Here is a 71,700-nt window from a genome sequence, read left to right on the forward strand (position 1 = left end):
CTGGGAAGGCTGAGAGACCCTTGGGTTCCTGGCCAAGCCAAGATAAGTGTGTGGATTAGCATGGGGCTTGGGGCCAGGGCCAGGGGAACAGGAAAGCCATCACGCTGCAGAGGGGGATCCCCTCTCGATCCAAGATGGAGAGCTGATGCCAAAGAAAAGTCACGCTACGTGTAGATTCAAACAGTCAGTGACCACCCTTGTCAAGATCCTATCAGTGATAGACTGTGGGTGGGAGGTGGCACCTGTCCCATGGAGGACAATTTGGCAAGATATGGCAAAATTACAAATGTATCTAAGCTTTGGCCCAGCAAGCCTCCTTCTGGGCATTTATCCTACAGATACTCTCACTCTGTGAGAGCTGATGTATGTGGAAGGCTATTTGTTGCAGCAACATTTGTGAAAGCAAAAGGTTGGAACCAACCCAAATGAGTCTCCAGAGAAGCCGGGTTAATGTAGCACCATGTAGCTGAGTGAAAGAACAAGGAAGTTCTCTATGCTCTGATAGGGAAAGGTCCCAAAGATCCCCACTTTGTCATGAAGAAAGAAAAAAGTGCAAGTAGAGTGTAGTATGCCACCTTTTGTGTAAAAATAAGGGAAAAATAAGAATCATGTTTGCCAGTTTGCACAGGCTTGTTTATGTACAAAGAAGCTCTGGAAGAATACACAAAACTGATAGCAGTGATTATCTTAGGGGGAGCGGTGAGAACTGGGCGGATGGGAGACAAAGACATGAAGGAGACTTTTCACTGAAAAACTTTGAATTTTTGTACTATGTAGAAGTATTAGCTATTCAAAAATATTAATATGAATGATTTTACATGGCCTCATTGATCTAGTATGCGCTTACTCACAAGCTCATACAAATGTCTCCCCCCAGCAGATGGTCCTCATTCTCACAGGTGCACATACCTGAGTACACACTATCGTGGGAGGTGCACACCTTGAGATGGCACCACTCGTGGCCTGGCTGCATGAGTGTCCAGGGCTGAATGCTGTTCTCTTTCCTTCCTCAGTGACGTTCCAGTTTCCTCAGTCTCTTACTTAGCTGGTCTTGTGTTAGGACTCACCCAATAATCCAGGCATGGATGTGGGCCCCCCTCAGTCTTGCACCTTCGGGGTGGCAGTCAGGTTCAAGGTCTCTGCTCCAAACATACGTGTTTGTGACACACGCACAGGTATACCCACATGTGCACGCGCACACATGCTCGTGCATGACATGCACTTGCATGCATACAGGCACTCCCAGGCACACACATGCGCACAGGACTTGCCTGGGCCATCCCGTACATCAAGGATGCATCAGCCACAGTCAGGGGCAGGGGACTGGTGAGTGTGAGTGGGTACTCAGGAGAGGGAGCTGGAGGAAGGGAGGGAGCTGGGCCATTGCCTCACACAGACCTAGTCCAAGGCCAGCAATGAAGCTCCACATTCCCTGGGACCATGGGAAGTAGAGAGGGTGCAAGCGCAGGAGGCAGGCCACCCTGGATTGCAGCCCCAGCCCTGCCCTTATTCCCAGTGTGACAGGCACTGTTCCAGGAAATATCCTTAACATTGGCAGGTCTGGAAATTGAGGCATGGAGAAGTCAGCTGACTTGCCAAAGTCCCACAGTGGGTGAGTGGCAGAGCCAGGATTACACCCAGGTGGGCTGGCCCGAGGCTGCCTCCACGTCCAGTGGATGGTGGGGTTTCCTCTCAGCTTTCAGGGACCTTTTGAGGTGTTTGTGCATAAACACACTACACCTGGGTGCACAATCAGTGCTCAGGAAGCACAGGGTCTTTATTAGGACCATTTTCCCCCTCCCCCTGCTTTAACTCAGGGCACGACACATGGTGGCCAAAGAGTTGGTGGCCTGGTCCTGCTGGCATGAGGGTCCTCAGGAAATGCCTTTGCTGCCCAAGACCCCTGGGGATGAAGTCTCCTAGGGCAAGAGCACTTCAGGGGTCACCACTCTCTAGGAAGAGGAAGCCCAGCTCACTATGCCCTGTCCTGGGTCCTCACGCCCATAATGGCTATGTCACTTCCTCCCAAGTTGGCTCTGAGTGGCATGACTCCTTCTGTCACTCTGACAGTGTAAGACCAGGAGTCTGGCCCCCCTGGGCTGTCCTACTGTGTCAGGTAAGATTTTTCCTGGCTGCAAGCCGTCAATGGACAGTGCTTACAAATGCAGCTGAATTCATCTCACGAGAGGGTGGCAGTCCTGGGTTGGCCCTGTGGCTCAGTGATGTCAAGGACTGAGTTCAGCCTCTCTGGTAGCCCTGGGGCTTGAATCTCAGGCTGTGTTAAAGGCTGTACTCTCAACAATACATCATACTAGCCCAGGAAAAAGGATCAGTGAATCCTAATCCATTACAGCTAGTAGCTGTTGGGGGCACTAGACACTTTGCCACCAACAGAGGCCTGGGGAGGGAGCCTGGCTGATACGGGGGATTTGTGTGGCTCCCAGATTGCAAGTCTCCCCCCCTGCAAGGCCTGGCCTGGCCTAGAGGAGAGGGCAAGGGAGGCCAGTAGCTACTTTCTCCCCCACCCCGCATTCCAGGACACCTCCAGGGCCGCGCTGTGCGTTGGGCCAGGCCAGCCCAGCCTGTTCCCATCCTCTCTGGCGTGATGAATGCCGGGGCTGCTTACAGAGCCACAAATTAGGTTGCCAAAGACATCCCCAGGCCGGCCTGCCTGGAAACACCTCGTGAGCTGAAAGGAGGCGTGTCTGGGCTAGGCAGACAACTTTATTCAGCTGTAATTGACGTTTCACAGACGTCTGTAACTCCGTCTGGAAGGACACAAAGCGCCCCGTGCTTGGCCCAGGCAGCCTCTTCATGTTGCCCCCTTTCATCTGGCAGTCAAAAGTGTAGGAGCCGCCTGGGCCGTCCGGCCCAGTCCTGGAGCCAGGACAAAGGCGGTGCTGCACACAGAAGCCGCCTGGTGGGCTTTTACCTCCCGGAGTGCGTTAGGCTAATCCAGCGCCAGCTGGACCCCTCCTGCATATCGATGGGCCTGCAGGGACAGACACTGGGGACTGGTAGAGCTCTGGGTCACCCACAGAAGGGATGGCTCCAGGCATGGTGGGCTGAGCCTGTGGGTCCACCTGAACCCAGACTCAGTTGGCTTCAGTGGGAGGAAAGGAACTTGGAGCCCGGTAGGGGTTCTTAGCCTGGGATTCATGGCCCTCAGGGAAAGGGGCATGTAAACCTCTGAAATCATAGGAAAACTAGGTTCAGGTCCTTTTCTCTAGGAAGTTCATATCACCTGTCAGATACTGCTGGGCTCATCTAACCTCCCATTTTACAGATGGGAAAGCTGAGGCCCAGAGAGCAGAAATGTCTTGTTCAACGTCACACAAGTTGGTGGTAGCACTTGGGCCTCTACTCTCTGCTCAAAGAATTTCTCTGCTCTGCCAGAGGCCACACAGTTGTGGGCCCACAGAGGCCAGGCAGGTTACTATAAGAGGACTGCCAGGTTCAAGCAGAAGGAGCCAGACGGGCAGGGAAATGTGTCCTCCAGGGGCTTGGCTATGCAGCCACAGCCCAGTGTTTCCAGGTCCTCAAAGAAAACATAGACTTTTTTTAAATGTGAAATTTTGCAATTTTAAAATGCTGATTCACACTTTAAATCCACAGAGCAGGGGCACATACAGCCCGTGGACTGCTGAGTTTGCGACCTTTGCTTTCTGCTTCACAGAGATCCCCATTCTCTGTTTGCAGGCAAGGGAAGCTTAAATGCAGCCACTAGCCTGGATGCTCCCTCCACGCCCCCCAGCCCAGAACTCAGATGAGGACTGCAGTGGAGGGCTGGTGCCCAGAAACCCATACCAGCTGTCCTTGGTGCCCTGGAGCAGGTCTGCGGCCCTCTGACTGTGTGGCTTCTGCCTTTGGTTGTCAGTCCCAGCTGAGATGTCTCATCTCCAGTGACTGCAATGCCTCGCCTTTCCTGTGACCTGCTATTTTCCTGGCTGGAGGCAGAAGTGACAGGTTAATGGCAGTCTGTGCTGGTCCCCGCAGGGTGCCCTGACCTTCCCTCTGGGCTTGGCATGATCCCACAGTACCCTCCAGAGAGGACAAGAGCAAGGAGGAGACAAAGAGGGAGAGAGACAGCCACAGAGAGAGAACCAGGGCAAGGAGACAGAGGAGAGAGGGAAGGGAGGCACGGAGCAGAGAGGAGGAGAGGGAGAGGAGGCGAGAGGACACTCGGAGAGAGAGAAACAGAGTGGAGGATCCAAGAGAGAGAGCGGTGAGATGGGGGCTGGGGGAATCAGAGGAGAGAGATGGAGGGAGAAACACAGAGAGACAGAGATGAAGGCTGACATGGGTAGAAGGGAGGAGAGAAGGCGGGAGTGCACGGCCCAGGTGTGAGCGGCTGCGCCTTAGGCCCCTCCAGCCTCCCTTGCTTGCGGGGGTGGGGTGTGGGGTGTGGTGTCTCCGTGGTTCTCAAGCCCTGAGGAGTGAGACAACTGGCTCTTTGCTCTGAAACCCTAGCCCGCGCCCACCTGCATTTGAAGCTTCCCCTACACTGGTTCTGAAAAGCAGAAGAGGGGCTCTGGCTGGGATCTGGGAGGACTCTGCAGATGGGGCGCCTCCCATTAAAGGAGTTTAAATTTATTTGAGAACAAGTGACACAGTCTTTCAAGGTCTTAAAAAAGTGTTTTTAAAAATGCTACCAGCTTTTAAAATGATAAATGAAAAACATGTTTGCTATAACAGCACAGGAGGGGATTGAGTGAAAGGAAAAATTTTTCCTGCCCTGCGACCTCTCCAGGCACACTCTAGGGACAGGATTTAAAATGCTGGGGGTGCCCTTATCCTTCCCTTCCCTTGGTTGATGGGATTGGGGCTAATGGTTGGCATTCATGTCAGCTCTGCCTGCCTGACCCCCAGATGGCATCTCTCAGGGACATAAGAAGGGCCAGTCCTTAGTGAAGCAGCATTTCACAAGTAACCATGTGTATAAGTGCACGCGCGCACACACACACACACACACACACACACACACACACACACACAATCCATCTTCCAGGTGTGGCTCCTGGTGTGTCCCCAGTTTAGATGAGTGACCTTTCGTTGCAATCAGTGGTAACAGTCAACCAGGGAGGCTAGAACACATGTCGGGCACTGGTGTGCGGCTCATAACCGTGGCCTTCGGGACACTTCTCTTGCAGGTCTTGGTTCTCAGTGATTCAAGTGAGAGAATTTCAGGCACAAGAGAAACAGAAACAGAGCTTAACCAACAGGAGAGATGTTTGAGAGGAAACATGGACAGATGAGCCACACCCGTCCCTTTTTTCCTCAATGATCAATCCCTTCTCCTATTGAACATTTACAGTGGTGTTTACCTTGTATGCATTTAATTCATGTGCATGTAAGGATTCGCATTTAAAACGTTTTTAATTAAAACTGCTGTACAAATAAGCTGGCCGGTTAGCTTAGTTGGTTAGAGTGTTGTGCTGATAACACCAAGGTCCAGGATTTGATCCCTATATAGGCCACAAAAAAAAAAAAAAAAAAAAACACACACACACACACACACACATACAAATACAGTTGAATATATACTTTCACTTGTATCCTACATATTAGTACATCCATTACACATTTACAAATGCATATTACTGTTCAGAATTTTATCTACAAAACCATGTACACTGGCTTGCTGGCAATTTAAAGGCCCACCAGGGTAATTTTGACTACATTGGAGGTTCACTTGAGTACTGACTCTAACCTCCACAAAAGATAAGACTCCACTGTACCTACTACTCTATGCCAAGCACTTGGCCCTGGGAGAGACACATACAAATTGTGGATATTGTATCCTATCGGGGGCAGCCATATAAGCACCTGATGAGACCATACAGTGATGAATGTTATTTGGGAGGTTTGCCTGTGGTGAAATGGCATCTAGGAAGGCTTCGTGGAAGAGGGGACACTGGAGCAAATTCTCAAAAAGTAAATAGGAGTGGTTACAGGCAGTAACAGTTTCAGCCTTGCTCTTGATGTCTGGAGGACTGCCTGGGTTTGAATTCTGGCCCTGCCATACACTAGTTATATGTCCTTGGGCCAGCTACCTGACCACACTGGGACTAATGTCCTCAGGGGATGCTGTTAGACGCAGCCGTTCCTCTGTCATCCTTGCTGGCAGAGCCTGATTTTGTCCCTGGCTCAAGGAAGGGTAACCCAGCTCTAGCCCAAGCCCTAGCCTTGGGGGAGGGTTCTGGATGGTTTAAGTCACTCATAGAGGTCCCAGTCCCTGTGCGAGTGATTGGTTCAGGCATTGAAATGTGTTGCATCCTAACAAATTACCTCAAAACTTCAAACACCAACAATCATTTATTTTACTTAACACATCTCTAATTGGGGCAGGAATCAGCAGAGACAGCTTGTCTCTGTTCCATGTACCATCACCTAGGGCAGTTTGACTGGGACTCGAGGATCCATTTCTAAGAGGCCTCACTCAGAGGCAAGTTGGTGCTGGCTATGGGCTGGTCACTCAGACTAGGCCTAGTCCTCCTTGCTCGGACTTCCTCAGACCATGGTGGCTGGATTCCAAAAGTGAGTGTCCCAAGAGACAAGAGGTAGAAGCTATCAGTTTCTTAAGGTCTGGGCTTGGAAACTGGTACAGCGTCACTTTTGTCACAGTCTATTGATCAAGCACTCACCCAGCTCAGATTCAAGGGAGGACAAAGACCTCACCTCTCCAAGGGAAGAGTATTAAAGAATTTGGGGGCTATGTTTTCAAACTGCCGTAGCCAATGAAATAGGGAGAAGTCTCTTGGGGGAATTTCTAGGAAAGGTTTCTTTGCTCACAAAAAGAGATATAAGCTTAACTGAACCACAAGTGGGAGGCCAACATGAGAAATGAGAGGATCCCAAGAGCAAGATGATCACACACTTGACCTTTCGTGATCATGTTCCCAGTTTCATAAAATCCAGGGAAAGAAGACCATTATAATATCTCCTGCAATTGTTGTATTTGGGATCATAACAAAGTATGCCCAGCTTACAAATAATTATGTGACTTATACTTAAAATCCTGTAGGATTTCAATATTTGATGGGAAAACTTGATATTGTCAAGATGTCAATCCTTCCTGAATTAAAGTATATATTCCATGCAATACCACTGAGATTGGAATTTAGAAGCAGACTCTAAAGTTCATCTGCAAGAGTTGATTTGAAAAATTAAACAAGAAAATTTTGAGAGGAAAGAAATATTCTCACAGGATGTAAAAACACATAGAAAGGGACAGAGTGTGTAGCACAGGTGTTAATAACAAGAAATTGGAAGCAACTTGAATGTCCATCAACAGGGAATACGAAAATTAAGCAGTAGGTTTCAAACTTGAGCTTGCATCAGGATCACCTGGGGGCCTGTTAAAATGGATTGTCAGGCCCCATTCTCAGCATTTCTGATTCAGCAGGTTGGGGGAGGGGAGCTCAAGAATTTCTAAGTTCCCAGATGATGGTGATGCTGATGGTCCAGAGCACACTTTGAGAACCACTGAATTAGAGACTATCTCTACTGGAGAATACTCTGAAACTGATCAAAGAACAAGGTGTATGTGCTGCAAAATACAAAGCGTAACACCATTAAAAAAAAGACCTAAAACTAAAATGAAACCAACTTATGTATACACATAATTTTACCTAAAAAAAAAGTTTAAAGGGAAAATGAAACACGAGAGAAAGAGATGATTGCTCTTCTTTCCCTGGACATTGCTGTATCTGCATATGATTCCCAGATCAGCTGCCGTGGTCACCTTTGTATTCATCTGAGGTTGAAGCCAATAGCAAGAGGAGGTGGAGCCGTGAGACTAACAGGAAAGCAACACCTGCTGGAACCATGCCTAGAGCCTGGAATACTCCGGGTGTGAGTTAATAGTCCCCTATGATTTAAACCATTTTTGCTGGGGGGTTTCTATTACTTACAGACAAAAATGTCTAACTAATACAGTAATGATTATGCAGGGGTATTTGTAAAGATTGAATAAGAGCATATAAGTGAATGCTCTTTGGGGCAATTGACACATAGTAAGGCTTTCCATCCATCCATTTGCTGTACTTATTCTGGAAAAGCCTTCTGAGCTGGGCCATATGGGGAATATTGTGAGGAAACTGGTAGATTCCCTGACTTTCAGGAACTCAGAGCCTGCATGGGGAGCCATGAGAAGCAAAAACAGGCATGTAGTGGCTCGTGCAACTGAGAAATCTAGGGATGGGCTAGCCTGAGGTGTGGCAGTGTCCCCATTACTCAAATAATGTCAACCAGCCTCTTTTTCCATGTGCCTCAGGTCTCCTCTTTGTGAACCAGTTGTATTCATTCCCACTGTGGAGGGTTTCCTTCATGCAGTAGGAAGAGAAAATGAATTTTGCCAACCATAAGGCTCTCATCATACCATCGGAGCAAGCCTAGAGGAAAGAGGAGGCTCCTTTTTCCTTGCTTCTGTATACAAAATCCCAGGGAAGGAATCTGATTGGCCTAGCTTGTGTCATGTGCCCCTACGTGCACCGATCACTGTGATCAGAGGACTGGGATACAATGCTTGGCCAAATGTGTGGTGTGTGGGTGTTAATATATCATTTATGATAGATAGATAGATAGATAGATAGATAGATAGATAGATAGATAGATAATCTGCATAAAAATATTACCACAAACTCTGTAGCGTAAGACACACACATTTATTATCTCACAGTTTCTATGGGTCAAGAATCCTGGAATGGCTTAGCTGGGCCCTCTGCAAGCCTGTAGTCAAGGTGCAGGTCAGGACTGAGTCCCATCTGGAAGCTCGACTGGGGAAGGAACCACTTCCAAGCTCATAAACCTCTTGGCAGATTCAGTTCCTTGCACTCAGGACTGAGGTCTCACTTTCTTGCTGACTGTAAGTTGCTCTCAGTTCCTAGAAGCCACTCTCATTTGGCCCCAACATGACCACCTGCTTCATCAAAGCCAGTAAGGATGTCAGAGACTCATGTGAGGTAATCACATAATCAGGTACATAAAATCACATCCATATCAGCACCTTGGCTGTATTCTATTGGTTAGAAGCAAGTCATGGGTCCTGCCAAGAGAAGCAAAAAGAAGATGGGGTGATAGAAGAGCATAAATACCAGGAAGTGGGGGTCATGGGGGCCCCTTTAAGTTCTGTCCATCATATATATAAAATATGAAGATATATATATGTGCATACAAATGTATGTATTGAATAGTTTTATTACATATATATGTATATAATATATATAGTTATTCTACACAAATAGTACACATTCCACAGGACTAGTTAGCATCTATTGCCCAGATGCTATGTGCTTATTATCCCCTTTCATGCTCACTTATTCTGAGATAGAGGTTACTTTCATGTTTTACTGATGAGGAAACTGAGGCTTAAGGATATGAAGTGATCTGCCCAAGATTAAGCATGTAACTATTGGCAAAGATAGATTTAAACCTAAGTCTATCTGACTGTAATGCATCTACTCTTTTCCCTACATCAAGATGCTAATGAATAAACCGAGCATCACCTCTCAGATATGGTCTCGTGAAGCCAGCTGTCTCTGAGGCTAGACACAACTGCATCTCTTCCCTCACTTTGGAGCCCCTGTATCTGCCACTCTGGGCCCTCCCCCAATGACACTTGTCACTTGAGCCCAAGTAAACAACTATCAGTTTACATCTTTCCCCTACCCCATATTTTTCTCCTTTTCCTCCATATTTTCCCACATTTAAATGAGTGTCAGTTCTGCCCTTGCTGCCATCACATTGGATGGGGCTTTCCAGAACACAGAGTGAGCTTCCCCATCTTCCTGGCTTCTGCTTCCCAACGCTTAAGTCCCTAGAAGAACTGAGATTTGTGGGCAAAGACAGAATGTCTTGGATATACAAAGGAGGAAGGAAGGGATTCTCCTTTCTTCAACACTCTCGGAGTACAGAAAATTTCTCCCAGGCTTTGGAGAGAAGAAAGGGGGGACAGAGCCATTTGGCATTGTTTCTTGTACACCTGAATTTGTGGACTAAATTTATAAAGACTCACAACTCTAGGGTGTGTTTCCAACTCACAACCCCCTTCTCTGAACCCCTCCTGTCCCTCTCACCAGGGGTTGATATATTTGTCAGTATATCAGTTTGGTTGCTGCATCACAAAGACCCAAAGGAATAAGGCTTAAACAATTAAAAGTTTATTTCTCTTACATAAAAATCTGGGTAAATGGCCCACAATCCGGTGGTGCTGGAATGGTGGCCTCACAATTATCAGAGACCCAGACTCTTTCTGTCTTGTTGCTCTGCAATTGCTAATGTTCATCTTCAATTTCACCTACACGTTAGCTGGTAGGGAGAAAAAAGGGGCTTCCTTCCTGGAGCCTGACTTAGAAGCTGTGCCCACCACTTCCACTTATTAGCCAGATTGTGGTCATGTGACCACAAGCTAGCTGCAAGGGACTCTCAGAAGTGTAGTTTTATAATGGGGGGAGGCCATGAGCCCACTCAAAATTCTACCATTGGTTAAGAAGGGTAGAACAGACATGGTGAGGCAATTAGCAGTCTCTGCTAGTTGGCCAGGGCAGCATGTTTTTCCTATGTGGTCTAGCCCTGAGACCTTAGCTCTGTATCTTTTTTTAGAAACCTTTGAGTGGGTTTCTGCTGCTTCTAGGCCTAAAAGCTTTGAATGTCATGGCTTTGCTTCTGTTGGCATTGCCAGGTAAGGGGTAAGGGGTGAACAGGCAAAAATCCATGCCCAAGTGTGTGACCAAGAGAGGCAAGGAGGCCTGCATAGGAGACCCCACCAGCTGTTCTGCCCCAAAGCAAGTTCCAAGGATGACAGCCTTGCCTACCCTTACCGCCTGTTGCCCTGATTAGCTGGGCTGTGTCCAGACCCCTCACTCTGTTTACCCCTCCCCCAACTCAAAAGCACGACTTTCTAACATTGTGTGGAGTGTAAGGTGGCAGGTTTTCTAGGTTGAAGAAAGGACTCTCTAGGCTGCATCTGGGACTTCTATTCTTCTAGCTCGTACCTGAATCAAGAAGAAATGCTGCCATGGGAAGTTCAAGTCCTGAAAGTCCTGACATTCAATATGTCCATTGCTTTCACTCACATGCCTGCCATCCATGCTCACAGCCTGCATGTTGGTCCTGGCAAAGCCTCATAAGTGTTCACTGCTAGTAACACTGCTGACTAACTTCTACCTCATTCTCTCAGTGTAGCCAAAGTTCATTCATGCATTTGATAGGGACTGATCAATTTCTGCAATGTGCCAGGCTTGGCCCTAGGCAGATGGGATCCCTGCCCTCATGGAACTTATGTCTACTGGGAGACTGGCAGTTAGCTGATCACACAAAGAAGTACACTATCACAGACTTAATAAATGCTGTGGAGAAAAAGTGCAGGGCACAATAAAGGCATGAGTAGGAATGAATGAAGTCAGCAGAATGGGGCAGGGTAAATAGAACACTTTATGCAAAGGACATAGCCTATGTCAGTGCCCTGAGGCAGAACTGTGTGGAAACTCTGAGGCTGGCAAATGAAGAACACTGTTCCCCAACGGCAAACAAAGAACACTGTTCCTGATCCCATCACCCCTGCTGCTTAAAACTTTCCTATGGCTTGTTCACACCAGCTTTAGTATAAGATCCCAGTTTGCCCTTGGGTAGGTCCCTGCCTTCCTCTCTTACCTCATCCCTCACTATTCCTGAGCTAGATCTCCTGTCCCCTCCCAGAGCCACCTCCAATCCTTTGCCAGGGTGAGTCCTGTTGGTCCTTCAGGACTCAGCTTAGACATCATGGCCTCTGAAAAGCTGGCTAGATATTCTCCTGTTTGTTCCTTCAAATCCATGGGCTCCCTGTAGATTTTACCAGGAGGGAGAGGAGTGAGGTCAGGGGCCTGCTATGCAGTTACCTGTGTGACCTCGGGCAAGTTACTCAACCTTTCTGTGCTTCAGTTTCTCATGAGGTAAAATGGGGATAATAACTGCACCCACCTCATAGGGTTGTTGTGAAGATTAAATGAATTAACACATGTAAAGTGCCTAGAACTGTGCCTGGCACATAGTAGGTGCTTTGTGTTTGTTATTAGTCTTTAGTCCCCTCCTGTCCTGACCAGTTACTATGTCATCTGTTTTAGTCTTGCATCCCCCAATGGAGCAGTGGAACTTTGTGATCAGAGTGCCTGGGCCTCCCTGCACCCCTGCCTTCCAGCATCTGGCCCACTGAAATCATATGGTGACTGCCTAATGAATTAGATTTGTTCTAAGAGGAAGGAATTTCTGGCCATCACCCCATAGAGTAATAAGCATGGACTCTGGCCTTTTCTCCCAGTCAGGGGTGAGGGGTGCTGAGCTGTGGCTGCAGACCCTCCGGGGGAGCTCTCTCCACGCCCCAACTTCCAATGCCACCCTGCACCCCCACCTCCTGCCAGCTCACAGCAGGGCAGATCCTAACAGCCCAGAATGGAATAGTGAAGAGGCACTAGAGGTGAGGGCGGGGTGGATGGCCCTGTGAGCACCTGTGGACAGGGGGTTCTTCATATTCAGAGAGATACTGACAAGCCCCAGGTGAGTCCAGTGGGGGAAGGGGTGGCCATGGTGCACAGGGCTCTCAAATCTGAGAAACAGAAGTGTTGCGGATGCCACACCTGGGCGAGACAGGAAGGGTCCTCACGTGCTGAAGGGGGACAAGGGCAGGAGAGGAGATCCTTTCTGGGTAGCCCAGAAAGCAGAGGATGCAGCTGGCGCAGGTTCTGTGTCTGGACTGATGACAACCATTGCTCCTAATGACCACTGTTCCTGAGCAATGCGTCCAGTGTTTGGCTCTTCTGTGTGGTCATGGCCCATGCTGAGAGTGACTGCAACGCACACCACAGTGTGTGCTAACATCCCGTGACTGTGCTGTCCCTGGATTATCTTAGTCCTCCATATCCTCCATGCCTGGTGCAGAACTGGGGGCACAGTCAGTTCCCACTCGCTGCTTGAAAGAAGAAATGAACCCACATGGTGGGGGCGGGGCAGAAGGGACAGAGGAATCAGATAGAGCTGGGTTCAAATCTCTGTTCCTCATCTACTAGCTGTGTGGCCTTGGTCTACTAGCTAAGTGGCCAAGTCACTTAACAACCCTGAGCCTCAGTAATCTTGTCTGTGGAATGGGTTAGCCAGTGCCTACCTCACTGGGTTGCCGTCAGGTTCACTGAGCTGCTGTATGCAAAGGGTAGCCTGCATAAAGGCTCAGTCAACTGGGAAGAATTTTCTCCCAACTCTCTGGACATTCCTGAGTCTGTTTGGTGTTACTCAACCCTTCGGGAGCCCATCTGTCTGGCACCTCCCAGGTCCCACATTACTCCCAAATTGCTCAAGCCTTGGCCTGTCCCACAAGAGACCAGACACGAGGAACAGAGGGCCACTCCTGAGGGACTGGAGGTCATCCCTTCTGTCCCGCCCTCTCTTTGAAGGTCTTTGCCTCTCTCCCTCATCCTTTATCTCAGCCAGTCCAAAAGGACATCCCAAAGCAAAACCCAAGCTGGAAGTTTCTGGAATTCACGGAACAAAAAGCCCCACTGGTGGGGGGAGGGCTCCTGAGGCCTATGCACCCCACACCCCCTGGGCCCGCCTGTTCTCTGGAGAAGGGTCCCAGTACCTCCTATTTTTCCAGGCAGGAGGCCTGCCGGTTCCCACATTATCACATGAATGGGTCACAAGCCCCCCATCCACTTGAGCAAACAATTTGGCTAGCAAATTGACATAATTATGAGAGACAGAGAGGGAAGAAAGATGCCCCCCATCCCCTGGGCCCCCCAGCCGGGAGCTCCCATCGAGTTCCTCCCGGGCTTTGTGGGCCGGGTGCTCAGACCTGATTAGAAACCTTGTGGCCTTTTCAAGAGCCCTAAGTGATTGGTCCGTTTAATCTGATTACAGTTTGCAGAGCCCCTCCAGCCGCCTCTGAAGGGCTGTTCTCAAGCACGCTGCTCAATCATGCACAAATACACACACACACACACACACACACACACACACACACACACACACACGCATGCACACACACACTTAGCACCCTCTTGGGCCTGCTGGGGGCAGCGCCCTGTCACTGTCCTCACCATACCTCACTCCCTCAGTCAGGGACCTCTGAGTCATCCCAGTTGCTGCCCTCAGGCCTCAGACACACACAGGGGCTGTCACTGCCCCTAACACACTGGGCTTTCTATCTTTCAGTGTCCCACACAGATATGACACCCAGGCCAGGGGTTTGTGTGTAACACACAGACCTGTGGGCACACCCTCTAGCCACCCGTGCCTCTTCAGGATGGCTGCCCGACCCCATCAAGGGCAGCTCTCTCTCCACAGAGGCCATATTCCTGGTGCTCCCAGCGGATTAGGCCCAACAGGCAGCCTGGACACAGCTCAGGCCCAGGCTGCTTGGCTCCCCCCGCCCCCCCACTTGGGAACTCAGCTCACAGGGTCTGCTATCGATGGCCTCAGCCTTCCACATCCAATTTGTAGCTCTTAATCCTTGGGCCGAGCCACAATGGCTCCTTTTCCCATGCTCGCTCCTGGCTCTCACAGGCCCCAGCCTGGCCTCCCCCCACCCACCCTGCCTGGGCCAAATGGATCCCTCTGGGGCAGAACTCAGGATGGGGGTGGGGTGGGAGGCAAAGCTGAGGCCAGGAAGAAGGGGACAGAAGGGACTCTGCTCTAATTAGCTAATCACCCTCATCCCAGGAGCCTAAAGTTGGTCACGGGGATAGAGAACATGTGTGGGGCCCTCCAGAGTGACCCCCGGCTTCCCGCACCCCCATCTTTGGGCACCGTGGAGGCCTTGGGAAGGGTATTCTCCACCTAGGAACCCCACCCTTTCCTCAGACCATCCCAAAGACCTTCATCCATGGACACCAGGCTGGCATCAGGAGCTAGAGAGCAGGGAACAAGGAGCCCAGTTCAAACATTGGATCAGAGTGGCCTGGGCTCAGTTCTCACCCTAGCACTACCTTTAATAACACCCTTGACTTTGGATGGGTAACTCATCCTCTCTGGGCCTCAGTTTCCCCAGCTATAAGATGGGAATGCCATGGCCTCTCTATCAGAGGTGCTGGGAGGTGAAATGAGGAGGGCGTGTAAGACCCTCAGCACAGTGCCCAGTGCAGCCAGTGCCCAGTGCGTGGCTGCTATGGACATTCATGAGCCAGGAACAAGAAGGGACTTGGAGTACAACCATCAAACACAGACTGGGGATGGCCTCTGGTTGTGCCCCGCACCCCTGGTGGAGAGCAACTCCAGGCTCTGCAGGGCTCCCTGAAGAGCTTTACAGTTGGATTTTCCAAGACAAGGCCCCGGTTGCCAACATTTCTAAGCCCTTAGGCCCGATCACATGACCCAGCGCTGGTTAGGGAAACAGAGGCCTCGACCCAGACCACTCCGGGTGAGGCTGGGCAGGGGCTCCCCGTGCAGCGTCCACCCTGCCTGGAGGTGGAAGCGCTGCCCGACCCCTGCCCTCCGTGCCCACCCTGCGCAGTCCCCAGAGCCCAGGCCATGTGATCCGGGGGCGGGGGGGTGGACCTCAGCCTGGAGCCCTCAAGCCAGGCCCTCGGTTGGGCCTGACAGTGTTCGCGGGACTGTCGCGAGGTCTGGGGAGTGTAGGCTTGGGTGGGGGGGACCGCCCCACCCTGCAGCCCTGCCCGGCCGCCAGGCCCCTCCCAGCCGTGCGCGTTCGTGCCGGGCGGGGCCGCGGCGCCGATCAGCTGGAATCAAAGCCGCCGCCGCCCTCCCCGCCACGCCGCCCCCTGCCGAGCCGCCGCGCACCTCCTCCTTTGTCACAATGTTTTTAAATCCGGTGAAGCAAACTGTCCAATTAGAGCCGGGGCCTCCGGCTTCCATCTTTGCCGACGTTTAATTAACATGCTCCTCTTGGCAGCTGCTGACAAGTTCCAGAAACAGGTTGTAAAGGGTTTTTGTCTTTACCCAGCATGGAAAATGAGGGGTGCTACATGGCGGGAACATGAATAGGTTGCATTTCAGCTCCCTCCTCTCCCCCCTGCTCTGGTAAGAGGAATGAAGCCGTGTGCGTGTGTGAGTGAGAGAGAGAGAGAGAGAGAGACAGAGAGAGAGAGAGAGACAGAGAGAGAGAGAGACAGAGAGAGAGAGACAGAGAGAGAGAGGCATTGCGAGGGGGGCGGGAGGGTGGAGTTGGAGGCAGGAGAGACGGTCCCTCACTCTCCCTTCACCCTTTTCCCAGGAGCCTTTGCTCCACAAAAGATCTGGCTTCTGCCTCTTATTCTCTTCTAGACATTCCAAATCTCACCATGTTGATTCCTGCCCATGGGTCTGTGCCCATGTAGTCCCTTTGCCATCCTTCTGGTAAACTCCTATTTAGCGTCCAGAACCCTGGTCAGGTGGCCCTGCTTTGGGAAGCCACCTAGGCACAGACTGCCTCTCCAGCCACAGCTGTCAGAGTTCAGGATGGACACTGTGTGTTAGGTCTGTCCCCCAGCTAGACTGTGAGTACCCCGAAGGCAAGAACTGTGCATTACTCTGCCCAGGGTGGTGGTGGGCCCAGGAGATGTAAACTCCGGAAACCTTCTCCCACTGTAGAGGGAAAGCAGGGCTGGCTTGGCAGAGAGGAAGGAGGGAAGGGCTGGGGGAGGAGATATGGGCCCAAAGGAACCCTCCCTGCTGCCCCACGCTGGGAGAGTGACCGGAGCAGGGCCAGCAGAGGGCACAGCAGGGCTGGCAGCTTTCTCAAGGGGTGAATTTCTGGAATAGTTGATGTGAAGTAAGGAGGGGCCTTGAGGAAAGACCCCAGCCCAGAGCTGAGTCCTGCAGGGTGGCCCAGGCTGCAGGCAGGTTCCAGAACCCTAAGTGCTTCCTCTTCAGCCTGGGACGGTTTTCCTTGCAGTGTGGGTGGCATCTTAGGAGAGGGTGAGGGTTGGAGCAGGAGGCCAGGTCTCTTGGATCATTTTCCTCCCTCAAACAGGCCCCACTGGAGCACACACACTCATTCTACAAAGAACATCAGGAATGTTTATTCACGGAGGCTGCCACCTACATGGCACAGAGAGGTCTGGTGGACCCAATGAGCATGGGAGGCACTAGCTGGGGGGCAGGCAGGGAGTGGAAGAGCCCAACAGGCAGTGGCTGGCAGCTGCGTTGTCTCCTGGGAGGGCTCAGGCCCACCCCCAGGCCCTAGCCCCACTCCAGGCCTGCTTTTCTCAGGATGTGGCCACCAAGATCCCAGGCAGGGACAGACCTTCTGCAGGCAGAATTTGGCTTGGACGCCCACTTTGTCTGCTGCTCCTCCTTGTCCATTCTCAGGCAGGCCCCCTGGGAGGAAGGGGCGGGAAGGGGTGGAGGCTTCCTGGGGCCAGGCCAGCAGGCTGGTGCCGCTCACTTGCTCTTGTGTCCCCCGCTAGGTCAGCGCCAGCTCCTTCCAGAGGCCTGCGACAGTCTGTGTAGCCTGCAAGGGGAGAGCCAAGAGCGGGTCATTGCCAAGTCCTGCTATAGCTTCTCAGCACCTTTTTCTTTTCCAGACAGGGTGGATATTAGAAGCAAAGGGTCACAGCCTTGCTCTTCTCTCTCCTAGAACCCCAGCATCCCCTCTTGCCACATCTCTCAGCCTCTTGCCCCAGATCCAGCTATTTCCAAGCTCTGGCCTCTAAGGAGGTGAAGTAACAATAATAAGAACGACAATGACCTGCAAAGACCTCAGTTCCTCCACTTGCCAGTTGTGTGGCCTTGAAGAGCCTCTCTGGGCCTTAATTTCCTCATCTATTAAAAAAAGGGAAGTAATTACACCTGCTTTGTAGAGATCTTGTGAGGGTGAGATGCCAAAGCCATGAGAAAGGGCTTGGTGCATTCTACTGAGGAGGCCAGGAAGTGTTTGTTGATGGAAAGAAGGGAAGAAGGGAGGAAGGGAGGGAAGATGGGTGAGTCTTTGAGCTGATCAACTGAATAGAGCCAGACCTGTCAGCTCCACTTTTATAGGTGAGGAAATTGAAGCTCAGTGTTTGGGGCGGAGGGATTCTGGAAGTCATATAGCCAGCAAGCACAGTCACACAGCCACCTGTGTCCCCAGGTCTCCTTCCATACATTCTTTCTAGTCCAGTGGTCCTTCCACACATTCAGAGCAGTGTGGCTCTGAGGGCCTCTCCTGCCACCTCAGAGCACCCACTCCACCTCAGGCAGGAGAGGCGGAAGCTCACATCCTCATTTCTTGATGTTTGCTTTTTGCCCCTTTGCTGGTGGCATCTGATTCTGAGAGCTGGGCCCTCACTGGGAGAACCTGCCCATCATCCCCCCACGGCCAAACCAAGCCCATGCCCACCTACTCCTCACCTGCCCTGGCAGCTTAAGGTGTCAAGGGTACCAAGTGGACCAAGGGTGCCAAGGGTATAGAGGGTGCTGAGGGCTTGAGGCTGGGGTCCTCAGGGATATAGACAGTGCTCTTCTCTTCAGGTACCTACAGAGAGAGGAGGCAACTCTGAAGGCCCTGTCCCAGGTGGGGCAGGGTGCCCCTGGTGGAACAAGAACAGCTTGGGCAAGCCATGAGCTGCAAATGCTGTGTGGCGAGTGCCACCTTGTGGTCACTGTGCAGCTAGCATGCCATGGAGAGTACAGCAGTTCTTCAGCACAGGTATCCTGTCCCTACCTCACATTAGGCACTGTCCCAGGTGCTGGTGCACAGCAAGAACAAGACAGCATTATTGTGCAAGGAGAGCAATGGCGAGGCATTCTGGTGAAATGCACAGTGACATAAGAGTTGTGAATGCACACAAGAAGCTTATAACCCAGCCTGTGGGGATTCCAGGTGGTTGTGCTGAGCCCACTTTTGAACGATGAGTAGGACTGCACCAGATGAGAGGCCGCTGCCAGATGAGAGGCAGCATGGCAAGTTCCCTGAACTGCACAGGCCCAAAAGTGGGGTAGGGGGAGGTGCAGGAGAGGCTGGAAGTGGATTGGGAGGTGGAGTGCAGGTGGGGCAGATCAGCAAGACTGCCTCATCTGTGGTCCTGGGGAATACCTACCTACCTGTCTCACCCCCATCCTCTGGGAAGCCACCTCACCTCCCAGGTACCACCCAGGGGCCTCAGGGACCTCCTGATGGTGTTCACTTCCATTGGCACAGAATTTTATTATTCTCAGCTGATTACTGCTGGAGGTATATAGCTGAGAGAAGGTGTGAACTTGGAATAAATTATAAAGATCAAAACAGAACCAAGACGGAACTTCTACATATGGGAACTGATAACATTTCCAATTTATTTCTCTAGCATTAAATCCACGTGGTTTCTAATTGTGGTGTCTAAAATAGTTGAAGTTCTGACTTTAAATATGGAATGAGAATAATTATGCTGTGAAAAAAAGAAAGTTTATGAAGAATGTTAGAACAATTCTTATTATAGGTAAAGAGATCAGGACACTAAATTGGGTGTTTAATATGATCTCAACTGTGTAAGAAAACTCTGTGTAGAGGAGGAAAAAAGACTGAAAGGAAATATACAAAAAAATATTAGCAGTGCTTGAATTAGGGTGATAGGATTTCTTTCTATTTTTCTCTATTTCCAGATTTTCTTTAATGAGCTCCTAACCATTTTTAAATTAAAAACAAATTTTAAAAAGTTAATTTGAGTGAAATTAGTTATGTACATAAAATTGGTTTATAGTGGACATTAGTTAAAATTACCCCCAAAACTTCTGGTATGTCGTAAAAATATAGAGCCAAATGAAAGACAAATGATGGGTGGTCCCTGGTCCTCACCCTTGTCATGAGAGGGCAGTGCAGGAAGCAAGAGCGGCCCTCTATCATCCTCCCTCATCCAGTACAGGCAAGCACCTCCAGTAACGATCCATGGAGAGGCCTCCCTGAAGTCACAGCAAGCCCAAATTGTGGCATGTTTTTAAAGAAACTGACACGGTCAGTATAAAAATACAACTTGAGAAACATTGCTCCAGATGCTGAAAGCTGTGGAATGTCGCAGAACTCAGCTTCTATAGCAAAATCACCTGGGAGCTCATTCTCTTGCAGAGTCGCGGGCCCTACTGAATTCATCTCTGGGCTGATGCCTGGGAAGCTGAACTTTTTACAAGGTCTCCAGGTGGTTCTTATGGAGACTGATGTAGAACACTGCACTGTGATTCTTAACCCAGGCTGGGTTAAAACCATCTAGGAAGCTTTTAAAAAATTTTAATGTCCAGGTCCTACAGCAGACCAATTAAATCCAAGTCTCTGTGGACTGAGCTGGGCTTTGGATGCTTTTAAAGCTCCCCAGGTGATTCCGATGTGTATGTAAAGACTGAAAACCACCGGTCTAATGCAGCGGTTCTCAAATGTGTTTTTCATCAAAATCACCTGGAGGACTTGTTAAAGCAGAGTGCTGGGCCCCACCCTCTGTGTTTCAGGTTCAGGAGGTCTGGGTGGGACTCAGAATTTGCATTTCTAAGTTCCCACGTAATGCTGATGCTGCTGGGGACCATACCTTAGGAACCACTGTTCTAGAATGAAGCTGACTGAGGCCCTTAGGGACACAAGAAAACTCCAGCTACAGCCCTGACCATATGTTGCTTCCGTGACTGCCCCCACCAGGTGTGTAGAAAGGAGGTATACACCACCCCCTCTAAATCCTGGGGTCCAGAGAGGGAAGAAGGGAACAGTCTTCATCCCCCCGGAGACATAACCTTCCAGACAAAGTAACAGAATGACAAGGCCCTGTCCCTTACTCCCAGCTTCTGGCTCCCCAGGCCCCATCCCAGATGATGTTAAGTGCAGGGGGGTGAAGGGGGGAAGGGGAGGGGATGCAGCTGCCCTCATGCAGGAGGACAGTTCCATAGAACTCACCTCCCAGTAGATTGAATCCTCAAAGCAGTTCTCATCAGAGGCTTGTCCCCAGATTGGTAATCTTAAAATGAACCCTAAAGAAAGTCAGAAGTCACAGAAGGTCAGAAAACACTTTTCTCTTAGCTTATCCCAGCCCCTTTCCTCAGCCAGAAAAATCCCTGCTGGGGTCCTTGGGCTGAGGCTCAGATCTCCTCAACCCCACAGCCAGAAGTGCAGAGATAAGGGACTCATGGGCACTCCAGGTTGACCTCTGGTACATGCTCTCGGGTCCCCCACCCAGGGAGCCCCACAGTGACCCCACTTCTCGGGCCCGGCCACTTTCACTCACCCACGATGATGCCGCCCACCAGGGCCATGCCCAGGCTCACAAGGAGGCCAAAAATCTGGAACTTGGCCTGCGTTCTTACAGACCAGTTCTCCTTGATACCTTGAAAGTCAAAGGAATGGACAAGCCTAGGGTGGAGACAAGGGGCAGGTCAGGGCCTCACAGAGAGCCAAGTAACCACTTGCTGACACCCCACAAACATGAGCGGGCACCAAGCTCACTAAACCCTGGGCCTCAGCCTTCCCATCTACAAAATGGGGGCACTGCACTTATCAGTTGGTCTTTAAGACTCTTGTGGAGGGACAGGGTGGGGAGAGAAGCCGATGAGACAATGGTCCAGAGTGGGGAAAGAAGGGGAGAAAGGCACCATCTTGGACCTGAGAGGAACAGCAGGAAGGAGGGATGGAGAAGGAAGAAGGCTCCACCTCCCCTGCTCCTCCATATTTACCCTTCCTGTCCATATACTTCAGGGCTGGCGGAGGCTGCTGTCACGGCACCCACAATGGCACCTATGATGCCGGGAATGCCGTGCAGGTTGTGGATGCCACAGGTGTCTTGGATCCGCAGGTGGGACTCCAGGAAAGGCTGCAGAGGGGAGGTGCTGCTTAGGCCGAGGGCTGCAGCAGGGGTGTGAGGAGGCCCTCAAATACACAGAGAGCCAGGATTCTCCAGCCCTCGGCCCCCTCCAGGACTGCACCCCCTCCTCCCACTGTCAGGAGCACAGGGACCCCAGCATTCTCCAGCCCCCAGCCTGTTGTCCAGGATGCTCACCGTCAGGTACACAAAACCCAGGGTGGAGATGATGCCACATATGAAGCCGACGATGAGGGAGCCGTAGGGCATGAGCATCATCTCAGCAGCGGTGCCCACGCCCACCCCTCCTGCGAGCGTGGCGTTCTGGATGTGCACCTGAGTGAGGCAGGCAGAGTGGGAGGAGCTCAGTCCCCTCCCTGGAGCAGCTCGCTTGCTGTGAGAGGGTGGCACTGGGGTCCTGGGAGCCAGGGGTGGCTCGAAGTCCACCTCAGCAAGCCAGAAACATGCAGGGGGCTCCGGCCTTGGGCCGGGCGTGGTATAGCCACCCCCCAGGTTCTTAGTACGTGTGCCACCCAGTCCACCCGGCAGGTCTGGGCATTTCCCATGTGCACAAGCCAGTGCACTGGTGCATATGCCAGTGAGCCCTGCCAGCACATCTGCACGTCCCTATCATGTGTGCCGTGTGCACCTGTGTGCCCAGACCCGAATGTCTGGATGTTCTCTACAGGCACATATGTCCACGCCAGGTGCCTGTAGGATGCTCTCTGAGTGCCAGCCTGAGCCAGGTCCTGTGCTGCTGGCTCTGGGGATTAGTTCATGCCATCTGCACAACCGGCCCATGACTGAGGACAGTTACCTTTTGATGAGGAAACTGACGTGCAGGGAGGTTAAATGATTTGTTGAGGACCACAGAGCTAGCAAGAGGCAGAAAGGGGTCTTGATCCAGGTCTGCGTGGAGTCCAGGCCTCTGTCATTGACCCTGTTCCATGTCCCTCCCTACATGAGCCCATGTCAGAGTGTCTGATTTTCCTCCCCCTGGTGCCTGAGTCCCCACCTCTGTGCATCTAGGGGCTCATGGCCACATCTCAGCACACATATGCCCATGTCCAGAGGCTTGTGTTGGGCTATGAGGGACAGAGTTAGTGTCTCTACTTTTCTTTTTATTGAAAAATCTGCCAACATCTGTAAGGTTGGCCCCCCGCCCTGACTAGTGACAGAAATAGCTGTCCTGATGGTGTGACATGAAGGACACTGTGCAACACACTACCCTCCAATACTTCCCCAGTGGAGTGGACAAAGCATTACAGGAATCATCCCTCTGAGCATGTGGGAGAGGGCAGGTGGGGCAGTTTAAGGAGCCTGAGGGCTGGTGTTTGGAGGATTGGAAGCCTGGCAGAGGGGAAGTGCCCCAGAAACCCTGTTGGGCAGGCTGACACTCAGCCCAGAATAGTGTCAGCACCCCCAGTGTAAGAAGGAGGAGGAAAAGGACCCAGTTCATCTAGAGCTGTTGACATAGTAGAACCTCCAAGAGTCTGGTTGTGGGCACGGCTAAACATCAGCTATGTGCTTGGGACACATCATTTTGCCCTGAGCCTCAGTTTCTTCATCTGCAAGATAGGTGCAATAATCCTGAAGCTGCCCACCTCACAGAGTTGTTGGCAAGGCACAGTGATCCGCACAGGCAGTGAGAGCCGCACCTCCCTCCAAAGCCCCCCAGTGCTTACCATGTCCAGCTTGCCCTTCTTGTTCAGGGCACTGGACATTGCCACCGCAGCGAGCACGCTGGCTGCCAAGGAGCAGTAGGTGTTGAGGGCAGCCCGGTGCTGAGAGTCCCCGTGGTAGGACACAGCTGAGTTGAAGCTGGGCCAGTACATCCACAGGAAGAGGGTGCCTGGGTCAGAGCAGACAGGACCAGTGGGCCCAGGAGAAAAGGCATTAGATGGGACCCAACAGAACTCAGGCAGAGATCCTGTCCCTTAGCTCCAGAGATGGCAAATGACCCCCCATACCCCAGCTGTTTCCCACCTCTACAGCCTTACTCATGCTGGGGGCTCTTCCTGGCAGGCCCTCTCTTCCTTACTCACCCACCTAACTCCCACTTAGCTTTCCGCTCCACTCCTGGAAGTCTACCTTGACCCCCACTACTGCTAAATTCTCCCCACCCCACTCCCCCACTGCTCCACGAGGGAGAATCTTTTCTCCACTGTAGGTAGATCATTGGTGTGGCATCGTGTCTCTTCCACCACACTGTGAGGAGCTCTTGGAGGGTGGGGCTGGGTTTTAAGAGACCAGAATTGTTGTGGTCAATATGTGTTCTCTGGAATGAATGGACACAGAAGTAGGAATGCAGATCTTGCCCTAGCCCAGGGATGGAGAGACCAGTTCCTGGTTACCATTGTGTCTGCTTGGGGCATTCTAGGTAAAACATAGGAAGAGTGATCTACTTCTTTCAGCCTCATGGGGAAGAGGGATAGACATCTGGGATTCTAGATCTGTCTACAGGCAAACTCCCTCTGTCCTTCCCTCAGAGAGAACTGGCAGCCACCCACCAGACCAATCAGGTGTGATCATGGCAGCCTTAAATAATCATGTTGGCCCTCACCCATCATAGGGACCCTCACCCATCATGGCCAACTTCACCCATCCTAGGGACCCTCACCCATCATGGTGGCCTGAGTCATCATGGCATCTCTCACCGATCATGGCAAAGAGGTCCGAGCTGTATGAAGAACTCTGTTTCTCCTTGCTTTGCTCTAGGTTGCGTCGGTAGAGGATTCGGGTCACTGTGAGCCCAAAGTAGGCGCCAAATGTGTGGATGGTCATGGAGCCCCCTGCATCCTTCACCTGGGGTGCAAGGGGCCATTCAGGCTCTGGCAACTTCTCTCCCTCCCTCCTCATAGCACTCTGCACCCCCCTGCACACAGACACATGCATGCACGCACGCACACACACAGAGGTCCAGCTGTCTCTGATTCTTCGGTTGCAGGATGGAGACTGGGGTCCCCAAAGACTAATCAACTGGGAAGGGGGAGAAGGTGGGCATCCCTGAACCTAGGCTGCAAGCCTGTCAGGAAATGCCAGGGCAGCCTCACCCAACATATGGGATCGTTCCCAGATGGGGAAACCTAGGCCTGGAGAGGGATTTGCTTAATCAAGCAGCTGGAAGAGGTGAGCAGAGGTAGAACCCAGGGTGGCCCCTATCTGGTTTGTCACCCACTGGCTTCTGTCTTAATTCCTGGGCACTCCCCCCTTCCCTCTGGGTCTCCACTGTCCACATTTCTTTTTACACAACTTCTCCTGGTCCAACACTATCCCACCCAGACTGCCATTACCCACCTCCCCCTGCATCCTGTCATGCTCCTTGCTCTCCAAAATCCCAGCCACCCTCCCACCACCCACCCATCCCTGCCCTCCCATCCCCTGTCCCCCAAAGTCAGAGCAGGCAGGGTTGGCCCCTTCCTCATCTGTCCCTTGCTGGGCCTCCTGTCCTACACCACTCTGCACCTCTCACTTGACTTCTTTAGTTCTCAAGTTCCTCATTTATAAGTGGGGGAGGTCATAGTGACTTAGCAGGGCTGCTGTCAGGATTAAAGTAGACATCTTGTGTAAGGCAAGGGCCTGGCATTCAACGGTGCTTGACTAATGTTAGATCCCGTTCCCCTCCCTCCACTCACCTCCCCTCTCTTCAGCCTCCTCTTTTTCCCCATTCAGAACCTCTCAGAGGAACAGAATCACAGATTCACTCCTTCTCTTTAGATTAGGACACCCATCCAGAGAGGTAAGTGTGTCATCCAAGGTCATAGTGCTAGTTGTAGACAGGGCTAGGTTTCTTGATGCCCAGCCTAGTGGGTGTCTCTACTAGCTGTGAGACCTTGGGTGGGCCCCTTAACCTCTCTGAGCCTCAGCTTTCTCATCTGTAAAATGGGGTATATAATTGTGCCTGTCTCAGAGATAAAGATCAAAAGAGTTTACCCAGGTAAAGCATGCAGAGCAAAGCTCAGCAAAGGCCAAATGCTTCCTACATATCAATGACAATTATTGTATTTAAACTTGTCTCAAAGAGAGGCTGAAGACTGTCATGCTTTAAAAGAATTTTTGTAGCAGATTGGGGAGGGTTTTTGAGGGTAAAAGGAGCTTTTGCTGCCTCTTAATTCACCCCAAGATAGTACCTTCTCAGCCTGTTTCAGACCTCCGTGATTGGCCCCACTGTCTACCCTTCAACTAGCCCAGCTTCTCTCTCTCTGGCATCTCCCACCCCAGTCAGTCTCCAAGGCCCACTTGCTCACCTCGTTTATATCTCTTGAATCATCCACTTTCTTCTCATTGCACTAACCCAGTCCCAGTCCCATTGTCTCTCACTGGGGTAACCCGGACAGCCTCTCAACTGGGCTCCCTGCCTCCTAACTGTTCTTGTCACCACAGCCGAAATGACATTTCCATTACATGTGTCTGACCGTGCCACTCCCCTGTTTACAAACCTCCATAGCTCCCGGCTACCCTCACGATACAGTTGAGACTCCCTAACCGTCTCCAGGAGTCTTGATGATCCGTGCTCCTCCTCTCTCCTGTTACCCCTCCAAACTCCCCTCTCAGCACAACCTACTTTCCAGCCAGCCTGAGCCACCGAGGACCCCTCGCTGTGGGTCTCCAGACCTTTGTACTCACTCACTGCTCCCTCTGCCCCAATGCCCTTGCTCACTCCTTTGCCTGGCCAGCTCCTAGTTGACTTCTAGCTTTGACTTCTCTTCCTCCAGGAAGTCTCTTGAGCTGCCAGGATGGTTGAAGCACCATCCTCTGGGCCACCCCACCCTTGAGCTGGCTCTTGATCACAGTGCACAAGTCACTGCCTGGTGACCTCCTGGTTCCCTCACTAGGCTATGAGCTTTTTGTGGTCTAAGTGCTGGTCCTGCCACTTTTGTACCGCAGAGCCTGGAGGGTTGCCTGACATGCAGGCAGACTCCAAAATTCATTTACTTGACAAATATCTGTTGAGCACCTATTAGGCACTGGGCTAGGTGTTGGGGATAGAGATGGCCCAGACAGATAAGGTTTCCTGCCCTTATCAGACAAGGATAAGTGCTCTGAAGAAAAAATAAAGCAAGGCAGCGTGAGAAACAGTGACTGGGAGGGGGTGAGGGGGACATTAACACTGGGTAGGGGGCAGGCAGGGTCTCCCTGAAGTGGTGGCATTGGTGCTGAGACCTCAGCAGTGAGAAACTCTCAGGTATGACCGTTCCAGGCAGAGGCAACAGCAAGTGAGATGGGGCCAAGCTTGGTGTGTCCAAGGGGCAGAGAGCAGGTTATGGCCAAAGTACAGAATGACAGGGAGAGAGGAGACAACACGCTTGGAGAGAAAGGTTGGAGCTAGAACATGTAGGGTCTTATAATAAGTATGGATTTTATTCTAAGTGAAATTAACAAAACAAAACAAAACAACAACAAAAAAACACTGATAGGTTTTAATCAGGGGAATGGTCTTATATGCATTATTAATAGACCACTCTGGCTGTTGGTGGAGATTGGCCTGAGGGGATGTGTGAGGCAAGGAGGAAGCCTGGGAGATGAATTAGGAGGAAGAGATATGGTGGCTTGGACTAGTCTGGTGGTTGGAAAAAATTACAAAATGAATGATTGAATTTATTTATTTATTTATTTATTTTTTTAAAAAGATGACCAGTAAAGGGACCTTAACCCTTGACTTGGTATTGTCAGCACCACGCTCTCCAAAGTGAGCTAACTGGCCATCCCTATATAGGGATCCGAACCTGTGGTCTTGGTGTTATCAGCACCACACTCTCCTAAGGGAGCCACGGGCCGGCCCTGAATGATTGAATTTATTAGGGTGGCCTAAACACGCCCCCACCCCCCGCAGGGGAGGGGTTCTGGGTAGAGTCCAAATGTAGAAGAAGAGAGGGCTAAGTAATGCTTGGGGTCCCTGAATGACACCCCCCACTACCACAACACACATACCCAAAAGCACCAATGAGGTTTCTGAGAAAGAGAGGTTGAAGGTGCCCCCATCTGAGCCATTGAATTGGCCAACCTCAGCGGGCAGCATTCTTGCCACAGTCCATATGAATGGCATCTCTGGGGTTATGCAGTGCACAACCTGTGCAGCTGTACATGGACATCTTGGCCACTCCCCTGGGATCCTTCCTTACAGATTTGCTCCCTCAATACACTGAGTCCTTTTCTTGGCAGAGCAATCTGGGAATGTGGTATGTGTGCAAGAATATGTGCAGGGACATCTCACTGCTTCTATCAAATGTGCTGGAAAGATAAAAGAGGGGAAAAACTAATATGTGATGAACCCCTGCTCTGCCTAGACACTGCGCTGGTATGCTAGGTGGATTATTGTACCCACCTGGAAGATGTCATTACTCCCACTTTAGAGATGAGGAAACGGGTTCAGGGTGTTAAGTAACTTGCCAAGCAGGCATGTCTCCCCAGCCCTCCCTTTCTCTATCCCCTTACTGTCCCCCCAAGTGTCCCCTCCACCCCCAACTCTATTCCAAGCCCTGCTCACCTCTAGCACGTTGAGGAGAATGTACTCATTCACTGAGAAGAGGGTCACTTGGAAGAGAGTCATGATGAGCAGCTGGAGAGGGCTGACTTTACCCAGAAGTGCCCCAAAGGCCACACAGACAGAGGCCACGCAGAAGTCAGCATTGATGAGGCTGGGGGAGACAAGCCAGGGGAGGGGCTGGGGCAAAAGCCAAAAGTGGCACTTCAAGCCCTAGGTTTGAATCTGAACTTTGGTCATCTATGGATTTGGGCTTGTATCCTTTCTGAGCTTCAGCTGCACCATCTGTGATAATAGGCACATTAAGGGCTACTCCAAGAATGAACAGAAGTCACACATGAGAAGAGCCCAGCACAGCAGGGGCACACACTAGATGCCACATCCTTCCTTTGCAGCCCCCATCTTAGGCCCCCACTCCTTGCAGACAGCTTGTGTTCAAGGCACCCAAGTGGTCTGGCTGCTGTTGTTGAACATGCACAATATTTTGGGCCCTGCCCTGCCTTCTATCTTTTACCTACCCTTCCAGAACCTCCTCTCACTGCCTCCTCTTCCAGGAAGTCTTCCCCAATTCCTCCAGTTAGATGTAGGCTATGTTTCCAGATCCTTATCTCTCAGTCTACATACACCTATCTAATGGCTGCCAGGGCCTTGCTTGCGTTTGAGCTATTGGGACCTTCCCTTCACCTTACCCATGACAGAGGATCTGTGTCCAGGGGAGAGAGAGGCCTTTCTTTGGGAAGTAGGGAGCTGGGGTGGACTGGGTACAAGGAGGAGGCAGAAAGGCCAACAGAGAGAATGGAGGCAGAGGGGCAGGCCCATAGGCCCTCCTCAAGTCTGGATGCTGAAAGCCCAGCCAGCCCAGTAGAGGGCTCATGAGGAGGTGGATGGCCAGGTGGCACCGTGTGGCTGAAGTAGACCCTGGTTCCATCCACACACACTTTGCCTGACAAGGATGTCCCCTGCCTTCTGGATTCCAAGGCAGGCCCTCACTGTGGCTTTTGGGGCTATGAGAGTTGTTAATGGGATGGTTGTAAGGATAAACGGGGCTACTTCCTCAAGACCGTCACGACTGGAGGAGGACCTCTCCTCATGCTCTGGTGTGTGTGTGAGAGAAAAAATCGGGGTGAGGAGTAAGAAGTGAGCTTATTGTAGGGCTAGTTTGTGGAGTGGGGGCGGAGTCCCTTCTGAGACAGAGGACATTCACTGGAATGTCTACTCCACTACTAGCGTTGTTGACAGCTGTGTCCCCAGGGCCTAGAGCAGGGCCGGGCAGAATGAATGATGGTAGTTACTAAGTGCTAGGCACTGGGATATCTGCTAAGTACTGCACATGCCCTCTCCTACAACACCTGAACCATACAGGAAAGGTACTATCATTAGGCACAGCACATAGATGGGAAACGGAGACTTAGAGGCCTTTATTTCCCCAGGTTCCCGGCCCGCCCCCGGAGCCCCCCCGCAGCCCCACCCCTGAGCCCCACCCCGGAGCCCCCCGGAGCCCCGCCCCCCGAAGCCCCGCCCTGGAGCCCCCCCTCCCCGCAGCCCCGCCCTGCGCTCACTTCTCGACGCCCAGGAGAATGTAGCCGTCTTCAAAGAAGTGGAACCATCCTTGCACGAGCAGCGCCCACTGGATGCCGAAGGCCGCCAGCAGGAAGTTGAAGCCCACGGCGCTGAAGCTGTAGCGCTGCAGGAAGGTCATGAGGAAGCCGAAGCCCACGAAGACCATCACGTGCACATCCTGGAAGCCTGCGGGAAGTGCAGCCGGAGGCTAGTGAGGGCCTGCCACAGCCCCGCCAAGTCCCGATTCCCCATCCCCGCATCCGAACCCCAGGGTTGGGTGCACTAACAAGTGGCTCCTCTGTTGGCACAATCGCCACTACCCCCACCTTGTCATGAGGGCCACTGGAGGCTGGGCTGGGGGACCCGAGGTGAGACCACTTAAACCACTGCTCTATCATGCCAAGAGATGCCTAAGTGCCCCCTCGGGAGATGACAGCTCCCTGGTTCCACTTCCTTCCCAGGTGGCTCTGCTGGCCCAGGGTGGGGGTGGGCAGCTGGGCATTTGAGTTTGAGGCCAGGCGGTGGGTTACACCCAGGGCCTCGGGTCTAGAGCCCAGACCTCCTGGGCCATGATGACTTGCCCTCTCCAACACAATCCTATTCCTCTGCTGTGGAGGATCCATGCACATCCAGCCAAGGAGGGTTTTGACAGGCCAAACACATCAGTCGCCCATAGCTGATCCCATCATCTGCACATCCCACTATCACCTCCAGCAAGTTCACTTCCCAGCATCACTGAGACTTGAATTCGGACCCCAGCTCCTCCATCTCCTGGGCAGATGACTGGGAAGGTTACTTAACATGCTTGGGGCTTGGTAAGCATCTTCTATGATTCTTACTCCATAGGTGTTGTGGGGATTAAATGCAGATGTGTATGTGAAGCATCTAGCGCAGTGTCTGCCCCATCATAGGTGATCAACATGGACAGGTGTCATTTCTTGTGACTCAGGCATGGCCTAACTCTTCTGCCAACTCACACAGTGGCCTTGGCGAGCCACTTTCCCTCCTAGAGCCTCAGTTTTCTCGACAATAGAACTCAATGATAAAAGGGATGTATTAAAATAATATTAACTCTCCTCCCAGTGCTACCATTGCTTGGTTCTAGACTCCAAGAAAATAACAGAAGGCAAAGAGCTTTGAGAAACAAAGAGAGTTACAGAAGTATAAGACACTGAAAGGAACTGATGTCATGGGACACAGGGGCTGGATCTATGGGCTCCCATGGGCCAAATCTGGGACAATTTGAGCATCAAAATAATTATGTGCTATAATGATTTAAAACCATTAAAAATTAGGAACTCATGAGTCCATGCTGGTAAAAGAAAGTAAATAAATAATGAGGTGGCAGGGAGGGCTTTACTGTTAAATGTGGAGAGAGTGCTGGAGCTTGAAAATCATCGTTTTCAAATTAAAGATTTGATCAGCGGATGCTAAATGCAGGGGGAAATTTTGATTAGGAGTAGGATTTGCATTGTCTTAAAGAGTCTCCCTATAGACTGCTTATTAGTTGAAAAGGAAAAGGAAAAAAAAAAATAATGGTAATTATACAGTGGAGAAATTGGGCAATATCTTGACTGGATGATCAAAATTAACGTGACCAGTGAGGGACAGATGGACACTGTGTGCATCCAGATGTGATACCCTGAAAAGGATCACCTAATATCACCTGTATGGTATTCTCACTGAGACTGCATAATGCAATCTAGTCATGAGAGAACAACAGACAAACATGGGTGAGGCTGTGTTCTTGAGAAATATCAATGTCATAAAAGACAAAGAAAAGGCCCTTGAAATATCCCAGATTAAAAGATATACCAACTAAATTCAATATTTAATTCTGGACTGGATTCTGTTTTTGGCAGGGCTGGAGAAGTGGAGGGAGTGCTATAAAGGTCATTATGGGATCAGTTGTGAAAATTAAATATAAACAGTAGATTAAGATACTGTATCAATGTAAATTTAGGGAGTTGATTATGGTGGTTGTGGAAGAGAATACCCCTGTTCTTAGGAAATATTCTGGGATATTTAAGAATAAAGGGCCATAATGAATATACCTGACCGTCAAATGGTTCAGACAAAAAATAGTGTGTGTGTGTGCGTGTGTGTGTGCCCATGCACCTATGTGGAGAGAGCCAGAGAACAAATAGCTGAGTTTGAGTTAAAGAGTATATAGCATTTTTTGTACTATTTATGTTTTAGCAACTTTTTTATAAGTTTGAAATTATTTCCAAATAAAAAGCTAAAAAACAAAAGGAACTTCAGGGCTCTGCCAGGCCTGGCCTGGCCCCATGCACCTGCCACCTCATTCCTCCCTCCCTCCTGTGCATGCTCCAGCTGCACTGGCCCTCCCTTTTGTTCCTCAGCCCCACTCCAGGGTCTTTGCCTGTGGCCTTCCCTCCACTTGGGACACTGTTCCTGTAGAATGTCCAACAAACTTCTCTTCCTACAGTTTCAGCAAAATGTCACCTCATCAGGGAGGCCTTCATGATCCCCCAGTTTAAAGTAGGTTCTCTCTCTCGTGCCACCCTCTTTTCTTTCATAGTTCTTATTACAATTTGAATTATATGTTTACTTGTTTGTCTAGCCCACTAGACTATAAAACTACAAGAAAGCAAGACCATGCCTATTTTGTTCATGGCGGTATTCCCAGTACCCATGCGAGTGCCAAGGTAGACTCTCAATGAATACCACGAATGAATGAATGATTGTTGTCTCAGCAGCACCCAGGTATGCCAGCTAAGCAGCAGTTAAGGAGCCCCAGGTGGGATTTCACAGTCAGGTGGGTCTGCAGCCCCTCTACAGTCCAACACCTCCTACCCACAGGGCTGACAGGGCCTGGTGTCCACTGCAGCCTGGCCAAGGTCAGCAGGAGCAATGCTTATGCTATAGCTGCCTTGGCCTTGCCTGTCCCTGTCTGCCCTGATTTGTCTCCTCTCCAGGCTTCCCTGAGAGCCAGGCCATGCTGCAGACCCCCCTGGAGAGCAGCTATCTGGAGGGGGCGTAGGGGGTCTGGCACTCTGAAGGGCAGGGGTACTAGTTGGGGGTACTAGTTGATACAGAAGAGCTGTGGGTCCACCTGTAAGGTGCTCTGAGCTTCTCTCTGAGTTTAGCTTCTGTGCCATTTACACAAACACACCCGGGCTCAGGTTCCTCAGTGTGTGCAGCTGATTTTATGTATTATCACGTTTCATGGTTTATCGCGTTTCCAACTGTTGTAGGAGAAATTGAGCTAATGTACGTGAAGCACCATAAATGGTATTTTGATTATTCTGGGAAGCACTAACGGGTGACAGACTGGAAGAGAGGTGCGAAAGAGAGGGAGGTGACAAATTCAGATTACAATTCCAGAAGCAGGGAGGGGAGCTGGCAGGATCACAGGGCTGTTGACAAGCACGGGGCAGTGGAAAGAGGTTGCTGGGTGGGAAGGAGGTGCTGCCTCAAGTCCTGGCCATGGTGAATTTGAGATGACCCCGGGGGTGGAAGGGTGGGCTGGCTAGCTTGGGAGAAATGGAGCTTGGCTGTGAGGGCTGCAGCTGGGGTCTGAGATTGGGCATGCCTATGAGCTGTGAGTGTGGAATGTGGGAACGAAGAAAGGAGAGACACAAGCTGAGACCTGGCCATGCCTTGAAGCTAGCAGACAAGACAGGGAAGGTGCTGGCAGGGAGGTGGGAGGAGCCCTTGGGGAATGACAGCATCACAGAGGGCGGGGACCTTTCGAGGAAAGGGGTGTCAGCTGCCTGGTGGCATAGGGGAGCCACACGGGCAGGGATGGAGCTAGAGAGGACTGAGGGAGTCATTGGGGCATGACGGGGAGGGGTGCTATTTGCAGTCTTGGAGGCTTTGGTCCCCCTGTGGCCCAAGAACAAGAGCAAGGAGCCCTCACCTTCCCAGTCCCTCCTTCCTGCCTGTCCTCCCTCTTGCCAGTCCCTGTCCTTCTCCCTGCTCCTTTGGGTCCCCTGCCTCTGTTTTTGATCCTCTGTGGGGCTGTCTCTTTTTTCCTCTCCCCTCCTGCAGGTACACAGACACCAGCTGCCCTCTCCTAGGGCACCTCCCCAATCTGTTCTCTTGCTACCATCCTCTTTATCTCCCAAACTGGTCCTAATTTAGCACTGAAACATATCAGCTGATTAATCTCTGTTTCATAGAGCTTGGTGCTACCTAAAAGGATTTTAAATTATTTATTTATTTATTTTAATTGACACATTGTAACTGAACATATTTATAGGATGCAATCTGATGTTCTGATACACGTATATGTTATATAATGATCGGATCAGGGTTGTTAGTGTATCCATCACTTCACGCATTTATCACTTCTTGGTGGCGAGAACATTCAAAAGCCTCTCCTCTATTATGTAATACAAAATGGAACTGTTATCCATAGTCACCCTGCTATGCAATAGAACTCAAATGATTTTAATAGTAATGATTTTAAGGTCCAAACCATATGACCTTCAGCAAAGGACATAACCTCTCTGATCCACAGTTTTATTATTGGTAAATTTGGGGAGGGTAACAGCTCAATGAAGTAACCCGATCAAACCCTCTTCAACAACTGCTCCATCATACTAGCTATTATTTCTCTTTTTCTCTTTCAAGACTGACCAACTGCTTTGCATTGGGTTGGCGACTTGCTGAGGGTCGAGCAAGTGGATGGCCCTTGGCCCTGCTCCCCAACCTAGGGTGACTCAAGCTGCCCTGCCCAGAACGGGCTTCCTCAGCCTGGAGATCCCTGATGGGGCGCGGCTGGCACACTGGCTTCCAGCCATGAGAGCTGCCATCAGGGGGCACCAGTACACAGCTGTTCTCATTCTTCCCTTCTGTCCTCCCAGCCCCCACCCCAGTTCTATCTCCTTCTTCTCTCCACAGATGAGTCCCCCTGAGAGGTGGGCTAAGTCTCTGCAATTGGAGGACAAAGTTTCCCATGCTGGTGGCCTCCGCACTGCCCTCCCCTCTGCTGCATCAACACAGAAAGAGTGGGGCCCTGCACGAGGCGGGGTACTGCTCTTTCCCATTTCCTAGGGGTCAGCCCCACCTAAACTGTTCTCTTCGGGACCTAAAGGCCAGTCCCCCAATTCCTCCCGAGACTCCATGCCCCAACTCTCCCACACCAACAGTGCAAAATCTCCTGGGGAGATGGTCAGGGGAAGTAATGCCGCAGGAGACTCTGGAAAGCAGGTGGGCTGTGGTGTGTGGGGTGAGGGGGCTTGGCTTCTCCCCTGCCAGTGCCACTGACAGGCTGAGAGTGTTGGGTTCCTCTCTAACCTCTGTTTCCTCCACCATAAAATGGAAATAATAAACGCCCTGTCGGACAGAGCAGGCAAAAAAGTACCATGTCATGAGGAGAGCACAAAGGAATTTAGATGCTGTAATAGTTCAAATCAGCATCCAGGGAGACTTTCCTCAGCCACGTCTCTAACACGATGCTGAGACTCTACTTAAACACCTTCATTGAGGAGCACTCACTCCCTTCTGAGGAAACTCGAAACTAGTACTTACTGTCCTCTCACTCCATGCCACGAGATAAGTGCCCTACCCATCCATCACCTGTCATCTTGAATCTTCTTAGAGATTCTGTACTTTAATATTTCCACCTTACAGATGTGCATACTGAGTGGTTAGGGAGTTAGTTAGCTCTTTCCATTTAGTGATGGCCCCAGATCTGTTTAGCTCCAAAGTCAACACCAGGTTACGCTGCCCTCTGCTTGTGGGTAAGCTTGTCCTTTAGCAAACAGAACTGAATATGGGATGCAGGTCCCCAGGAGTACAGGGCGAGCCTGGCTACTTTGGCCTCATGAAACAGTCCTTCAGGTGTTTGAAACCAGAGCATTCTCTGTCCTGGGTCATCTCTGTCCCACTCCTCCCTTGGTCTTCCCAGGAAGCTTCTGGAGCCAGGATGTGGTGGCTCCTCCTTGACAACCTCTCCCCAGCCACTGCCCTTGGCCACTTAGGCCTGGGAGCATCAGCCCATGAGGAAGCTTCATGTTCAGCAGCTGGCACCTGAACCACACCTGCTGAGAGTGTACAAGCCATGTAGGGCTCTGCCAGGGTAGGTTCCCAGTTGGCTCTGTGCCTGCTGCCTGCTGAGAGGCCCATGCCCAGGGAGCTATCCTTGGGCCCCCATGAACCCCAGCTGGAGCTGGACTCCTCTGGAAACTGGGGATGCCCAGCAGGCTCCACTAATCCCCTGGGTAGAAAGGAGGCCTGCACAGGTGCTGACAGCCTGAGGCCAAGAACCGGGAAGGTACCACAAGGACCTGCCCTCACTCCACACCCCTAGGGATTACCTAGCTGCCCAGGAACTAAGGTTTGGGGACCCACCTGGGCCAGGAAGCCTCATGCCCTCTAACTCCTAACCACAGCCACGGTGAGTGGGACAGGGGGAAAGGGGAAGGGGAGACAGAGGGAGAAGAGCAGCCAGGAGTGTAGGCTCAGGCCCCCACAACTGCTGCCCCAGAGCTAGCTGAGTGACTTTTGCAAGACACCCCCCCTTTTCTGGTCTTAGTTTCCTCATCATAAAATGGGGATCATAGCGGGGCCTCCTTCCTAGGGTGGTGGTGACGATTAGAGGACAGAAAGCATGTTTGGTTGGAGGGGCTGTCACTGCTTCCTGCCCTCACAGAGGGACCCTGAGGCCAAGCTTCTCTTCCTGAACTGGCCAAGAGCTCCCCAGCACTCACAGGGGAAATAAAGGCCCTCCTTGATGGCCGGGTTCTCTCTGCCCTTAGCAACCTTCTCCCACCCCTTTCACAAACCCTACTCTTGGGTCACACTGAGCCACTCACCCCATTTCCCAGCACCCCCTTTCAGTGGACCCCTTGCCTGCCTGCTCTGCTCACCATCCACTACTTTCCATGAAGCTGTCACAGATGTCTTCTGCCTGGAGCACTTGTCCCCACTGAAGCCTTGGTTGTCAGGGTGCACCTCTCTGTTCCCAGCAAGTCTGGGAGTCCTTTGGGGCCAGGACCCAGGATATTTATTCAATTTATTTTTCCAACGTGACCATAAGCCCTGGTTTTCTGAGACAGTTATATTTTATGCCTGGGCCCTGGTAAATTACTATTGGTATCCCTACCTTTACTCTCAAAAGTGTCTTCATTTGGATAAGCCTGGCCGGTTAGCTCAGTTGGTTAGAGCATGGTGTTATAACACCAAGCTCAAGGGTTCAGATCCCTACACCAGCCAGCCACCAAAAAAAAATTAGTCGGATGATAAATTATATGGTCACCTCAAGATAAGTGCTTGTCGGGTGGAGCCAGTGTGGAGGGAGGAGGATAGAAACTAGGGAGACTGAGGACTGCACTCCCCACTGGTGAGGTTCTGCAGCTCCTATTACAGGGTCTTGAGGCCTCCACTGCCCTAGGAATGCCTACATGAGGCCTCGCCCCTTATGCTTTCCTGGGGGGCTGGTTCTGTGGTCAAGGGGTAAGCAAGAGCCAGAGGGATGGAGTGGAACAGGAAAGCAGGGTCTGAAGCTTGCCCGACTCACTGATGCCTGGTCAGTCACCCACCAAGGAGAAGACAGGTAGACAATGTGAAGAGTGGATTTGGAGCCTAAATTCCAAGGCCAAAGCTGTGAAGATCTCTCTCTCTTAAAACATGACCCTAAGTGGAGCCCAGTAGAGGCGGTGGTCTCACCAGCACAGGGCATGCCCCTCTTCTGTCACCTCCCTCTTTCTTAGTTTCCTCATCTGTAAAATGTACCTATTATTAGTCCCATGACAGCCCTAACTTTTTGGCAGCCATGTCCTATGGCTGGCTTCCACTGGGCTTGCAGCCCCCACCCTTCAGTCTTTTTTAATGCAGTCTGCCATTCTGAGTAGGTGCAGTTGTTTACTTGGACCTGAGGGAAACACTATTTCTGAATGTAGGGAACCCCCTGTTGCTGAGAGTGTCCAAGCCATGGAGAGAACACCAGTTGACAGGTGGCTTTTGGAGATGAGCTTTAGGGTCCCTTCCAAAACTTAACAGTCCATGACTATGTGAGCACAAACAGTTAGAAGAATTGTCATTGGATGCTGGTAGATGGAGCAGAAAATCAGAAAGCACAAGGGCATGGAAGAGTCCTGGGCTGGGAGTCCAGAGGCTGGGCCACCCAGTGTGACCTTGGGCCAGTTCTTCCAGCTCCTGAGTCCTAGGGCATCTGCATTTAGTGCTTTTGTAGTGATTGCTCCATTGTGCAGTGAGGATTACATGCCCAGCAGTGTGCCGGAGCGTTAGGACTGTCTCCCACTAGCTGTACCCAACCCCTGCCAGGTAGGTCCTATTATCCCCATTTGATAGATGAGGACATTAAGGTTGAGCAAGGCTGACATTTGCCTAAGGTCACCCACCTGGTTAACGGCAGAGCCATGATAGAAAGGATATCTGTGATTCCAGGGCCACGCTCTTAAGCCCAGCACCACAGATAGCAGAAAACTCAGGGGTGCTGGGCCTCCCCATCCAAGCCGAAAGTGGGTGGGTGGGATGGTCTCCTGGCCCAACACTGGTCCCGCACACCTCTCCCCACAGCGGGGCTGGCAGGCCATCGAGCCATCCCTGTGGTCCTTGAGGTCAGGACCTACCCACTTACTTGGAGTGTACAGGTACAGTTGGGCAAAGGAGATGGTCGCCCACTGGTTTGTGGGACTTGGGTCTTTTGAGGACGCCAAGCAGGGCTCTCTGGTGGGGATGTTGGAGGCTTCTGATGGCTGGGGAGGGCAGCCAAATAAAAAAAACCCACCGGAGTGAGTTTTTCCTACTAGTTTTTCACAGGAAAAAGGACCGTTTCCGCAGCGTAATCGCAGAGGAGCGCCCTGTGGGGAGCCCGCATGGGGCCGGGGTGGCGTCCCCTCCTGGCCCGGAGCCGCCTCAGGTGGCCCTGCAGGACGGCGGCACTTACTAGGGTAGCGATAGTAGAACTCGTTCTCCAGGTCCGTGGTGATGTTTCTGCGCCGCTTCTCCTCCCACCAGTGCGCGTCGGCGTCGGGGCTGTAGCGCACGAAGAAGCCGAAGAGAATGACCAAGGCCACCTGCAGGAGCAGGCAGGCGAGCGGCAGCCGCCAGCGGAGGTTGGTGCTCCAGGCCATGCTGCAGCGGCATCTGGCCGGGCGGGCAGCGGGCGGGTCGGCCGCTCTGGGGCCGGCGAGGCTTATAAGGCCCGGGCAGGGGGCGGGGCGGCCACGTGGGCCGCGGAACAGCTGACCCGCTGCCGCCCGCGCGCGCGCCCAACCGACCGGCGAGGGCACCCAACCCGAGCCAAGGGCCTGGAAGCTCCTGGCCTTGGGCTGGGGGACAGCAGCGGGAGCAGGGGCTGAGAGGGCAGTGGGCAGGGATTACGGCGTCCCAACTTCTGTGGGTCCCGTTGGTTCCTTCCCTTTTGTTCCTGTGAACACAGAGAGAAAAAAGAGGATTATTAGCTTCCCACCGCGATCAGAATGAAGGAATTCCCAAACAGAAATCATCATCGTCGTTATCATCATCAGTCCTTTCTTTTTCTGATTATGAAATTCGTACAGGGTACACGAAAAACAAGGCAAGTCTGAGAAGTTCACAGACCTGAGAAGCCTGGGAAGAAGGGACAACACAATGCAATGTGGTACCCTGGACTCGACCCTGGAACAGAAAGAGGATATTAATGGGAAAACTGGTGAAATCCAAATAAAGTCTGAACTTTAGTTAAGAGTGATGCACCCGTGCTGGTTTCTTAGTTGGGACAAATGTACCATGTTATATAAGATGCAAACAGTAGTGTGAACTGGGTAAGGGGTATATGGGAATCCTCTATACCTTCTTTGCAACTTTTCTATAAATACTTTAAAAGTATTCCAGGGTAGAAAGAGTATTAAGAAAAAAACATGTATAAAAGGTTGTAAGAACAGTTTGAGTTTTTCACAAGTTCATTGATCCATGGTCAGGAATTATCTTTTGGTTAATATGTGTGATCTTGATGTGACTTGTAAGAACTGCCCTCCTGTCCTGTCTAACACAGACCTCCTCCAGAGTCCCCCAGCACCCCTGTGGGGCTGGAACCTAGGCCCCACTTGCAGGACTCCTTGCTGGATCCAGGGGGGTGGGACACAGGGTCCAGGAGAGAGACACTGACTGGGAAGCCTGGAGAGGCTTGGTGGGACAAACTGGAAGCCACAGCCAAGCATGGTCACTAAACAACTAGCACAAGAGGGTCATTTGGCCTTGACCTTCACAGAGGGCCTCCCTTTGGCAAGCTAAAGGTGCAAATAAGGGGATTCAGACTATTAAGGAGATAAAAAGTTGAAGGCAGACACTGTCAGATGGCTTTTTTCTTGGGTCACATTTCTGGGCCACTCAACCCATATAGGGCACCACAAATTAACATTCAAAAACAAATCCTGTCATTATCTTGTGAATAGCAAGTACAGTTACACTGCATTAATTTTTTTTGGTTTGTTTTTGTCAAAAGCATTTATTTATTTAATATGTCAACATACCATAGTGTTTAACCCTTTATGGCATTTCTTCCCTTTTTTATTCCAGGAAGTAGCTAGGTCTCTCAACCTCAGTGAGCCCCTGCAGTCACCAACCAAGGAATGACCCTAAGAAGCCTTTTCCAGTATAGAAATCTTCTCTGAACTCCTTTCCATGTGTCATAGCCAACTGTCAAGGAGTCTCCACAGCCTACAGGCCTGGGTGGTCTGGTCTCTGTGGGGAGGTGGTGGGGAAGCCGAAGGAAAACCAGATATTTGAAGTCCCTGGTTTCACTTCCGCTTCTTAAGCAGCTGTGTGACGCTGGGTAAGTTGTTAACCTCCCTGAGCTTGTACTCTCTCATCTGTAAAATAGCAACAATAATGCCCTGTGGAGTCTCGGTGAGAATTCTAAGATATAACACAGTGAGGAGCCCCACAAGGTGTCTGGCATGTGGCATGTGCCCAGTAGGAGCCCCACAAGGTGTCTGGCATGTGGCATGTGCCCAGTACCTGTTCATTTCCCTCCAGTGGCTGGAGCAATAAAAGAGTACATGCCACTTGAGATTCTCCAGAGAAAGACGATATTAAGTTTGAGGAATCAAGGCAGGCACGCGTGGAATGGTGGAAAGATGGCTGGTCTAAGTCTGGGTTCTGTGTTTGCCTTTCCCTCTGGGTGTCCTTGGGCAAATTCTTAGCCTCTCTGGGCTTGAGGCCTCATGTGTAAAATGAGGGGTATGAATAAGTCATCTCCAAAGCCACTTCCAGCTGCAAGGTGCCCCCTGCCCAGGGGAGCCCGCCCCCCTGCAGCGCCCCCTCTGTTGCCTTTCCGCCACTCATGCGCAGTCTTCTCTCTGGCTGGACAAGCTGCATGGCATCACTTAACAGCTATCCCAGCCCCACCCAGGACATAAGTCACCAGGAGAGGCCCCACCCTTGACCTGCAGTGACTTCACCCTGTGTGGGGTTTGCAGGCGGCACTCTTCTGCTTCCCCGGCCTCTCCTTCCAGCATGCCCCCTTCCTCTTTTCCTCAGCCAGGATCCTCCCAGCCACGCTGCTGGTGGGACCTCTGTCTCATATGTGGGGTACTGCACCCTTAGACAGTGGGGCCATCACTTAATGCCCCCTACAGAGTATTTGAGAAGGAGGAGAGACCACAGAAAGCATGGCAATGGCAAACATTAGCTCTGGAGGCCCTATGGGCCCAGTTACTAAATGTCCAAGGTGAGGGATGGGATAGGGCAGAGGACTTGGGGATGAGGTGGGGGGGGGCACACACAGCCTTCTACAGTAAGCCATCCCCAAGTGGACCATAAGCTCCTTTAGTCAGGGGTGATGTCTTATTTATAAATAAGTCTCTCCCCTGCCCATAGCACAGTGCGGGATACAGAGCAGGCACTTGGGGAGAGTTTGGGAAGATGGAGGAAGGAATGAGTAATATTCTTTGAGCACCTGCTGTGTGCCAGGCACTGTTCTAAGTGCTGGAATATGGCAGTGAACAAAAGAGGCAGGAATCCCTGTCCTCGTGAAGCTGGCATTCTAGGGGGAGTGGGGGCGGTTGACAAACACAGTAGATAAGTGAAGCATGTGGGAGGGTGGGAAGTGCCATGGGGATAAAATGATATCGGGAGAGAGGGCCAGGAGTACAATGTCCACAGGGAGGCCAAGGATGGCCACGTTGAGGGATTGACAGAGGGAGGGAAGATAGATTCTTCTGCTGATGCTCCAGTCCCCGCTCACCCCAGGCTTGGAGGATGGTCCCCGCCCCACCCCACAGTATTTTGATGCTACTGCCCTTTTCTGAGTGCCCCAGGCAGCTGTCCGCTTTCCTGGCTGTCCTTGGTCTTAGTGGTGGGCCAAGCTCTCAGTTTCTCCCTCAAGTGACCAGCAATTTTATTTCTGGTGCCCTTGGGAGGAAAAATGGCCACCATTCCAGAAGCCCAGGGAAAAATATCCCTTCTCAGAACATTTTCTCTCTGGCTAATGTAAGGCCAGGCCAGCAGGCTGTCCACCTCAGGCAAAGCCCAGGCTCTCCGTAGAGTGCCTGTCCTCGGGGTGAACGTGGGCTGGATCCACAGTGCGGCTGGGTTGCAGGATGGTCAGAGGATAGGAGGACTCTCTCTCCTGGGTCCTTTATCCACTTTCTCCTATCCTTAATTTTCCATGTCATTCATCCATTCACTCTTTCTTCCTAGGCTTATCACACCCTGGCATCGTATTATGAGCTTATTAATCTGCCGGGTCTGTCTCCCAGTGCTAGAATGTCAGCACCCGAGGTCAAGGGCACCTAGAAGAGGCTAGCTCAAGATAGTTGTTCATTAATTATTTTTATGAATGAATGAACAGATGAATGACTGAATTCTTTCAATTTTTTCGGCTAACCAGAGCATGTACTGAGTACCCATTACATACACAGCTTGTTATCAGGCAAGTTTGCTATTCTGTACAAAGATGCTCCCCAGTTTGTACTGTAGAAGAGGTGGCACAAGTTTGCCCCAGTGGTTAAAGCAGAACAAACACTTTCCTATACAGTTGACAAGAGCTGGGTGGGCCCTGGGATAACTGGGGTGGGCTTCATGGAAAAGGTGAACTTTGATCTAGGATTTGCAGGGTGGGCAACAGGTAGACCTTTTTCCCTATGCTCTCTGGCTTTTCTTGTCTCATGCATCGCCTGTCACAGACTCCAGGCCCCTCCCCCACCCCATTCCTGCTAAGCCTACAGCCTAGAATTCTGGGCTTATCCTCTGAAACCAGGGTTCAAGAAACCTGCTGCTCTAGTCTTTCGGGCCAGACAAGGGTTTTCCCAGAGAAGCCATCCACTTCCTCCTAAAATGTGTATGCCTTGACGAAAGGGGATGACTGGTGGCTGGGGCAGGATGATTCTCTCCCCAGCCAGGGAGAGGCAGGGTGTGGCAGGCAGGAGGGGGTGTGGTCAGCAGGCTAAGGTGGTTCAGATTGTCTTTCATCAAGGTGGGGTCTCTCTGCTCAGGGCGTGGCTGTGTTGGGGGAGTGGTGCAGAGACTGTCACTGCTGTCACCCTTCTGTCTGCCCATCCTTTTGGCAGATGACTGTCAGCACCCTTGGCATCTTTGGCCTTGGTCCCACAGCAGCCTGAGATGTGGCAAGAGTACTAGGCCAGGAATCAGAAGTTCTTGGGCTGGTTCTAGTTCCACAAATTTTGTCATAACACACCACCATTATGGGCCTTATTTCCTTCATCTGCATATGGGTGTCTCCATGTCTACCCTGCTCAGCTCCCTGGTTTGCCGAGATGATCAAAGGAGATCATGCAGCATGGTGCTTAGCACCTTAACCCAGAGATTCAAAGGGGCCAGGGCTCAGTCCCAGGACTGCTGTTTCCTAGCCAAGTGACCTCAGGCAAGCTGTTTAACCTCTCTGGGCCTCCATTTCCCCATCCATACAATGAAGGTGACAGTAGTACCCAAGATGATCCTAATGCATGTGATGCTTTTAACACAGAGCCCGGTAGCAGGTACTCAATGAGGTGGTAACCCTTATTATTCACGACTGGAAATGAACAGGAAAGTCCTTTGTGAATTGAAAAGTGTCACAAATATAATTGGGGGTTGCTTCTATGATCCTGAATAATGGCATTCCTCTCTGGTGCTCTCTGAAAAGTCTACAAAGGCAGGGCCCAGGAGAGCAAGCCTCATGCCCTCCACAGAACCACAGGGCTGGGGTAGGGGTTAGGGGCCCTGGGAAGCAGCTCTGGCCCTGCCCCTATCACCTTCAGGCCCTCAAAGTCACAGAGAGTGCCACCTCTCACATTCACAGGGAAACCTCCAGTGTGGGTGGCCTGTGGAGTGAGGGTCTGAGAGGCTGTAAGCCTCTCTGAAAAACTCTCTCCTCCATGACAACCTGTGGGATCAAAAATAAGAACACCAACAGTGGGAAAGTGCTCCCTGATGAGCTGTTCCGAGGACGCAGCACCCCAACTGTGCTATTCCTGCCAAAAATGCATACACTGAATTTAATTATGCAGAAGCTGCAGACAAATCCATACTGAGGGACATTTTACAAAACAACTGGCCTGGATTCTTAAAAAAATGTAGGTGTCACGGATGACAAAAAAGGAAGGGGAACTGTTCTACATAAAGATTCACGACATACATAAAATGCTTTGATTGATCCTTGATTGGCTCCTGGCTTTAAAAAAAATAGCTATAAAAAATACTTTTGGGGGAGACTGGGAACATGGCGGCCGCAGCCTCTGCTACAGCTTCGGCCGCGAAGGTCAGCGCCGAGGGCAGCCGGCACCTGACGGTGTGACCGACCCGAGCCGACTTCTCTTGGATTTGGCTGCAGATTTATAGATCTTCTGCGCTGTGTACAGGCACAGTGTTGAAAATGTTCTAGCCCGCAGATCGGAGCTGGGTCCTGGAGAAGTTTGCAGAGGAGCCGCTGCCGCCGCCACCAGAGGAGCAGCCGTCTATTCTCTATCTCTGCGGCGAAAGTGCGGAGCTGCTCCGGCTCGACCCGTGGGGGAGCCCCCGGAGCCGCAGGATTTCTCTGTGACACTCATTTTGTGCCCTGAAACCAGAGCCTTCCCTTTGCTCAACACTACAGTGGAGGTCAAGATGGCGGAAGAGGAGAGCTGCCTGCCGCTTTTCCGCCACGAATAGAAGCAGCCTGAGGCCTGCGCCAGAAGCAGCTGTAGCAGAATCGGCACAAAGGAACGGCTTGGAAAGGGTGTCTTTACCCTGCCTAGAACCGGGAATCTTCCCCCTAGCCCGCGCGCACGACCCGCTGGTGCGCCAGCCGCAGCCGCAGCTGCAGACTGGAAAGTGGAGGCCTGAGCCGGCCTGTGTCAACCCGGGCCGGGCCGCAGCGGTGACAGCGGCTTCTGACCCCCCCCCCGCCCCCACCCGCCCTTCCCTGGAGCTGGAAGCGAATTAACCTGCAGCGGAGACAGGGAGACGTCCAGCGGGAGAGGCAGAAGCTCCACGGAGACCACACACCCTGCCGGCCGCCACTGCGTGATCCAACAGGTAGACTTCACTGCAGCCACCCAGCTTCATTCCCAGCCCAGCTCAGTGCACACAGAGCGGGGAGTCGTCTGGCAGGGGAGGCGGGAACTCCACAGGGTCCACGCTGCTGCCATGCAATCCAGCAGCAGGTAGGCTTCACTGCCAGCCCGGCTCCATCCCAAGCCCCGGCTAGTGCGCACAGAACAGAGAGACATCCTGCAGGGGAAGGGGAAGCTCTGCAGAGACCACACGCTCTGGGGTGCCTCGGCGCATCCCAGCAGCCCGGGGCCAGAGCGCAGGGAACAGGGAGTCACTGAGGTAGCCATACCAAATTGGCAACCACAGCAACATCTTAGTCAGTCAATAGTGTCAAACCTGTGGACTGTGAAACCCCCTGCCACAATGAATAAACATCAAAGAAAAGATACCAGAAATACCAAAAATCAAAAACGTACACCACCAAAAGATAATAAATCTCAAGCTCTAGATCCTATAGAACAAGAAGCCCTTGAAATGACTGACAAGGAATTTCGAGTGATAATTCTAAGGGAACTGAATGAGATACAAGAAAACTCAGCTAGACATCATGATGAAACGAGGAAAAGTATACAGGACCTGAAAGAGGAAATGTACAAGGAAATCAATGCCCTGAAAAAAAATGTAGCAGAACTTGCCAAACTGAAGAAGTTATTCAGTGAAATAAAAAACACAACGGAGAGTTTAACCAACAGGCTTCTGGAAGTTGAAGAGAGAACCTCTGAACTTGAAGATGGGCTGTTTGAAATAACACAAGCAGATAAAAAAAAAAAAAGAAAAAAGATTCAAAGGCACTGAAGAAAATCTGAGAGAGATATCAGACAACCTTAAGCGCTCAAATATCTGAGTCATGAGTATTCCAGAAGGGGAGGAAAAAGGTGATTGCATTGAAAACATATTCAACAAAATAGTGGCAGAAAACTTCCCAGGTATAGGAAAAATCACAGATCTTCAGATCCAGGAAGCTCAATGATCTCCAAACGTATTCAACCCAAAAAGGTCTTCTCCAAGACATGTTATAGTCAAATTGGCAAAACTCAAAGACAAAGAGAGAATCTTAAAAGCTGCAAGAGAGAAGCGTCAAATCACCTATAAGGGAGCCCCAATCAGGCTAACAGACTTTTCATCACAAACCCTAAAAGCCAGAAAGGAATGGGATGATATATTCAAAATACTAAAAGACACAGATTCTCAGCCAAGAATACTCTACCCTGCAAGGCTATCCTTCCGAAATGAAGGGCAAATAGTATATTTCTCAGATAAACAAAAACTGCGGGAGTTCACCACCACACGACCACCCTTACAAGAAATTCTCAAGGGAGTACTGGGTTTGGTTCCTGAAAAATAACTACCACTGCCATAAAAACCCAAGAAAAATCTAAACCCACTAGTATAATAAAAATGGCATTCATGAGGAGAAAACAAACAAACAAAAAGGCTATCTATAACCTACGGAACCAACAAACACAGAAAACAAACAGTAAATCAGAAAGCAAGGAACAAAAGACACCTAAGACAACCAAACAACAATCAACAAAATGCTAAGAATAAATCAACACTATTCAATAACAACTCTTAATGTAAAAGGCTTAAATTCCCCAATCAAAGGACACAGACTGGCTGACTGGATCAAAAAGGAGGACCCAACTATATGCTGCCTTCAAGAGACCCACCTCACCCATAAAGACTCACATAGACTAAGAGTGAAAGGATGGAAAAAGATTTACCATGTAAACAGAAAAGAAAAACGAGTTGGAGTAGGTATTCCTATATCTGACAAAGTAGACTTTAAACTAAAAACCATAAAAAGAGACAATGAGGGACAATACATAATGATAAAAGGACTGATCCATCAAGAAGACATAACAATCATAAATATGTATGCACCCAATGTTGGAGCAGCCAGATTTATAAAACAAACTCTATTAGACCTAAAGAAGGAAATAGACACTAATACCATAATAGCAGGGGACCTGAACACCCCACTGTCAATATTGGACAGATCATCTAGGCAAAGAATCAGCAGAGAAACACAAGATCTAAACAATACTCTTGACCAATTGGACTTGGCAGATATCTACAGAACATTCCACCCAACAACCTCAGAATATTCATTCTTCTCATCAGCACATGGATCATTCTCCAGGATAGAGCACATATTAGGTCACAAATCAAGTCTCGACAAATTTTAAAAAATTGGAATTATCCCATGTATTTTCTCAGACCATAATGGATTAAAACTAGAAATCAATAACAAACAAAATTCTGGAAACTATACAAACACATGGAAATTAAACAGCATTCTACTTAATGACTTATGGGTCCAAGAAGAAATCAAGCAGGAAATCAAAAAATTTATTGAAACTAATGAAAATAATGATACATCATACCAAAACCTGTGGGATACTGCAAAAGCAGTATTAAGGGGGAAATTTATTGCATTAAATGCTCACCACAGAAGAATGGAAAGATGGCAAGTGAACAACCTAACACTTCACCTTAAAGATCTAGAAAAACAAGAACAATCCAAACCTAAAGTTAGCAGACGGAAAGAAATCATTAAGATCAGAGCAGAACTGAATGAAATTGAAACCCAAAAAACAATACAAAAGATCAATGAATCAAAAAGTTGGTTTTTTGAAAAGATAAATAAAATTGACAAACCATTAGCATGGCTAACAAAAAAAGAAGAGAGAAGATTCAAATAACAAAAATTAGAAATGAAAAAGGCGATATTACAACTGATTCATCTGAAATACAAGGAATCATTCGAGACTACTATAAACAACTATACGCCAACAAGTTTGAAAATCTGGAGGAAATGGATAAATTTCTGGACACACACAAGCTCCCAAAATTGAGCCATGAAGATGTAGAAAATCTGAACAGACCAATAACAATAAAGGAGATTGAAGCTGTTATCAGAAAGCTCCCAACAAAGAAAAGCCCAGGACCAGATGGATTCACAGCAGAATTTTACCAAACATTCAAAGAGGAATTGACACCGATTCTTTACAAACTATTCCAAAAGATTGAAACAGACGCAAATCTCCCGAACTCTTTCTATGAAGCAAACATCATCCTGATACCAAAGCCAGGTAAAGATATAACCAAAAAAGAAAACTACAGGCAATATCCTTGATGAATATAGATGCAAAAATCCTCACTAAAATACTAGCAAATAGAATACAGCAACACATACGTAAAATTATTCACCACGATCAAGTGGGATTCATCCCAGGGATGCAAGGTTGGTTCAACATACACAAATCAATAAATGTGATACACCATATTAATAAACTCAAACACAAGGACCAAATGATCATCTCTATAGATGCTGAAAAAGCATTTGATAAAATTCAGCACTCATTCATGACAAAGACCCTCTATAACTTAGGTATAGAGGGAAAGTATCTCAACATAATTAAAGCCATATATGACAAACCCACTGCCAATATCATCCTGAATGGGTAAAAGCTGAAAGCTTTTCCTTTAAGAACAGGAACTAGACAAGGATGCCCACTCTCATCACTCCTATTCAACACAGTGTTGGAAGTACTAGCCAGAGCAATCAGAGAAGAGAAGGAAATAAAGGGCATCCAGATTGGAAAAGATGAAGTCAAGCTGTCCCTGTTTGCAGATGACATGATCCTATATATCGAACAGCCTAAAGCCTCTACAGAAAAACTCTTGGAGGTGATAAATGATTTCAGCACAGTAGCAGGATACAAAATCAACACACAAAAATCAGTAGCATTTCTTTTCTCCAATAGTGAACATGCAGAATGAGAAATCAAGAAAGCCTGCCCATTTACAATAGCCACCAAAAAAATAAAATACTTAGGAATTGAGTTAACGAAGGATGTGAAAAATCTCTACAATGAAAACTACAATCCACCGCTGAGAGAAATTAGAGAGGATACAAGAAGATGGAAAGATATCCCATGCTCTTGGATTGGAAGAATCAACATAGTGAAAATGTCCATACTACCCAAAGTGATATACAAATTTAATGCAATCCCCATCAAAATTCCACTGACATTTTTCTCAGAAATGGAAAGAACTATCCAGACATTTATATGGAATAACAAAAGATCATGCATAGCCAAAGCAACGCTGAGCAAAAAAAGTAAAGCTGGAGGCATAACACTACCCGACTTTAAACTATACTACAAAGCTATAATAACCAAAACAGTATGGTAGTGGCATAAAAACAGACACACTGATCAATGGAATAGAATAGAGAATCCAGAAATCAACCCACACACCTACAGCCATCTGATCTTTGACAAAGGCACCAAGCCTATACACTGGGGAAGAGACTGCCTCTTTAGCAAATGGTGCTGGGAGAACTGGATATCAATATGCAGGAGAATGAAACTAGACCCACACCTTTCACCATACACTAAAGTCAACTCAAAATGGATTAAAGAATTAAATATACACCCTGCAACAATAAAACTTCTTAAAGAAAACATAGGAGAAACACTTCAGGAAATAGGACTGGACACAGACTTCATGAATACGACCCCAAAAGCACGGGCAACTAAAGGAAAAATAAACAAATGGGATTATATCAAACTAAAGAGCTTCTGCAGAGCAAAAGAAACAATTAACAGAGTTAAAAGACAACCAACAGAGTGGGAGAAAATATTTGCAAAATATACATCCGACAAAGAATTAATATCCAGAATATACAAGGAACTCAAACAACTTTACAAGAAAAAAACGAGCAACCCAATTAAAAAATGGGCAAAAGAGCTAAGTAGGCATTTCTCTAAGGAAGATATACAAATGGCCAACAGACATATGAAAAAATGCTCAACATCACTCAGCATCCGGGAAATGCAAATCAAAACCACATTGAGATACCATCTAACCCCAATTAGGATGGCTAAAATCCAAAAGACTCTGAACGATAAATGCTGGTGAGGTTGCGGAGAAAAAGGAACTCTCATACATTGTTGGTGGGACTGCAAAATGGTGCAGCCTCTATGGAAAATGGTATGGAGGTTTCTCAAACAATTGCAGATAGATCTGCCATATGACCCAGCTATCCCACTGCTGGGAATATACCCAGAGGAATGGAAATCATCAAGTTGAAGGTATACCTGTTCCCCAATGTTCATCGCAGCACTCTTTACAATAGCCAAGAGTTGGAACCAGCCCAAATGTCCATCATCGGATGAGTGGATACGGAAAATGTGGTACATCTACACAATGGAATACTACTCAGCTATAAAAAAGAATGAAATACTGCCATTTGCAACAACATGGATGGACCTTGAGAGAATTATATTAAGTGAAACAAGTCAGGCACAGAAAGAGAAATACCACATATTCTCACTTATTGGTGGGAGCTAAAAATAAATAAATGAATTCACACACACACACACACACACACACACACAAAACCCGGGGGGGGGGCGGGGAAGAAGACATAACAACTACAATTCCTTGAAGTTGATATGACAAGCAAACAGAAAGGACTTTGAGGGACAGGGGAGAGGGAGGAGGGAGGGAGGTTTCGGGCCACAATAAACAACCACATTGTATATAGACAAAATAAAATTTAAAAAATAAATAAATAAGTAAATACTTTTGGAACCACCAGGGAAAATGAAATAAGAACAATACGTATGATAGTGGAGTTTACCAATGCAAAGCTTTTTGAGTGTCATTGTATTGTGGTTCTGTAGACTTCCTGTTCTTAGGAGATACTGGTTTAGAGATAAAATGTCGTGTGTCTCCAACTCGCCAATGGTTCTGAAAAAACTGTGTTTTTTACACAAAAACAGGTATACCAAGAGACATGAAGCAAAAGGGAATCCAGGTGAAGGGTATATGCATGTTCATTGTTCTGTTCTTGCAACTTGTCTGTGGGCTTGAACATCCGTAAACAAGTTGGGAGAAAAGCCTTTGTGGGCTGTCAGCTGGTGTCTCTCATATCTCCTAGGAAATATCTGCCTACCCAAGGCTGGGCTGAAGCCACAGAGTCAGGCCCAAGGGGAGTACTGCACACCCTCTGCCCAATTACTGTTCAAGGCCCACTGGGCTCTCTGTGTTATGTACAGTGCAGGGTACAGCACATCCCAGGGGCTCAGCACCCTCCCCCACTGTGGGAGGTACCGAGACATTGAGATGTGGCCGCTGCTCTTTCAGTGTGTGTAGTTCATGGGAGAGTCTTCACTCACTTCTTCATGCCACTGCAGAATATGTTGTGCATACAGTGGTCCAAAAACTCACAAATCTAGCTCAGGATCCCAGGGGAGGATGGAAGCAGCCTAAAGTCACACAGCTAGAGGGTGGCAGATCCGGAGTCATTCAAGAAAGTGAGGTGGAATCTACAATGCCTTTTATGATTCCACCTTTGAAGTCATTGGCTGACACTTGCTATAATCCATTGGTTGCACAGGCCAGCCCTGATTCAACATGAGAGGGCATGAATACCAACAAACCAGGATCCCTGGGGGGCATTTTGGATGCAGGCTGCCACAGAGGGGCTCTGTCTCATTTAGGCCTAAATGCTCAGCCATGGGCAGAGAGCCTGGTGCACAGGAAGGATTCTGGGAGCGTTTGCTGGATGAGCAGAGTAGAATAGGAGGGTGGGGCTTGTCTGTGTGGCTCTCTCCTGGGGAGCACCATGGCAGGGTGTGCTCACAAGGAAGAGAGGATGCGAGTTCTCTGGCCCACAGACTTGGTTGGCCCTCCTGCCTGGAATGTGGGTTGTGGGTGGATGAAGGAGTTAGGGGCACAAGCTGCCTTCTACCATAGAGAACACAGCAAAGGCCCTAAGCAGTATCTCAGCTTGCTCTGCCCCCAGTCCCAACAGCCAGTTAAAGACCAGAGGTGTGCCCCAGGGTGCCTCCAGTCACCTCCTGCCTGAGCTGAACTGATTTTGGCATGAGGGAAGACACCAAAACATGCCCCTATCACATGCAGGTGAAGCTGCATGCCTGGGATGAGTCGGAGGTTAAACGCACAAGGCGAGGGCAAAGATCAAATGGGCGCACTGTAGCACCTTTTTTTCCCCACCCCCTTTCCAGGAAGATAAGGTGGGTGGGGCATTGGAGCTGGAGAGCATCCAGGATGTGCTCAGAAGGTTTTGAGATGGGCCATCAGTGATGATAGAGTACAGGAAGGAAGTAAGTAGAGGCCTGTGTAGCCACACCAACCCCAAAGTCCTTCACATGCCCCAACCTTAGGGTCTCTCTGTCCCTCCTGGCTCTGGTGGGAGCTCTGCCAAGGCAGCTTTTCCAGATTCTGCTGCATGCTGGCAAGATCCACTGCCCCAGTCTGATGAAAGCCCCCTCCAACCTTACTCCAGCTCTTCCAAACCAACCTCCCTGATGGATGCCCCTTTCAGATGGCTTCCAGCAGCGACCTCTCCAATCCGTCTTTCTCTCTTCTTTTTTTTTATTGCCAAACAGCACAAGTTTATTTGTTCTTTTTTTTTTTTTTTTTTTGCAGCTGGCCTTGATCCAAACCCTTGACCTTGGTCTTATAACTGCACTCTAGCCAACTGAGCCAACTGGTTAGCCCCTGTTCTCCTTTCATGAAACTGTTTCGGTGGGTCTCACCCTTGCTCTAATCCTCTCTTCCTGGTCTCCAGCTCCCACGTCTAAGCTCTGGGTTGACTCATCCTGAAACTGACCTCTCCAAGGTCTATCTTCACGTGGGACACCTTTTAAAACAGTTACCAGGAAGAAGTTGGAGAGGGCTGTGGATTTATCCACAGAGACAATCCATGTTCCATATGAACTAATAATCTCTGAATGGGTCTTTAATCAGATTATGGTCCAAAAATGGCAAGTGTATCAGAGTGCCCAGGAGGGTCTGGTAGAGACAAGAGTAGTGAGAAAGATTTCCAAACACATTCCTGCTTAAAGTGGGCTCACACCTTTGCTTAAAGCAGCCCTAGGGGCTTAACAACAAAGGAAGGACAAATCTAATCACAGCTTTCTAGAAGATGAAGAGCTGTTCTCCCACAGAGCAAGGAGACTAGTTTTTCTTCATGCTTTAAAACCTTAGAGATAAAACAAAGTACACTGGATTAAATGTAGCAGGAAGGATCTGTACTCAGAATAAGGAAGAATTGCCAACCTGATGGTGAGAACTATCAAACCTGGAAATGACCTGGCAGGAGCATGAAGACATCCCCTGATTCAGCTGTATTTATGGGGCTAGCCCAGTCCTGCAGTTACGGCTGCTGTTGTAGTCAGACCAGACGGGTGGGGCTGCCAGGGAGGCAGTAGCACAAGATGGTCAGGGAGGCTACCAAGCCAAGGAGGGCTTCTGTGCAGGGCTGGTTGTGTGGAGCAGGGGTACTGGTTGGGAACCTGAAGCATCAGCTGACATGCCCATAAGTATGAGGCCCTTGTCCACCTTCTTTCCTGGCCTTTGCACCCTTCAGGATTCAGTGCAGGGATCCCCTCCTCCACTTAGGGCTCTGAGCACACAGTGTGAACTCTGGGACTCACCTGCTTCCCTCTCCAGAGCGCAGGTCCCTTAAGGGGGACTGTGGGTGATTCATCACTGTGTGCCTAGTGCCTGGCAGGTGCTTGGGAGATGTGGAGGGAATGAGGGAAGGAAAGGGGAAGAGAGGGACGGAAAGAGGAAGGGACGAGGGAGAGAAGAGGGGAAGAGAAAGGGAGGGAGGGAAGGAGAAAAGGAGGAGGAAAGGGAGAAGGGAGAGGGGAGAAGAGGGATGCAGAAGGGAGAGAGAGAAAGGAGTGAAGGAGTAGGGGAAAGGGAGGAAGGAAGCGAGGAGAAGGAAGAAGGAAGAGAGAAGGGATAGAGAAGGGATGGAGAAAGGAGGGAAAGAGCAAGGGAGGGGGAAGGAAGGGAGGGAGAAAAACTTCTGTGCCCAGAGGTTACACAGGTTCACCCCTGCTCAATGGACAGTGGCTTTATCAACGGCAACATTACCCCAGGCTCCCTGGCAGCTGGGACTCTGCACTGCTACACATTTTCCATCTCATGCAGGCCGGCTCAGGGAGAGGGGCCAGCCCAGGCTGGCCGTGCTGAGCACCAGGGCTTGGGATTGTGGGCGGTTGTAATGGGCACAGGCTGGCAAGGGAGGACAGACAGCTCTGGGGGTCAAGAGAGAGCTGGGCAACAGCTGGGTTTGTGAAAATCCATATTACATCTAGTTCTTGTTTGTTTCTATTTGACTCACATTATAATTCCAGAGCCGTGTTCTTACAGGGAAATGTATTGCACTTAATTTAATGGTTTTCACAAAATGACAATAGCTTTTTTGCTTTTCCCAATCATAAAGGAAGTTGGTATAACAAATACAAACAAAAGCGTACGAAAACGCCCTGAAAACCCAGAGATAGTTATTGTCAACATTTTGTTGCATATTGTTCTAGAATTTGTGTATATTTATATTTTATGTGTTTACATATTCGCGTGTTAATATTTTAAAATATGTAAAAGATTTTAAAAACAAACAAAAATGAAATCGCGTTATGCAGTGTTTTATAACCTGCTTTTCTTTCACTTGGTAATGCCTTATGAACACTCTTCCATGACAGTAAATAAAATCTCACATCATTGCAGTGGCTGCAAATATTTTACTTAATGAAGATACCATAATTTATTTTTATTTATTCGTGACCGGTAAGGGGATCGCAACCCTTGGCTTGGTGTCGTCCACACCGCACTCAGCCAGTGAGCGCACTGGCCATCCCTATATAGGATTGGAACCCGCGGCCTCGGCGCTCCCAGCACCGCTACGCTCCCAGCGCCGCACTCTCCCGAGTGAGCCACAGGGTCGGCCCTACCATAATTTATTTAACCTCTTTTGCCAGTTACGATTTCCCTCCCAATTTTTACCATTAAAAACAGCTTGTGGAAAAAGGTAAGCACTTCAACACCGTTAAATACAAAAACAAAAACAACTACAGTATAAAAGACAAATGATTTTCGAACCACAAGTTTTAGAAATAACTTCCTTGTAAATTATCAACTGTATCATTCATTAAGTCAAATATTGTGGTAAAAACAAAGACTTGGGCAATACCAGAGATTGAGATGATTGACAGTGAGAGTGGAAAGGAACGCTGAAGATTTTTTTCAAGAATAGACTTCTCCAAATAGAGTTGTTTAGAACAATCTGTTGCCTGTAATCATTACATCCACCAGTCTCTTTTCCTTACTGTGCCCTTTCAGGGTATGAGTGTTAGTCTGTCAGCAAACACTAGGGATCCCTCCCTGTTTCAGGCACGGAGCTAGGCTCTGAGCTGGCGCAGTGAACAAGACCCACCTATAACTTACCCTTCTGCCAGTTAGCCTTAGTGGAGAGGCAAAGGGGGTAATCACACCGTCAGTAAAGAGGGGCATCTGGGTCTCTACGAGCCAGCCTTCTCCCCTCCTTCTGTGGCCCTGAGCAGCAGCTGTGATTAAGGAGTTCATGGGCACTGACTCCCTGATGCCCTCTTTCTGGGAATGGAGGATTCTTTTAAACATCAGGATGCTGGAATCCCCTGCCTCCTCCTGGCCACTGCTGCATGATAACCTGCCCCTTCCTGTATTCTACTGCACAGGACAGTACATACCTGCCACCAGACCATTCAAGCATATGATGTTTTCACTACTGCTCTTTAGATCAGGCAAATTTCAGATGTGTTTTCATGAGACTAGAAGAGAGTTTAAGAGTCACCTTGCCCAAGTGACCAGTCCTACTAAAGCTTGAGTCTTCTCTTTGATCCCCATTCCATCCCTTCACCCCCCTGAGGACACATTAGGTGGCAAGAAGTACTTTATCTCTCAAGGCAGCCCCACTATCATTAAGCACTTCTGAGTATTTATTGGCCTAGTCAACTAAACGATGTGTACTGAATGCTTACTATGTGCTAAGAAATAAATCAGTGAATCAAATAGACAAAAAATTCTGCTCTTGTGAATCTTATCTTTTAATGGCATAGGGTAGGGAGGACAAATATTAAGTAAAACACATAAATTATAGAACACTAGAAAGTAACAAATGCCAAGAAAAAAGAAAAAGAAAAAAATGAAGTGGACTAAAAGGGACCAGGAATGGCAGGGACTGAGTTGCAATTTTAAATTATATTAAAACATTAATAAGTGTTATTAAGTGTTAGCTAATAAGTGAGCTTAGCAAGGCCACAGGATACAAGATACAAAAAATCAAATATATTTCTATATACTAGCAATAAACAATTGGAAGTTGGAAAAATTTTTCGAAAGCATTATTTGCAATAGTACCAGAAAACATGAAATACTTACGTTTAAATCTAACAAAATATGTGCAAGATCTGTATGCTGAAAACTACAAAACACTGATGAAGGAAATAAAAGAAAACCATAAAAAAGAATGAAGAGGTATCATATTCATGGATTGGAAGATTCAATATTTTTAAGATAAAAATTCTCCCCACATGGATCCAGATTCAATGCAATTCTAATGAAAATTTCTGCAAGATTTTTGGAGAACTTGACAAGCTGATTTTAATGGTTATATGGAAAGGCAATGGAACTAGAATAGTCAAAACAATTTCAAACAAGAACAAAATTGGAGAATTTACACTAATTTCATGACTTTCTCTAAAGCTACAATAATCGACACAGTTTGTTACTAGTAAGAAGATAATATAGGTCCATGGAACAAAATAGAATCCAGAAACAGACCTGCATATACAAGTGTATGATCAACTGAATTTGGACAAAACTGCTAAGGCATTTCAATGGAGAAAGGATAAACTTCTTAACAAATGGTATTAGAATAACTGGCTATCCATATGGAAAAAACAAAACAAAACAAACCTCAATCCTTATCTCACATTTACAACATTTAACTTAATTACAACATTTAACTCAAAATGGATCATTGACCTAAATGTAAAACCTAAAACTAAAAAACTTCTCAAAGAAAACAGGAGAAAATCTTTGTGCCCTTGGGTCAAGCAAAAATTCCTTAGACATAATGCCAAAAGCATGATCCATTAAAAATTTTTTGACACAGCCAGCCACCAAAAAAATATTTTTTTTGATAAATTGTACTTCATCAAAATCAAGAACTTCCGGTTTTTGAAAGACACTGCTAAGAGAATGAAAAGATAAATGACAGGCTGGAAGAAAATATTTGCAAGGCACACATCTGATGAGGGACTTGTATCTAGAATATAGAAAGAACTCTCAAAACTCAGTAATATTATTCCTCAAAAAATAAAAAATAGAATTGCCGTATGATCTAGCAGTCCCCCTTCTGGGCATATGCCCCAAAGAACTGAAAGCAGTAATTCAAACCGACATTTGTACACCCATGTTCATAGCAGCACTATTCACAATAGCCAAAAGGTGGAAGCAACCCAAGTGTCCATAGACAGATGAATGGATAAACAACATGTGGTATACAGTATATATAATGGAATATTATTCCAGCCCTAAAAAGGAAGGAATTTTTTTTTTTTTTAAAGATGACCAGTAAGGGGATCTTAACCCTAGGCTTGGTGTTGTCAGCACCACGCTCAGCCAGTGAGCTAACCGGCCATCCCTATATAGGATCCAAACCCGTGACCTTGGTGTTATCAGCATCACACTCTCCAAGTGAGCCAGAGGCCGGCCCAAAAGGGAGAAAATTTTGACTTATGATAAAACACGGATGAACCTTGAAGACATGACACTCAGTGAAATGACAGTCACAAAAGGACAAGTACTGTATGATTCCACTTACATGAGGTACATAGAGTAGTCAAATTCACAGAGACAGAAAGCAGAATGGTGGTTGCCAAGGACTGGGGGAGGGGGAAATGGTGAGTTACTGTTTGCTGTGTACAGAGTTTTGGTTTTGCAAGATGAAAAAGTTCTGGAAATAGATGGTGGGGATGGTCGCACAACAATATGAATGCTTCTTTTTTGGCGGCTGGCCAGTGTGGGGATCCGAACACTGGACCCTTGGTATTATCAACACCACACTCTAACCAAGCAAATGTATTTGATGCCACTGAGCTACACACTCAAAATGGTTAAAATGACAAATTTTATGTTATGTATATTTTACCACAATTAAAAAAATAAGTTAAAAGAGCTCAAAAGGAAAAAAATCCACAGGAGTATAAACAAGGCACTATTAAGATTAGTATCGGGAGTAGAAGTGAGGAATTAAGGGAAAAGAAGGTAATAAGGAACAGTGGGAGGAGGACTTTCACTGCATTCCTTTGAATAGTTTTACAATGAAGGTATTGCCTATCCAAAACATTAAAAATAAAATAAAAAACATTTTTTTCCATGCATTGAGCCAAAAATCTTCCCACAACAATGTGGAACAAGTCAAATTCTTTAATACTTTAAGACAATATTCTGCTGCCTCTGAGCTTCTTCTTCAGCTCTGTTCCTCTCTCTCTCTCTCACTGGGGTGTCTGAGTCTGTGGGCTCTCTGATGGACATTTGTGGTTTGGGTATATCCAGCATCTACCTTCCCCCCGAGCCCAAAGCACCCTACTTTTCCTTTGGAGAATCTCCCACTGTGTACAATCTCTGCAGGAGAAAGTCTCAACTTCCCATTTGGAAAGCAAGAGGTCCTGATGGCGCCTCCCTCTGTCTATGCTGGCCCACTCAGGAGGCAAGCATGTGACTCAACCAGTCAACTCACTCCTCCATGCATTGCTCTTTAGTGCGAGAAAGCTGGGTGCCTGGATTTTGTATTGATCTAGCAGTTGGTGGTCCAGATTATTTGACCAGACAGTCCTTATGTGTGCTCTTTTTTGTGAGGAGACCTGCTGCCCAGTCCTCCGAGCTCCTTTGTTCTGTCCCATTTTCCAGTCCTGGTCTTTCAGCCTCTATCAACTCTGTGAGCCTTAAACGCCTTCCAATAAGTTATCTTTGCTTAAGCTAACCAGAGCCAGTTTCTCTAATTTATAAACAAGAATCTTGATTGCTAAAAGCCCCAATTTACATTTGAATCTGGGAGATGTGACAAATTGTATTCCCCACGATAGCCTCTATAATTTCTCCCAACTCAAATGCTGGTCAACAATATAACCTTCCCATTCCTTCCAGGGAGAGATGAGGTCTATATCCCCTCCTCTTGAATGTGGGCAGGCTTCAACAATTCAAGTTTGGTAGAAGTGATGGTATGTGACTTCTGAAACTAGGTCATAAAAAGCCACGCAGCATTTGCCTGGTCCCCTTAAGATGCTTGCTCTGGGGGGAAGTCAGCCTCCATGTAAGAAGATATTCAACTACCCCAAGACTGTCATGCTGGAGAGGCACGTGTAGGCAGTCTGGCTGACAGTCCCAGATGGAACCCCCAGCCAACAGCTTGCATCAACTGCCAGCCATGTGAGTGGGTCATCTTGGACATCCAGCCCAGTAGAGCCTTCAGATGATGACATCCCCATCCAACACCTGACTATAACTACTTGAGAGACCCCCAGCAAGAGCTGCCGGGGTGAGCCTTCCCAAATTTCTGACTTATGAAATCATGAGGAAAAAAAAAATTGCTTTAAGCTGCTGAGTTTGGGGATCATTCATTATGCAGAAGTAGAAACTAGAAATTCTGGTTTGCTTGCTTTCTTATCTTGTCCCACAGAAAATTGTATATTCTCAGCAATCAGAAAGATAACAGGATAAAAGGAAAGGAAACCTACATTTTTTTGAGTCCTACCACAAGACAGATCCCTTTCATACACCATCTTGTGTAACCTTCACAATTCTATGAGTTGGTGACAATTATTCTCTCATCAAAATGAGGAAATCGGGGTTAAGGGGGGACAAGACTGCAGCTCGTATGTGTCAGACTGCAGAGCTGGTGCTCTTTTGGCTTAGAGCAAAGCACCCAAAAACAAGACTGAAGGAGCAAGAGTCAGGCAAGAAAGTTTAATTCAACAACACAGTGTTGCTAGGATAAAGATCTCCGGAGCTTTGTGATCATTTTAAAGGGATTAAAGTGCCCATATTGCTTCACCCCCACGCATTAGTCAAATACCAGGTGGAACATGTAGCCCGTGAGGTGGAACTGAGGCATGAGAGCTTTTATAGAACCTTCCAATTATAGAGTGTTACAGAGAGGAAACTTCTAGTACTTTGACACTTGCAAGTCACTGCCTTTAGTTCTCAAACAACATTGTGAAGACCCCAGAGCTGAGCCCTCCAGGTTATTAACTCTAAGACATATGAGGTATAGTAATTACCTGGGTGATTTCCTTTGATGAGCCAGGCACTTTACGTACATTATTCCTAATCCTGCAAGACTGACATTATTATCCCCTGTGACAGATGGAGAAACAGTTGCAGGTGATTAAGTTATTTGTCCCAAACATCACACAACAAGTGCAGGCTAAAGAAAGGTCTGTCTGGAGCAGAGTACAGGGTGGAGAAGGTGGGCAGGCAGGCAGCAGGTTCCTATTGGCACAGAGCCCTGAGGCAGAGACTCAGAGACACCAGCCCAGAGTTCCTGCGAGCTGTGGCAGTGGGGATGGGGTGGGATGGGGGACTAGTAGAATTTGGGGTCATGAAGAGGACATGGAATCAAAGATGCTAGAGAAGGTGCAATGTCCTCCTCAGCCTATGGATGGAGCAGAACCCCCAGGGACAACATGTCACATTCGTTAACTCCCCAGCTAGGAGAGGAGTTAATGTGAACCAACCCCTCAATTCAGACACGAGGGAACTGCAGCCAGAGGGGAAAAGGGTCATGCCCAAGGTCCCCCAGCTTGTCAGCAGCAAGGCAGGACAAGAGTTCCTATTCCTGAATCACAGGCCAGAGTCACCTTCCTGTGCTATGCGATTAAACTTGGGCTTTAACAAGGGTGACACTTTAAATTTATCATCTAAATCAGAAGAGAAGGGCCATTAATAATTACACCAGGACAGGTGTAAACAGGACTGCCCTGCGCAAACAGGACATACAGTCACCCTAGCATGACAGCTGAATGTCACCTACTTATCCACCACGAAAGCCTCTTTGTAGCCTTATAGCAGAAGGGACCTGAGAACTCATCATCTCCCTCCACACCAGGTGAGGGGCCAGAGGACCAAGCAGTCCTGAGGGTCTGGCTTTTTCTGGGGTCTTCAGGGTGCCCCAGAACTGGCTGCTCTGTAACTGACCTCTGTCCCCACCTGAGATGGTGTATGCACAAACAGATGCCACATTTGTGCTATCCCTACCTCTCAGAAGGCAAGTGCCTTGCCAAGCCCGGTGGACCCACTTCCAGGTGCTTTCCTCTGGGTGCTACCCACTGAACCAAAGCCATCCTCACTGAGGAGCAGTGCACATGGGGCCTTCTTGTGGGGCCGCCAGGCAGTCGGGGAAGGTCTCCTGGCCTGGTAGCCAGTTCCCAGCAGAAACTTCTAGGATATGAGAAGCATACCCAAGTGGCATGGGCTAGCTGTGCTCTTTCCTTCCCCCTCCCTCACACCTCTGCCCTTTCCAGCTTCTCAGACTTTACTGTGCACATGAATCCCCTGGGAATCTTGTTAATCTCACAGATGCTGATTTAGCAGGCCTGCGGTGGAGGTTGAGAGGCTGCATTTCTAACAAGTCCCAGGACCACCTGGAGTAGTGAGGTCATATATGCCCACCCTTCTAGACCCTTCCCTGCATTCTCATGGCAGCTCCTTCTTTAGATATCAGCAAATGGCCCCTCCTCAGAAAGGCCTTCCCTGACTACCATCTCAGTGAGGTCCCTCCTATTGCCCTCTCTCACAGAGTCCTGCTTGCTTCTTTCAGGGCAGTAATCATAACCTGTCATTGTTTTTCCATGTGTTTGTTACTAACTGTGGCAGATCATTACAGTATGTCTCTGCCTGATCATGCCTCTCCATAGCCACACTCTTGTGAAGCTTCTTTTCATAGGGACTCTGGGCCTGACCACATGACTTGGACCAATGGCACATTAGCAAGATGACAAAATCACAGGCTTGAAAAGCACATGTGCATTGGGCTTGCCCCCTCAGAACACTGCTGCCAAATGAAGAAGCCCGGGCTAGCCTGCTGGAGGCCCCTGGCCCAGCCAACAGCCAACACCAGCCACCAGACCCAGAAGTGAGGCCACCTCAGATCATCCAGCCCCAGTTGCCCCACAAGCTTACTGCAGTCATGTGAACAAGTCCAGAATCACCAAGCTGGGCCCATCCTAAATCGCTGACCCACACAATGGTGAGCACATAAAATGGTCATTGTTTTAAGTCACTGAGTTTTGGGGAAGTTTGTTCCACAGCAATAGATGACTGATACACTGGTTTAATGTCTCTGTTAGGACTGGGACCAGGTCTGTTTTGTATGGTTCTTTATATCCAGTGCTTTGAGTTCATGAATTAATCAACTAACCTGGATCTGCCTGACTCTAAATCTCATGCACTTCTGCTCCACCACCCACAAGTTGCTCATTCTGGGTCTAGTGGGGTCAGGGATAGGACATGTAACTTAGCCCAGGTCAACCAGTGCTTTCCAGTCCACGGTGATCAGTTGGAGGATGTGTGCGACCTAAAACAATCCAATCAGATTGAAATTTAGGATTTTCACTGAGAATTCTGGGGAAAACACCTTCTTTCCCCAGTCAATACAAAGGAGAAATACAGTTAGGGATAATTTTCAAAACCTGACTAATTAGAACAGGCCAGTGTTGGAAGCAAGGACTTAAAGGCCCCTGCTGTGCTGGGCATTAACTCTTTAGTTGCAATTGGGGGAGGTCCAGAGTGGCTGTGTGATACTTCGAGAGCTCAGGACAGTGGCTATTTACCAATGAGTACAGAGGTTTTCCAACATTATAAGTATTGGTATCAACATAGCAGAGTATAGTGCCATCAGCCCTGTGTGTAGTCCTGGGAGCTGTTGGGCTTGTCTGAGCATGGAGCCAACACCACAGATGTGGTCCTGGGAAATGTAGGGAAAACAACCAGACCCTGGCCAGAGCATGTAAGCCCTGGGTAAAGCCTTATCTGATGCTAAAACTACCACTGAGCTTTTTAGTCACATGAGCCCAGAAATGTCATTTTTGTTTTATCCAATGGGGTTAGAGTTTCTGTTGCTTGCAATGGTCAGGATCTAAACTGGTGGGCATCCTTTCTTCTGGGAATACAACTTCCCATGAAGGTCAACCAGATGATTCAGATACTCTAAAATTAACCCAAGTTTAAGCTAGACCAAGAGAATGATGAAAGAAATAATCAAAACGAAGCAGATTTTCCAAGAATCACCACCTTGGGATAAGTCTCACGAACTCAGTGTCATCTTGTTCTTAAGATAAACAATGTATGTGGTTAGAACTGCTGATTTATTGATTAATGTATAATCTGCTGACTGAATAAGCCACTTACTTATTGTTAAGAACAGCTGAAGCATTCTGCTTCACATTGCACGAAAATGCTTCTGGTTCCCATGTTGTAATCAGTAACCAGTGATTGTAGTTCTTGTATTCCATGAGAAAAGGACAACTATATTTGACTTTCCCCCTCCTTTTAAAACTCCCCTATAAAATGCCTTTGCTTGTAGAAGACTTCGGAGCACTTTCCAACTCTGTTGGTTTGTTTTCCAGGTTGATCCTCACATTTGGCTCCCAATAAACTTCCCTTAAAATCTTTTGCCTTAACAGCCTTAATTTAGGTTGACAGGAGGATGGAATCCCTAGGCTGACTCACACCACTCCCTGCAGAATCACTTTTACTCTATTGTGCTTTGCCAAATAAAATGCTTTACAATACTCATCTCTGAGTCTATTACAAGGATGTTGTTGAGGGTATGGCACCCCATTTAACAGAGTCTTTCAGCTGTGCCTCTAAGTAGTAGACTCATTTTCTACATGTCGACACCATGAACTATGTAACTGAGATAGGAGACACTCAGTTTCCCTCCGTTTGGGTTCAGGCCACTCCCCTAGGACTCAAGCCCCTCCTCTTGGCCGAGTTACTGCTGCCTGTTGCACCTATTTTCAGCACAAACATGGGGAGATTGAGACCACAGGAGGCTGACTTACATAATTTCAGTGGCCGAGCATGCTCAGTAGAACAGAGTTTATCTTTGAATGACCTTTTACTGATGGCACCAGAGAACACCAAATATATTTTAAGTAATTTTCAACGTATATGTTGGAATTTGACCAATAAGCATGCTCCAAAGAGACCAACAGAGCATGCGCAAGCCTAGATTACATAACCAGATACAAAACTGGGAACCACCACCTTAGTTAAATATTCATTCAATAGCATGAATATGTATAGAGTAGCCAGCTATAAAAGTTGAATCCAGGAAGAAGGCAGGGTAGGGCTGCTGCTCACTCTTGAGCCAGCCTGCACTTTGTCTGTGAAATATGTATTTCTTTCTCTTTGCATTAAACTTGTTTTTGCTTTCTACCCAACTCTGCTCTTGAATTCTTTCCTGTGGTGGAGTCAAGAACCTGGTAGAGGACGGGGTTGAGGTCTGGCATCCAACCTCCCCAGACCCTCTCCTACTGTAACATAACTAATTAGTTTTTCCTTCTAGTCTTGGCTGCCAAGAAACTTCTCACCAAATACGTACCCACTAGCAGCAGAAATGTAAAACTCCATGAGGTGCCTTTTTTTTTTTTTTAAAGATGACCGGTAAGGGGATCTTAACCCTTGACTTGGTGTTGTCAGCACCACGCTCTCCCAAGTGAGTGAACTGGCCATCCCTATATAGGATCTGAACCCGTGGCCTTGGTGTTATCAGCACCACACTCTCCCAAGTGAGCCACAGGCTGGCCCTCATGAGGTGCCTTTTTATAGTAGCCTCATTCTTGGTTTGATTTCATGTCCTTATCCTTGTTTTTCCCTATCACATACTTACTTTTGACTTTTATAATCTTGCTGCATTTTATGTATCCCTATATTGAAATAGGAGTTATAATCTTAAAAAATCACTTTGATTTAGCCTTGGTTGAAATGAAAAGACTATAGGGAGGAGTACTGTTATATCAATTACTGTGCATTTCAGTAAAGAAAAAGGAAGGGGGGGGTGAAAGAATATTTAAATTCAAAGGATTTCAAGAGCATAAGGAATCAAGACACCAGACAAGCAGGAGAAAGCTCTCATTTAAAGTTTAAGCCTAACTGTGCTGGCCAAAAGTCTTTGGCCTCCTCCTGCCCATATTGTTATCTTACTGCCATGGAAACTCCCAGCCAAGGCCCCCTGGAAGGCACAGACTCAGCCTGCTCACCAGTGCCTGAGGTGGAGTGAGGTGGGTCTGGATCCCGAGGGAGGGAGAAGGAACCATGGAAAGTTGCCTCTTTCTCTGTCACACTCTGGAGGACTCTTGGGAGGAGTTGGGAAGAGGGGTAGTGAATCCGGGAGAAGAGGAAATGAGACCTTCACCCACCTCTGGCTGACTGAGCCCAGTGACAGATGGAGGGCCCACCTGCATTTCTCTGCTCTCTGTAATACACTAATGTTAAATCATTTGGCAAGAGTGTATTTTTATATAACTAGTGCCTAACTTCTGTGTTCTGTTTGAGAGGTTTCTCAAACAGAACACAGAAGTTGTATTTAGGAATTGCAAAAAAAAAAAAGTTTAAGCCTATGTCTCACTTAAGCTCTTCCAAGAAGAAGCAAGAAGTCTCCTGAGCAAATTAATACAAAATATTATTCATCTAATATAGAAAATGTTTGTGGAAGGAACTAGAATTTGCTCACTTAGGTTACAAATGAACTACTGGTTCTTCTATCTGAAAAATTCAGACACCTGAGTGTAGTTTCTCTCTTTACTGGCTTTGCAAAAAAAAGGGGGTTGGGGGGCTCTGGTAGATTGAAACACAACATAGAGCTTGGTTCTTATATAATCTTAGATTCATTTAAGTCCTTTCTGAAACCAGACCTAATACAAATAAGTAAAAAAAAAACAAAAAATAAATAAGCATTATTCTATTTACATCAACACTGAGGGAAGTGGCTGGCCAGTAAAAACATGGAAAGGGAACCTGTAAAGTGCTGTTTATAGGGTGTAGGGAAAATATAGGAAAATGGTCGGGTCTCCCTCTGATGTTCAGAATCTTGCCGAGCATTTGATGTAAATAATAACTGTGCACGTGTGCCCAGGTGTTCCTTGGTTATTGTCTGATGTAATTGGGCATGTGCACCCAGGTGTTCTTTGGTTGTCTGACTCACATCCAGGTGTCCTGGGTTATCGACTTAAGTATAAAGGAGGAGTGGCTCTGATCCACAGTGCCCCCACCCTCAGGACGGCCATTGGGGAGGCTGCTACTGCTGTTGGAGGCTGTTGCTGCAAGATGTTGCTACCAGGGCTCCTGGGATCCTCTGGGAGGCGGCCACCACCACCGCTGCCGCCGCTGCCGCCGCCGCTGCTGAGGAAGCTGAGGACTGAGCTCGTGTGGTCTGCCAATGACTCCTGGGATCCTTCCCAATTACCTAGTTCGTGGACCTGAGTGTGAGGGGTCTGGTGACCCAGCCTGGCATGTGAGGGGTCTGTGACCCAGTGTATACAATGGGTTTAAAGGGTCTGTGGGACCTAGCTCTAACAATACAATTGACTATGTCAGCAGGAAGGAAAGTAAAGAAACGGGAAAGGAAAAGGGAGTTAGGGAGGAAGAGGTTAGAATGTTGTAGAATAGGGGCCGAGCCCATGGCGCACACGGGAGAGTGCGGTACTGGGAGCGCAGCGTCGCTCCCACCGCAGGTTCAGATCCTATATAGGAATGGCTGGTGCACTCACTGGCTGAGTACCGGTCACGAAAAAGACAAAAAAAAAAAAAAAAAAAATGTTGTAGAATAGGGAGAGAATGGGAACACTCTAGGTGGTAGTTACCAAAAGGTAAAGGTCTGTGGGAGATGACCTTCCGAGCACCACCATGTAGAGGTATGCCCTTGAAATACCATCTATTTCAAGGGCATATGAAATGCCTCTGTCTTCATGAGGGTCCCATTTGAAGCATCCCATGCCTTCTAAAAAAAATGACTTAAAAATACTCACTGTACAGCTCCCAAAGTCACTGTAATTCCCACTGTAACTGTTAAGGGTGGGAAATCCCATTATGATAATTCAAAGGTGGGGACCTCGGTAGGTGATTAGATTGTAAGGACCATGCCCTAGTTGATGGGCGTGGTTCTGAGGGCTTTAAAAGGAGAGCACGTGAGTCTCTCTGTTTCTGCCATCTTGCAATGTGATACCCTTTGTCCCTGAAGCCACCACCAAGGAAGGCCCTCCCCAGATGCATTCACTAAACTTTGGATTTCCCAGCCTCTGAAACTGTAAGCAATGAACTTCACTTTCTTATAAATAACTTAGTTGCAGGAATTTTTTAAGTAAGCAACAGAAATGGACTAATACAATCCTCCATCCTACCTGTGACTTAAGTTGGCTGAGCCTACATGCTCCCACTTTAAGGAGTCCTCCCTAGATGTCACATTCAAAGGAAACACTATTCTTACCTGGAATACCTTGTTTCTGTCTTGTTTATACATTTCCTGGGCTTGGAGTAGGGGCAACAAAAGAGAAATCGTATCAACTCACATTAGCCAAAACTCTCCTTATCCATTTCCACACCAAGAGACTGACCTTTCAGGGCAGCTGCAGCTCATTTGAATCTCATCCTCTATAAACGCAAAAGTGGTGGTTGTCAAAGCGTGGTCACCAGACCAGCAGCATCAGCATCACCTGGAAGCTTGTTAGAAATGGAAATTCTTAGGCCCAACATGTGCACATTCTAAAGCTCAGAACCTATGACTGTTACTTTTCATAGCAAAGGGAACTTTGCAGATGGGATTAAGTTAAGGATCTTGACAATAAGAGACTTGTGGATTATCTGGGTGGGCCTAATGTAATCACAAGGGTCTTTATAAATGAAAGAGGGAGGCAGGAGAGTCAGACAGGAGATGTGGGGATAGAACCACAAGTAGGAATGATGTGATTGTTGGCTTTGAAGATGCAGGAAGGCGGGATGAGCCAAGGAATGCAGGCAGGCAAGAGAAGATTCTCCTCTAGAGCCTCAGAAGGAACACAGCCCTGCCAATAACCTGATTTTTTAGCTCAGTGAGACTCATTTTGAACTTCACGCCTCCAGAACTATAATAGATTTATGTGGTTTAAACCACAAAGTTTGCGGTGATTTCTTTAAGTGCCCATAGGAAACTGATACAAACCCCGTCCAGTACCTACTGAGATGTGAACTCAGCAGGTGGGGCCCAGCACCTGTGCTCAACAAGCCCTCAGGGATTCAGAGGCAAGCTCAACTATGAGCACCACAGTTCTCAGGTGGTTCTTGACCTTCATTGTACATCAGCCTCATCTGGGGAGTTTCTGAAAAACACAAACACCCAGTTTTGTTCCCAGAAATTGATTCAATTGGTCAGGATTAGGGTTCAGGCATCCCATTTTCAAAAGCTCCATGTAGATGCTAGTCCACTGCCAAACTGAAAGCCTGGGGTTCCCTTCCGCCTTCCTGCCTCTGCCTCTTCTCTGCCCAAGATGTTGAGTCCATAGTGATCTTCTCTTTCCTTTATGGCTGAATAGTCAGTGGCGCTTCTTCCTCTGATGGCAGGAGATGGGTTTGGCAGTACTTCTAATTAAAGAAAAAATTACACATATATTATATGTAATATAATTTTTTTAAAAACCCAGAAATTTCTAATTAAGGAAAAAATTATATGTATATATACCTGTCACAAACCCTATACTCTGGTGCAGGGGACAGATTTAGACACGCATTCCGAGAACAGAAGGATTTTGGAAAGCCTTCTGGTTTCACCATGCCCTTTCCAGTTGGGAAAACTAAGACCCAGAAAGAGAAAGTGATTAGTCCAAGGTTATAGGAGTGAGGCACAGAGCCTGGGACAAAACACTGGTCTTTTGGTCAAAGCCCACTGTCCTTTCATCTCCCAGCTTCACTCTGGCTCTGTTCCTTGCTGTGGAAAGTGGAGGACTCCAGGCAAGGACCTGCCTCTTTAACCTACTCCCCTCATTTCCAAGTAAGACAGAAGGGGGACTGCAGTGAGCAAGCACATGAACCCTCTGGAGGTGACCTTGAGCTTGGGCACCAGTGGCAGGAGAGATCCCGATGGCCTAAGATAAGGTGAGATCTGCACCAGAAGAGAGGCAGCCAGCTGAGACTATCGCCTCTGGAGAGCAGCCAGCCAGGTTCCCACCTACCCTGGGCAGGAGGCGGGTGGAAATATGGAAGGGTGGTGGGAAGGAGAAGAGGAGTAGCCAGGCCTGGGGCAAGGACCTGCAAATAGCACCTCCGCACTGTAGGGGCCTTGGGCTAACAGAGGCAGGGAACCACGTGAGGTCAGGTCCTCTGGAGCCTGGTGCCCCCCTCACCCTCCTCTTACACCTTCAGGATCCCACCACCACCAAGGTCATGCAGCAGAAAGGGGGGAGGGGTCTGTGGGGAGCAAACTCAGCCTGGCTAACAAGTGGTAAGTTTGGGGAGGAACAAGTAGGGTGGAGTCTTTACAAGCACAGGCAGTGTGTGGAATCACACAGAATCTGCCACTTTCAACTGTGTGACCTGGAGCAAGTCACTGAGCCTTTCTGGTCCAGGGATAACGGGGTCCATCTGTGTGTGGCAAGGTGGCTGTTGGCCTTAGAGCATCCTTGGTAAAGGAAGCCTCTGCTGGACACCTGCAAAGTATAAAGAGATGCTAATAAGGCATATAAAGAGTAACCTGGGAGACTTCAAGGCCAGGACTGATGCACAGAAAGGCAGAGAGGGAAGCAGTGTGGGGAAGGGAAGGGCTCAGGTGAAAGAGAGAAGGGAAAGGGGTTTGTTGATCTGGAGTGTGTGCAAGCCAGACTCCCCAGTGTGTCAGTGGGTCCCACCCAGCTTTTTGGAGTTCCCTGGAGAAGGAAGAGATCTTAAGTGAGAATCTGGGAAAGGACTTCCCAGCACAAGAGAAGATACCACCTGTGGTGTAGGATGGATGACTGGGCCAATCCTCTGTCCTGGATTTGATTTGCAGCATTGTTAGCCCTGAGATTAGAAGCCAGGATCCACATATTGATCTAAAAGAAACTGAGGTGGAACATAGAAATCACAGGATCTATTGAGCCTATGACAGTTGCAGCCAGGAGATGCATAGGTAAAGTTGGCCTGAGAAATGCGCTCTGAAGAGGGCCAGCAGGGCTTAACATTTCATAATCATAAGAAGGGGGAAGGACCAAAGGGGAGAGAGAGGGACAGCCCCGCCTCACTACTTCATCAGGTTTTCTGTTGGTTGTGCATGATGTATAGATCCGGGACTGTTATCAGGTTACATCTTACATTCAGGGATCTAGGGTAAGGATTACAAAAAGCATTCTAGGTTATTTTTTGGCTTTCTGGTGCCATCCCTTCTGCTTCTAAGTAAAAATGGTCTTATGATAACATTTTCCAGGAGAAGTGGATATGATTGACTTATCCCAGATCTCCAAAGGCACTATAATTTAGCTGACCTGGTTAGAGCGGAGTTTTTCGGTTATCACAAGGAAGAAATCATCAAGCACCTGGGTCTGTTCATCCACTCCTGGGTGTGAATAGCAAGGTAAAGTTCTCCCACACAACTCTTGTAATCAGCCAGAAATGGGGCAAGAGGGCTAGTGGTGGGAGCTGAGGGCTAGGAGATGGGACCAAAGGCTGGACTCAGGAGCAGCCTCAGAACTGAGTAGGAAGACTACAGCCTTGGCTAACACCAGCTGTCTGGTAAGTTCAGTCCTGGGAGAGTTTGTCCAATTCATGGCACGTGAAGTCCCTGTAGTCAAAGGTCTGATGGCCAGTGGAGAGAGGAAATCAACACATAGTTATGAAAGAGTGTAAATACACTGATTACTTTAATGTACTGAAAAGCTATAGGACACATCGTTCTTAGTGGAGAAAATAGGAAACATCCCCTTTAAAATCCAAATGGGATCAAAAATGCCCACTATCAGGCCAAGCCCGTGGCGCACTCGGGAGAGTGCAGTCCTGGGAGTGCGGCGACGCTCCCGCCGCGGGTTCGGATCCTATATAGGAATGGCCAGTGCACTCACTGGGTGAGTGCCCGTCACGAAAAAGACAAAAAAAATGCCCACTATCACCCCTTCTATTTGGCATTGTTCCAGAGGTCAGAATCAGATCATAAGATAAGATAACAAAATTTAAGGAATGAGGACTGGAAAGAAGGAAACAAGGCTATTGTTGCAGATTATGTGCAGATTATCTTTGCATGGAAAACCAAAAGATCTACAAACAAGTAATTAGAAATAAAGAATTTAGCAAGACAGCTAACTGATCAATGACAAACAATCATTTTTATTTACATTGACTTCACGTTATCCATTATAATAACAATAATTGACCTTTATTAAGTTAACTTTTTCCAGGTGCCACGTGCTTTACATTTACTCAGTGTTAAAAGCTTTCCATGAGGGCCGGCCTGTAGCTCACTTCGAAGAGTGTGGTGCTATTAACAGCAAGGCCATGGGTTTGGATCCCTATGTAGGGATGGCTGGTTAGCTCACTTGGAAGAGCATGGTGCTGACAACATCATGTCAAGGGTTAAGATCCCCTTACCAGTCATCTAGGGAATTAAAAAAAAAGCTTTCTATGGATTAGCTTGTCCTTAGAACT

General features: G+C 48.6%; 1 protein-coding gene across 1 annotated transcript; it reads right to left on the minus strand.

The window, feature by feature from the left end:
* Nucleotides 1–17,334: 17,334 nt before the first annotated feature.
* Nucleotides 17,335–38,801, minus strand: RHCG (Rh family C glycoprotein). Its single transcript, XM_063091579.1, has 11 exons — nt 38,615–38,801; nt 29,733–29,919; nt 28,177–28,327; nt 24,347–24,494; nt 23,375–23,541; nt 21,888–22,025; nt 21,565–21,701; nt 21,120–21,244; nt 20,792–20,865; nt 18,292–18,415; nt 17,335–17,413 (listed from the first exon to the last, which is right to left on the minus strand). Exons 1-10 carry the CDS (start codon nt 38,799–38,801, stop codon nt 18,305–18,307), a joined length of 1,425 nt encoding a protein of 474 aa, XP_062947649.1. The 3' UTR covers nt 17,335–17,413; nt 18,292–18,304.
* Nucleotides 38,802–71,700: the final 32,899 nt, after the last annotated feature.

This window comes from Cynocephalus volans, chromosome 3 (genome assembly GCF_027409185.1).
Source record: "Cynocephalus volans isolate mCynVol1 chromosome 3, mCynVol1.pri, whole genome shotgun sequence".
In the NCBI taxonomy this organism is placed as follows: Eukaryota; Metazoa; Chordata; class Mammalia; order Dermoptera; family Cynocephalidae; genus Cynocephalus; species Cynocephalus volans.

Bases quoted from the DNA above. Each gene is read 5' to 3' on its own strand.
- RHCG (XM_063091579.1), bottom strand. From the start codon at position 38,801: ATGGCCTGGAGCACCAACCTCCGCTGGCGGCTGCCGCTCGCCTGCCTG. The intron at 29,920-38,614 runs GTAAGTGCCGCC...CACTTCCCGCAG, and splicing joins GTTCTACTATCGCTACCCTA to GCTTCCAGGATGTGCACGTG. The intron at 21,702-21,887 runs GTGAGCATCCTG...TCCCCTCTGCAG, and splicing joins TGGGTTTTGTGTACCTGACG to CCTTTCCTGGAGTCCCACCT.